We start from the raw sequence: 70,607 nt of genomic DNA, 5'->3' as shown, positions 1-70,607 counted from the left end.
ATAAGGCTGACCAAGCATAAGCATTTAGTTCCAGAGTCACAGGCTGCCCCATTCAACTCAGAGATTAAGCACCGCTGTCTACACGCAACCATGAATAATGAAGCTATCACTTCAGACAGGCAGGCAACAACACTGTGAGTTATATACACCAATAAGCTGCTGCACACGTGCCAAACATATACAGTAGCAGCACCCCTGTATAGCTCATACATTATTTCACAATGCCAAAGGCTTACTCACAGTCAATTAAAGATCTTCAGTGGTCCTGACCTTACTATAAGATCTTAAATTTAGCCTAACTAATAATTTAGAACAGGATAATTCATGGATGTGAAATGCCTCAAGGCCCAAGTGCAAAAAGAAGTTTTATGTGGCCTCCACTACACACTAATTTTGCACAATTGCCTTTGTAAATACAACTAGCAATGTGCCATGAATAATTGTTAGAACCCGTTCAAACAGGAATCAGCGCTGATGTTCTGTCGGTGAACTGTAACATAATTGTAGTGTAAAATACCAGCATGATATCTATGGAAACATGTATTTACACCTATGTTGATGTATCAGTGTCGTCTGACGCTACAGGCATTTGCATTAATTTGATTGGTATTAATTACAGGCATAGATGAAGTTACGTCTGCATATCTTAAATAATTATTACTTGTAAACCAAACTATGACCTCTCTGCGTCACGTCAGGCTAATTGCTGACAGTCAGGACAGCAGGTGGTGAGGTGATGCAAGCAGCCTTCATGTTCATCATCTTCAAATAAAAAAATAATAATAATAAGTCCATCTGTCCATCTTTCTTTAATAGGAAGCTTTTCTGTGATGACAGAACTGCACAGAATTAATGTTAGAAGAAATACTAACACTGTTAGTTGTTTAATGTGGTTAAGTGCATGTTTAGTATTGTGTGGGTCTACTCGTATATACAAACGCACACATAAGTGTGTGTACTATAAATAGACATTTGTTTGCTGTTTATGTGGCTCTGAGTGGAGATTTCAGTGAGCAAATACAGTTTTCTTTCTCAAAGATTAAAACAATGCTAATATTTCTGCTGCCTTACATTTTTTATTTCCTATTTTTATTTGTTTGTGGTTTTTGAACATAAACACATTGAAACTGAATTTTTGTGGAGTAGTACTACATATTTCCCATGTTTAATGGAGGAGCCAGAGCCTGCCTCATAGGCTGTACCTGACGTGAGGGAGGATTATAAGCAGACACCACGTGACTGCAGCACTTTCAGTCTGGACGCACGGCAGGGTTTGTCAGAGCATCCCTGGTGAGGACGATGTACGCACGCACTGGACTGATGAAAACAGACGCCATTCATGTGTTGAGAAGACACTAACAAAGCTACGGCACTCATGCAACTTAGTCAACTTCGTCCCCACCGCCTGTTTCTTTTTCTTTTTTTTTTATCATGACAAAAGAGCTTTAACAATATCCCTAGTTTATTGTGAGATTTCGCAGGAGCGCACCGACCAGCCCGCCCGGATCTCACTCCTCCTTCCCGCACTTGCCATTCATGCCCAAACAGAAAGGTGTTTTCTGGTCCATGGTACCGCACTCTCCGGAAAAAAAAAGCGACACCGACATAACTAGTTGAGTCAAAATAGCTCACAACAAGTCTTATCGCCTCAGCTGTACGCTGCGTCACCAGCTACGCAGAGGGGCAAAGTATGGCACCATGTCTGAACTTGCATGAATGAAAGTGACGGCTTTAAAGCACTCAGTCAGCAGGCGACTCACTCAGCCTCCAGTGCGTCTGTGTGTCTGCTGCATCCTTCAGTGAGCATCGGAGGGAGCCGGTGCGAGGCATCCTCCTTTGCAAACACTGCCCTGGACATCCTGGGCTGCCCGTCCTGCGACATTTTTTTTTTTTTTTTTTAGTTTGGACCCGTTGATGTCACTTCCTGCCTAAACGACAGAGATCCGGGATGTGCAGGGGTGTTCGGGGAGCCAGGCGAGTTCACAAGGTCACGGAGAAAGCGTTAGTCTTAAAAAGACAACCGTCATCCCAAATGGCTCATTTCAACTGTGCCATACACTTTTATATAACCAGTCAGATCCGCTTCATTCTACCCCCCTGTGATGCGCCGGAGAGTTTCACTTCCTGCTACGCTTTGCGTACAGACACAATTATGCAACGATGAAGACTGCTTTGGCGTCTTTGACAAATACGACTATGCATCACAACCAATGGGCATATGATAAAGTACATGAGGCACCTATAGTTAATCCCAAAGCCCTGGGACACCTGTTGATACCAGATAAAAATAATAAAACTATATATAATATATCACATAAAACAGAAAACATGATTCAGCCAATATATTACATTTATTTGGCTGAATCGGGTTTCCTGTTTTAAATGGACTCTGGGCCTACTGAGCTACATCACCCTCTGTTGTGCTTCAGCCTGAAGCCCCTCAGTGCTTTGACACGATCAAGATAACTCAAAGGAGTTCTGATGAGGGCACACACACTGGGTGTCTGGAAGAGACTCATTGCTCTTGCCTGATGAGAAGTTGAGGTCGGCACACTGAGACAATGGGTGATGGAAGTCAGTCAGAGTTGACTCCTGCTAAGAGTGCTATCTTCTTTCGTTGCCCAGGTCTGTCCTCTTTACCTTTGAACCCAGGCCCAGCAGCTCATCTCTAATCTACAGAGGATCTCCTCTTACCCTCGTCCCCTCGCAGGCCCCCGTGATAGATGACCATCAGCATGCCAATACCGCACAATATTTCAATTTCCTGCTCAGGAAAAGGAATTTAAGAGGTTGAGTGAAGTTCAGAGGCACAGTGTGGTGCCTCCAGCTCACAACCAGCCCCTAGCCTTGTGCCAAAGACCCAAGATCCAAATATTCTGCCTCGAACATTCGAGAAACCAGGCCCTCTCTCGGTCAACAACAACAACAAAAAAAAAAAAAAGCCTATACCACCATCATCCTGTCTGATAGACGGCAATGTACAGGACACCAACAGGAGACCCAACAGACTCAGTCAGTGCAACATTATAAAGATAAATGTCTGTAATAAAAAGGGTTAGGCATGTTGTGCTACTCATACTGCTGATATGACAGGTCTCAAAGGCTTCTTAACAGATTTATTTATTTATTGGTGAATTGTGAAATTCAAGCTACAAAATATTTTGTAAGCCATAAACACTTTTATTTGGGTATTAAAATTCTCATACTATTATTTAACATTGAATGTGTTTTTGCTTGATGTAACAGTTTCATTTATATATTATATATAAATACTGCCAGGTGTATTAATGTCCAGTTTTTAAAACAAGTCTTATCACCAGGTCCTTTGTACATTTTTCTCAAGCTTTCCAACCATTAGAACTTTTTTTACAACTGCAATTTCTGTTAAACTCATGGCAAACATTATCTTGATTAAAAAAATCTTCACAAATACCTGGAAGAGATAACAATGTTCAGGTTTTTTGCTGAGCAGGTATTAAAATGCCAAATTATTGTTATTTTTTTGTTTAGGCTTACTACAATATTACAAAAGAAAAGTGTATACTGGCTGTATTACAAACAACTGTATGAATGAAGTTGTGTTTGACTCTTTTATGTGGCTCAGTTATATTTATATGTCACGGTGAATTTAAACAAACAGGATTATGCACATTGTATCAATGTGAGTAAGGCAGAATGATATTCAGCATGTGTGGGTGCATACAGTCGGTGCTCAAGTATGCATGCTTGTGTAGTGTAGTATTTTTTGATAGGATAGGGCTCTCATGTGCCTCTGTTGTAAAGGCCTGCCATTGGTTGGACCAGTCGGAGGGCTGTGGCAGACAGGAGGCGAGGCTGAGAGGCAGGCAGTGCGACCTAGTGGTGGAGGGGTGTGTGGTGCAGAGGGGAAAGCACTACAGATAACAGATACGCTCACAAATACACACTTTCTCTTTTATAGACATACACAGATGTGTATGAGTAATCACAATCAAATCCACGTGCTTTGTTAATTCGCTGTATAGTTCTTTATCTCTTTGAAACACATGCTCTTAACCTCTAACTCATGTATTTGATCCAGTGTCCTCAATACTCAACATCGTGTTCCACGTTTAAACATAGCACATAATTCCCTAAATACCACCCACATACCCAAACCTCTCTACCCCAGTTTGTATTTGTAATGTCAGTCCACCCTCGTAGGCCCTCCGTCTTACACCCCCAACTTCCATTCTCCCACAACTATGCCCTGCTCTTAAACCAAATGGTAGTGATGGTAACTTCAAAGTGAAGAGCTCTGTGACTACCCAACCTTCAAAAGCAAATGCCCCTTTGCCTCTGCTATGGAATATTAGAACAGTCTAACTAGAATAGCTGACAGACCGAGGGTTTTCACCTTTTTCTAAATCAACCAACTGGCACTGAGCCTGGCTGTTTCTGGTTGTTTTTAGCCTAGGATCACTATTCACCCCCGACCCCACCCCCCAAAAAAGACAGATTATACCACCCCTCCAGATGTGTTTAGCAGTGATTGAAGGGGGCAGAAGGAGGAGCTTTGATAAAGAGGGGGTTGGATACTGTTGGGAGGATGGAACTGGTCACCAATTTTGGGAGAAAGGGCTAGAGTACAGTATTGACAAGTGAAGTCCCAAAAGCAGGCTTTAGCAGGGGACCAGCTCTACTAGAGCCACAGCCCATTTTGCCTTGAAGGGGATTAATAATGAATTAAGGCGAACCCACCCCCCCTTCTAAAAAGATATTCATGCATGCTAATGCATCCATTATTTATAGTGTGCATAGAGGCTGGCTAGTGGTGGCTACATGCAAGCGGGAAGGATGTAAGGATGAAGTGAAGAGGTGGGGGTCTCTTCCCCCCGAGTGAAGCGCTGAGGATCTGGAAACAACATCCGCCCATTGTGACTGGACTGGAGCTGGGTGGGGATGTGATGGGGACTTGATATGGACAAGTAGGAGGAGGTGGGGGGATGAGGGGCCCTCATTGCCAGACAGGCAGCTCGTGCATGGGGAGAGAGCCGCCAAGTGTTGTGGGGGGAGGGGTGGATTAAACAAATAAATACATGATAAGAAATAATCATGCCAGGGAGGGAGGACGTGATGGAGACAAAGAGGCTAAGAGGGACAAGGCGGGGGGGGGGGGGCTAAGTCAGACAGGATTTACTGTCTGGAAGGACCCATTTGTGACAAAAAAAAAAATATATATATATATATATAAAATGTGACAGGCCTGACAACTTTTTGAATGTTCTTTTGACTTGATTGTTTGGTCTGATTCATAGAAAGGCTAACTAAAGCTTTTCTATCTTGTCAGGATAGCATATGTGAAATAAACTAGACTCGTCTGATTGAGCTCATCCTGTTACTTCAATGACATATCTAGCATTTATTATTAGGTAGCAGTGGGTGATAATTCAATAAAGCTCTGCAGAAGTTTCTATGGTGAAAGCAAAAGATGAAATGTAGAAATGTGAAATTGAGCAAAAGTGTGAGGGTGAGAGATGGAGTGAGAAGAGGCTGCGCTCTTTTCATGTGCACAGCATGCCAGGTATGTGGTGAGGCAGTGCAGAAAGGAGAAGGGTGAGCAGAGTGATAAGATAAAGCAAAAGAACGAGCCAGATGAGCTTTCTACCCTACTGATCCCCATATTAGCATAGATACAGAGTCATCAGCATTGCAGGGAACTGGTGTTATTGAGGTGACACCAGGGCCATGACACCCCAACTCATCTCCATAGATATCACTGGGGCCACGTAGATAAATCATACATCAGACTTATCTGAGACATGTCTGTAGTGCATGACATTCTGCCAACAAGCAGCACCTTAAATTCCAGTAATCCATGTTATTAAGAGCTTTAGCTATCCAAAAATGAATAATTTAAACATTCGTTAAAGATTCTATGCTCTCAAAGTGATACTTTTAAAATGACAACACAATCTTCATCATGCCTGCTTCCACAATCCATACAGCATTGATAATAATCCTGGAAAGTTCGCCATTTGTGTCCTTGCTTCCTGCATGCATGAATAGACATTTGTTCAAGATGAAGTGATATCTGGGTTAATCAGTGTGGTCAGTATGATGGAGTTATGAATAGTTGTACCACGAATGGATCAAATACTGCAACATGAAGTTGGTGATTCAGGAATAATTCCGGTAACACCTAAACATTCATTAATGGCAAACGTGCAACTTGTTACTCAACAAGAAGCACCACAGGCAAGACCTCCCAGAAGGGACAATCTGCATTGTGCAAACAATGCAACCTTTGTTCCTCCAACTAACACAAGGTGAGGCACTTTAGTGTTTTAATACCAAAACCTCAACCACACACAGGAAAATCCATAAACTTTGGAATGATGTCAAAACAACATTGTGAGGTTTGACGGTTTTAATTTTCCACTGCTCAAAGTAAAAATGACTCCTGCAACATTTCCTGCACCCCAGTGATTTTTATGACAAATACAACAGCAGCTTAATTATATATGCGACCACCATCATAAAAGCAGAACCATTAACTACCATCTTGTTAACACAGAGGGCCTGCCTTGAAAGTGCTAGAGTCGCATTTTAAAATCCTTTCACTCAGCGCCCCTCTGCTATGGCAGATTGGCATCATTCAGGGGAAATAAAAAAATAAATTACGTGGCATTGCCTGGATGCCTCGAGCACAAGTGTTGAGACCAAGGGTCATTTTGATGACCTTTTACTTTATATATTGGCTGAAAAATAATGAAAGGAATGCAGGCTAGTCACATATCCCAAAAAATTGGGAGACACTTTTTCTTTGAGTTCATCCTACAGCTGCATGAATGCAGGAAGTAAGGTTGATTCTGGTGTCCCTGACCTGCCACAGTGTGTCCAGAGAGGAAGCTTTGGAGTCTCAAAATAAGAATGAACTTCCAACCTCTTCCTGAAGAGGCTTTGGTTAAGTTTCAAAGGCTTCCTGGTTTTACATTACTGGCCAAACACACCCCAGCTGAACACAAAGTGGCCACTCTCAATGAGACCCTATGGAGGCAGAGGGAGATCAGATACCGCTTGACGTAACAAAACATCCCAGTTAAAAGCAAAGTGAGCAGATGGGGATGCCATTGATGTTATTCCTTACTTTAAAAGGTCAGTGCTCATTCATGGCAAGTGTAATATTACAAAAGTAATATCATGCTAGTAAGTAGTGATTCAAGCCCAGGGTCCACAAAGAAAATGAAAAGTTTGTCACCAAAATGGAAACTGAATATTTTGTATTGTCTTTTAATCCACCTTATCCTAAAAACTTCTATATGGGTATCATAGAAAGTGTCAGTCTCCTCAATAACATAATGTAAAAACCCACCGAACACCCCTTAAAGGCAATCCCATCAAGCGGTATTCACTCAAGAGATCCATGGTCCCTGTTAAGCAAATGGGCAGAGAAACATGACTGGCTGAATCCATTATTTCTTCTCCTATATGCATTGTCTTAAGGCTACCTTATGTGCCCAAAGTGCCTTTAAAGACATGTTTAAAGAAAAGAGCTCTCTGCCTTGGAATGAGCTAACTTAATTATCATAGCAACTGGCAGTGCTCTTTAACATGTCAATGGTACTTGGCCTGCATGCATAATTTTACTGTGTTATTGTTGTGGCCTCTGTGTTTCTCACTGACAAAAACCCAAACCACAGGCACGGGGTCTATTGTCATGGGCGCATCCATCTGCATCAAGGGCATTAGAGGATATTTGCACTTCCTCTGTGGTTCCTGGCTTTTTTGACATGCGGCAGAAGGAGCAGGCATCACCCACCAATATAGGGCCAATTGAGGTGCAGATTGACCAGAGGGACAGTGAAGGACAGCCAGCAGCGTTCTTGTCAATTCCAGTGATGGACACCCACGTGGGGGCTGGTAACTGGCCTGCAGTTTCTTAGGTCCTACAGCAATTGATAGGACATGACTAGGCAGGGGCCCTGGTTTCATTCTTTTGTCCCTGGGGATGTTGGCGGGTGTATCAGAATGTCAGAGGCTCTTGGCTACAGCACACTTCTGGTGTCAACTGCCTACGATATACAACTGCCCCTTGCCTGCCCACACACACACACACACCAACAGGGCATTCAATAACAATGTGCCTTAGTATGGAAAGAACCAGGTAATTTCCTCTTTGTGTTTACTGTCAGCACATGAATAAAAACATGAATGTATGGAATCTATATGCTGCTTACATGAAGCCAAGCGTGCAAACAATCTGAACAAAAGTGCATAAATGCGTCCCTTTGAAGCTGTGGAAACATGCTGATAAGGGGACAGATAGGTCTAATATGGTTAACACCACAGTATTTACAGGTGCCTTGTACGTTCCTTTATGTGTGTACGTATGTGTGTCCGCAGGTGAGGGAGATTGATTTAAAGGAAAAGCATAGATTTCCATATACATGAAAAACTGCTCTCAGAGACATATCAAATAAAACCAATTCAGCTCCAACACATAAGCAAGTTAGCTGTCAATCCAGATCTCCCCACATGTAACTTATATGCTTGTCACTGCATACACAGCCTCTGTGAGCTGTGCTGGAATGCTGACAGCGGAGATATGAATCTTGATTTGATTAAGAGTCAGAGTTGAGGGTCTAAGCACTGGAGCCAATATCAGTTGGGCGGGCGGGCGGGCGGGCGGGCAAGGAGACTGTTGACAAGAAGGTGAGGTGGAGGGGAAGGGGCAGAGTGTGATGGCAAGGGGGGTTACCTGTGGCCCTGGCTCCAACTGGGAGTAATTTGGAACAGACTGCTCCCAATGTGTTCATTAGGTTGTGATTGGGCTGAGCGCAGGTGGGGAGGGCCTGCCTCTGAATAGTCCTGATTGTGCCCAGCATAAAACGCCATCTGTTTCAATGAGGGAATGAGGGAGAGAGGGAGAGAGAGAGAGAGAAGCAGGAGGAAGGAGGAGGGAGCTACCGGTGAAAAGTCATGTTTTATGATGTCTGGACAATTTTGTGTAATGACAAGGGGACAAAAATTTAGAGAGAGAAGAATACTGCATGGCGAAACTTGAAACTTTTGGTTAAATGCAATTTAAAATGTATTTATGACATCCTATGTAAAATTGTATACATGCATACACACATATATAAAAATTGAAGATCATATTGTAAATTCATGATTGTGGGAAAAGTAATGTCATTACAACAAACTATGTTTAAAAACACAGTGTTTAAAAAAAATAGACAAGAGGTAAAATGGCGTCCATTTCCCTTCTAAATGGCAGCTTTCAGTCTAGCCGTGGCTTGCCACTGTGAGCAGACAGCTGAGGAGACAAGGGGATTGGAGATTGGGCAGCGGAGTTTATTTATGGGCCGCCTGCTTTAAAGCTGGGATGTTTTTGGTTAATCCTGTACTCATACCAGAAGCAGACATCCAAATGTTAATCTAGGTGTTTACAACCACATTTACACTGTCTGCTTTTCTGCAGACACAACATTACACAAATCACATTCATAGGTCTCATGCCGGTAAAAACACTGGAGACAAAAATTTCCTTTTACGTAGTCAGCTCCTTTTGCTGTCTCTTTTTTTTTCTCTCAGCAAGGCCCTGGGAAGAAAAAGAGGGGAGCACAAGAGAAGAAGGCCACTGTTTGCTGCTCGACTTTTGAAGCGTCTTTATCGGGCTTGGCAGCATGGTCCTGCGTGTCCAAGCCTCGTCGTGCTTTTCATCCTTTGTGCTGTCCAAGGTGTGTCCAATGCACTGGGGCTTTGTGTAGGGAGGGAGACGACACATCACATTCTGTCTTCTGTCCCGAGCTGGGGGATGGGGGATTTGGGGGGGCTGTACAACAGAGGGGGGACAAAAAGCAAACTTATAGAAGGCCGTGGGTCTTCAAAGCCATGATGCACAAAGGCTTATAAAGCGTTACTTCATGCAGAGTTGTGCCAGATGTAATTCCGGGGTTCCTGGAGATAGAGAATCGCATGCAATGCCCGGCTCCACCCCTGACACTCTTAGCTGTGGCTAAGAAGCTTCAACTGCAATGGGGGGTGAGCAGAAAAGTTTGCTTCACTTTGATGAACAACAAACAAGTGAGTAAATAAGTTATCTTAAAGGTCCTGGTGCAAATCCATCCCTTGCTGCCTCAGAAACGGTAATTTCATGTGCAGCGATTGATTGGTGCAGGCAGACTGGATGCCCCCATTAGAAATCAGAAAGGGCAGATGACTCCCCTCCCCTTTATCATTCTGCTGCCAGTTTCATGGTGTAGACGCTTTCAAGTCTGATCATTGCTTTGTACAGAAGATTACGTTGATTCATTGTTAATAAACCAAGCATGCAGTATTCACAAATATAGGTAGGCTATAGCTTTGCTGATTAACCTGACTAGTCCTCATCTGTTTCCTGTGACCTCCTGCTGAGGTGGGATGGCTGTCTGAAGGCTGAGTGTGCATTGTTAAATATGTTCCAGGGCACAATCACTGCCACTGTCAGGTATATTTGCACAGCCTGCTCCCTATTCAGTGTGTGCATGTGTGTGCAGGTGGGCTTGTGGGCTTGTGCATATGTGCGCGCACGCATGTGTGTGTGTTGGGCTCACTGACTGATGGCAGTGGGTGTGGAGGGGAGGGTGGTGCCATCACTTTAGGCCTGCAGATGGGGTTCCCTCAGGAGGGACACGCCCCGGTGTTTTTCAAGACAGAGACGAAGGCAAACATGGTGGCAGATTCATGTTTGCATCTTAAAGGTTCAGAAGATACTTCTATAACAGGGAACAGTAAGTTCTTTTTGTCTCTTCATGTGCCATGTCCAAAGGCCTCCTACTAGGGACGTGGAAACTAAGGCGTCTGTATCCACAAGGTCAAAGCTTAGATGTCTTGCACAAAAGATTTTCTTTGGCAGGCTTCATTTTCAATGTAACAGAAAAAACGAAACCATGTAGAGTCTCATCAAGGTGAAATAGTTTCAGCTCAATGATAGCATGTAAATGTACTTCAATGACTCATCTTTGCAGGGTGGGTTTACTCAGAGACTGGTGTTTATTTTACAGACTACTTTCTTGCCTCTATGGATCAGAATTCAAGTTTGCTTTCCATCTTGACTGCTATAAAAGGTCTGCCATTTTATCTACACAAGCAGAATTACAGTGGCTGTTCATAGTAGAATGAAATCTTGCCCATGATTAGAGTGGAAATTAAGGATCTTGTGTATATCCAAGTGATATTAAATGGCACCTGGCAGAGCAGGGTGCTGAAGCCTCACCCGGTGCTCCTTTGCATATCAATAAGTAGGTACTTGCGTGAAATGGAATAATTCAACCATGGAATATTGGACTACAAGAATCACTCCTGATGTAGAAGCCACAATTAGCATGCAAATGCAGCATAGGTGAAATTATTAAAATTAGCATCAAAAAAGAAAATTAATTACAAATAAATGAGAACACAAACATTTTCCCTCTCCTTACATCATAATGGCTGCCATAAATGCAGATTTCTGTGAATTAAGGTAAACATTACATACAAACACACAGAGGTATTTTGAATAAGTGTGCAACACAGACGCATCAGTAATGCAGCTATTCAGAGGACATGAATAGGTGTTGAAGTGGGTAGCAGTCATCTGGTGACTCATCACTGTAACCTGTGTCCAAAATGAAACTTTTGGATTAGCTGCAACCTGGCATGTATCTCTCCAAAAGCACACATCTTTCTCAGGTCATAGAACAAAGCACAGGGGCCAGCAAGCAGGTGTCAGAGGTCACAGTATCCCAAGGGTACCTTGAGTCTCATCCCAAAACCTCTAACATTTTTCAAAGACCTCCTGCAGCCCAGGCCCTCATCAGTGAGTGCCCCCAATGGCCCCATGCACATACGCACTACCCCACACTCTTCTGTGGGAGCCTGAGTGGATCACCTGGAGCCCCGAGTACATGACGAACAGGCCCGATCTGTCCAAAATCAGCCTGAGTACCAGTGGGGGTGGCAATAATGATGTGAAGGGGGCAGAAGCAAATACAGGGGCCAGATTTCATTTTCTTCATATTTCACAAAGGATTTTCACACATTCCTGTTGAACTCAAAGCAAGCCAGAGAAGGTTTCACCCCACGAGAGATAATTACCCATAACCCACATGGTCTTGTTAGCTGGGTTCATATACACTTCCATTCAAATAAAAAATCTATCACCTTAAAACCAGAGCTACAATAAAATATTTCAGCCTGCCTGTTGTAAGAGAGTGATCCTCCCTTATATCTCCAAATTTGGACCATCTACAGTGACAAAAAAATAAGAGAACTTCAACTTGAACTGTCATCAACTTAAAGAAAGTTTCCCATGGGCCTTGATAGAATGTGGGTGTTTAAATTACTGATAAAACAAATCAAAATCCCCATCCCCTTATCCACCCAATCAATCATCATAAAACCATCATATAATTTCTCCCCTTCACTAGTGCAGGCAGTTACAACATTGCAAACTCCTTACTGACACAGGGAAAGCGACTCCAAGCCTCTTACATGCAAGACGCTGAGAAAAATTTAGGTGTTCAATCTCTCAGCAGATTATACTTTATCCGCGATGAATGGCTGAAATAGAGCAAGTGTAGTTCAGTCAAGCTAGCAGAACAGGCGAGAATTAAGATGTTGTAGCGTGGGATGAGGCAGTTATGCATACATAACATGTTGAGGCTGGGACCCCCTACTGGGGAGAGGCACGACAAAGCCTCTCTAACAGCAATACCTCTGGGACAGCTAATGATTAATTAGCTTGTGTCATTAAGTGAGGCAAATGTCACCCGAGCTTCCTGGGGAAGCTGTCACACCATGTGTAGGTTACTCACAAGTTTTCCCCTCAGGTGCCGGTGAAGTCTTGTTGGGGGTTTGGGGGAGTTAGTACACTGTCACTAGTCAAATCCTGACATCTAGTGGTTACATAGGAAACTGGGGGGGGGCATTTGTGCATAGTTAATAGTCAAATCCTGACATCTACTGGTCACATAGGAAACTACACTGGTTTGCAACAGCCACAATACAATAAGACATTAGCCGAGAAAACCTTTTTTTCCCCCCCAGCAACATATCTTAGAAATACTGTGTTAAGATATAAATGAACACACTATAACAGCAATTTCTCACAAAAAGCCTACAACAAATGGGTTATCAATATTTAGCTTTGGGATCATTCCCTAATTTCTGATCCCTGATCACTAAATTTGGTGGGGTGACCTCTGACCTTTAAATGTTGTTCAGCTCATTGACCATGGAACTGATTAAAATTAAGGAGCTCATTCATTCCCAGACCGAAGTTTCTGAGAAGGCATGAGCTGGCAAACAGGCATGCTTACCAATCCTGGACTTCTTTTTAAATGATTTAGTATGATCCTTACATTTTACACATGGCTTTCTCCATGTTGTAACTTGAATGTTTGTTTGTTTTTTTTTTTTTTAAAGTTGCTCCAATGTCAAGCAATTGCTAACATATGTCAGACAATTTAAATGTTCTTACCAAAGATGTATGGTGTAAGCTCGGATTGGCAGCAGTTGGGAGTTAATCCAGATGAGACAGCATGCCAAAACGCCAAAGAATCAAGTTCCTTGCTTTAATTACGCTAGTTTCTTCATCAGCTGCAACTGGCTCTCACTGCACAGAGGCTAACACTTGTCTTTCTTCTCCCTCCATCTCAGGCTAAATTAGACTGAGTCTCAGTGCTGTGAAGATCAGCCCTGAGCCCTGGCCGGCTATAAGACCAGACCAAAAAGAAGTGAGAAGGCCTCTATCTCTACCAGGGAGTGGCAGCACAACGTGGATGGGCTTAACACACACACACACACACACACACACACACACACACACACACACACACACACACACACACACACACACACACACACACACACACACACACACACACACACACACACACACACACACACACACACACACACACACACACACACACACACACACGCACGCACGCACGCACGCACCTCATGTCTGTGTTTACTCCTATCTGCAAGTGCACACATACATACAATCTGTCTCACCCTTGCATAGGCATACGCATACAAAAGCACACCTGTCAGGGCCTTTCCACTGCGTGAGCAAAAGCAAAGAAGTCTGGCCCCCCCTCCGTGTCTCTGTATGTGGTATCCCATGTCTGTTATATTAAAGCAAATCCATTCAGTTCCCCACTTTCTCATCTGAAATAATGGCATGAGCAATTTTCACATTTAAGCAAGCAAGGACACATGCAGTCTCTCTCTGCTTCATGAATGGAATCGGATCTGGGCCCCTATGGCTTTGGTCTAATCTGCTTTTGAAGAATTCCACAATTTCTAGATAAAGACGTAAGGCTGTGTTTCCTTACACAGCTGTCTTGTTTTGCAGAACACACCACTATATAAGACATCTACTAATATCTCATAGTGCATTTACTCATATTTACAACAGCATGTGACTTCTGCGTTATTTACCTCAGCAAAAAGGGCCAAAGGCTAGTAGCCTCCGGATTGTGCCCGTCTGCTGGTGTGTGACGATCATTTGAATCTGTCAAACAGAATGATTGAATTAAAGTGCACTTCAGTCCAGAGTGCTCTCTCTTTGCCACTTTGCACCATAACATGTCTTGTCCTAAAATAATTAGAGTGAGGCCTTGGGTGGTGGAGTGGCCACATTCTCAATGGTCAAAAGAAGGAATGGTCTGGATTTGAATGGAAGCCTCCCATCTTAAAAAACACTTTATTTCTTTACACTTGAGGTTTGTTGTCTTTTGTGACTATTATCCCCATTCAATGTTTGCTTTCATGCAGCTGTGCCCCTCTTAAAAAAAGTCTTTGTGCCAGCACCATGAATACAGGGAATGTGTCCATGGCAGGTAGCCCTTATTGCAAGTTAATCTCTTGAAAGAGCCTCATACAAGTACTTTTAAATTCTCCCCAAGCCACAGAGGGCTCATCATCAATCGAGCACTTCTCCCCTTTGTGGGGTTGATGAGTGTGGTGCATGGCTGGTGACAATGGCTGCCAAGTGTGGCAAAGTAATCACCTTCTGGGGAAAACACTAGTAATTACTTCTAAACTGTTTGGGCTTCGGAGACAACTGCTATTGTGGAATAAAATGAAAGGTTTGCTTTCGAGAGCAGTGCTGTGATGGTTCCTCTCAATGTGTTTGTCATCTGTTTGTTTACAGGGATTTCTCTTTACAGCTGCCCACCACAACCGTGGTTCATCATGTGTGTGTATGTAGACGTATGTGTTTTAGTTTGTGAACATCCTCCTGTCTCGGAAGCTGCATCCCTATCAACAAGAGAAAGGATGCCTCAACAATCCTCATGTATACAAAATGACTCTTTACATTTGATAAGCCTCAACGTTAAGAAGAGCCTGTTCATTTTAATTAAACAATTACACGTCTGATGCTGCCTCCATTCCAAGAGAGCATGTTAATTAAGCACATTGCTGCATTAAACCAGGCCTGTATTAGTCCTCAATTGGCCCCCTAACAAGAGTATCAGAGGAATAATTATCCTGAGATACACTGATGAGATAATACAACTTCTGCTGACCCAGAATAGTTTTTTATTTTAACTCATCATGTGTAGCCAATAGAGAAAATAAAGACAAAAATGCATCCTGGATAGGCTTCAGAATGACACATTTGAAAACATATTTTGCTGCCAAATAGATTTTTAGAATTTTTTACAATAATGAAATAGAATTCTCAGTCACACTGTTGCAAAACTCCAATGCCAGTGCAATTGCTCTGACCCCTTCAAAGCTTAGCCTTTCACAGTTAAGGACATTATTTTATCACATCATATCCAGGAATGTTTCAGAAGAGCAAGAGCAAAATGTTTATCTTACTAGGTCTGAATGATCAGAAAAGCAGCTCAGATAAACTCCTAATCCAACAAGATTATTGAATTACTTCACCTTTTGTTTATTACAATTTATGTAGTACAGAGACTCTGGTTTACTTGGCCCACCATATTATATGAACTCAAATATATGCTTTACATTAACCACAACATATTGCAGATTGCCAAATCTATTCAAACATATGCATATATAATATTATATATTTATACCAACACACATATATTCCTTTGGTTTTTCTCAAAGTTTCTTGGAGTGAACAGGAGTTCACAGTTGGAGTGATCTTTTATAGTAATATCAGTTAAACCTGTCAGTGTTGACGTTTATATTGCTTGTTGACCTTTTCTGTATGAACCATTGAAGACAGCACTACTGAGAAAATTGATTCATTTACTGCTAATCCCACATCTGCTTCTTGCATTGGTGAGGAAAATTATTGAAATTACTTAAACTAAAACACAAAGATATGTAGTTAATCTTAAAAAGAAAGTAGTTCAATGTCACAAGATCTTAATCTTCCTAGTAATCAAACATCACAAGGTGGTTCACTCCTAACATTACATCATATCCACATCTTCTGTGTGTGAGATGTAAAGCTCTTTGCTCAGCCATGTAAGTAAATAATTAACCATAAAAAGGGACTTCTGAGACTTCATGAGCGTGAAAGTCCACTTCACCTGACCAGTATATGGAGTACATTTGCTTTGAACAGTATAGATAAACTAATCCAAGGACTATCAATAGATAAAAGTGAAAACATGCATTTGGAAGTCTGGTGGAAGCAGCTTTCATTTAAGTGTGGACTCACAAAGCATGAGCTGCACTTACCTTTGCCTCATCATCAGCTCATCTTGTCAGCTTAGCATGGCTCTGTGGGACTCCACTTGAAAGGCTTGCAAGGCTTTACATACTATCAGAGAAAAAAAGAATTAAAATCACAGTTAATTATGTTGACGCTTTATTTTTCTGAAATTCATAGCTCATAAGGCAGTTGAATATAGGATCAGCTTTATAAGTTACTACAAAACATGGTTTGGTAAAATAAATGTGAGAAACAGGAAAAATAGGTAAACATTAAAAACACAATACTAAACTAAAATATACTTTGTTAGAGAAACATATTTGGAAAATCAAAAGTGGACTACACTAAGAGGACCACAATAACAAAGGCTATAACTAATGTGTGCTAATACATAGTCAAATAGCGTCTAGGCCCTTTTACACCTGCAACAATGAGGGATTTCTAGCTGGATGTAGTAGTTTTCCTGGATATGTCATGATGGAGGTCTCTCTCTCGCTCTCGCTCTCCCTCTCTCATAAGCAAGCTGACAAATAAATAGAGTTAGTGATTGTGGTGGAGATTGAATCCACTCCTGTCTGTTTATTTTCTCAAACTCAAATTGTCCTGAAGAAAACCCTTTAACCTGCTTGGATATAATTTGGGCCAGCAGAGGGCAGAAACCATGAAAACAAGCTGTCATAACATCTCCCAGACAGCAGCCCAAGTGCTAGTGGAGAAAGGCAGCATGTCTGGCAGACTCAGCTCATGTTTGCTTACACATCCACCATCTTTGTAATCCTTTTAAGGGCTGTGTGCCTTTCGATATATTTTGTAGCTGTTGTACTCCCGGATGTACAGAAATAATAATAAAAAAAATTAGCAGGATTTATAATACTACTCATCATGAAATTTCAATACCTACATGCAGCAGACTGGTTTCACACTACTTCGCATATGTAAATTGAATATGTATACCTGTTGTGGTTTGAATGTGTTTACCATGGCTGCTATTTAAAACGAGCTGACAATTATTTAACACGGGCTAAATTGATAGAGACCAGTTTCCAGCAGCCTTGGAGAGCCTTTTTCTGTAAAAAAAAAAAAAAAAAAAAAAAAAGGCCTATAATAAACACAAAGAGCAACCTGACTGTGTTAATAGAAAAAATATTATATAAAGCAGATATTTTTCTCAGGAGCTTTAGATGGTTATACTGTGTATGTCTCATCTGTTTTGGTGATTCTTCTGCAACCAATGATACGAAATATGTCCAGTTCTGTGATTCAAATGGCTAAAATGTTAGCATAAAACAATTGACTTTGTCAAGTTATATCGTATCACGGTCATTCCTAATGTAAATTCAGCAGGTACTCACTTTTCTGGCGGGTGGGATGTGGGGGGCTCTGTTTGGGTCTCCATGACTTCCAGCCCATAAAATGTCTGCTTCATTGGCTTTTTAGATCCAAACTGATGATATTCGCAGGCATTAGATAGCTGTAAGTCATATCAGGCCACGTCCACGTGAATTTGATTCATTTTAAACCGTATTTTCGTGTGTAAATTCACGTTGAGTGAGTTGAAGTGGAAGAAGTAGGAGCCGCCATCTTTCTTTTTGAGGAGCCATTACTCTTGAAGCGGGGCGGAGGGATTTGACCTTTGACCGGAGAACACCTGACCTGACCCTGCGCTCCGCGGCTGCACATCGCCGCCGCCGCCGCCGCTGATTGGGGGTTTAGTTATCTTCCATAATTTAAGGTAACGATCATACATATACCTGCCAACTTTACAGTTAATATCCCCGTAACTAATATAATAAACACATGAGAAATCGGGGTGAGTAATGGCTCCTGCCTATTTTGCACCTTGTCTTCTCTCCAGCAGTTGCTTTTGCAGTTATTAAACTGTTGCTATTATAACTTCAAGTGGATATTTTCTTGTTTTAATCAGCAACATGAATTATACAACTATATGAAGAAAAAAGTTCACCAAAGTGTTAGTTTTATTATGAGACATGGAAACATTTTAATTACCAGACAGCCTGCTATGAAAAAGCATTACGTTTAATCATCATAGGTTATCATCATTAGTATGAATCAAACTAATGTACATCAGCTGTACAACAAAGAAAAAGTATTGTGGAAGTCTGTCAAACGTGCCAGAGTTGGTCCATCAGTTATTTCCTCGATTTAATATTCTGTCTTTAAAAATGTCCCTACATCACTCATCAACAGCAGCAGAGACAAAGTGAAGCGAAAGGCTTTGTATCAATCTGTTTCTTTTCTCACCCTTATGCTTGGTAGTGTCCCAAGATAAACAAATTCTAAACAAACAAAACATCACTGTTGTGAAATGTTGATGTAAAATTGGCAGCCTGTCTTTTCTGATCATCATGAGAAAATACATTGTATCACCAAAGTATCCAGTCTATAGATACACATACAGACTTTAAAATTAGAAAAGGAAACTGAGTCAGTGGTGTTCTTGTTTTTTCTTATTTATTTAACTCTGATTAACTCAACCCTTTACCTTTCAGTTTGTTTTTTGCAATCTACTTTTATATTATATTGTACAGTGTTGTATTTATTGTACAGTATGTCCTCATTCTGTAAATACTCTGCTCTCCTTTTTGTATTCACACCTTGCTTTAATGCTGGTAACTTGCTGCTGTAATGTACGTTTTATTGATTGAAGGCGATATTAATATGAAACCATAGGCCAACAGATAGATGGAGGAGGGTGAGAAAATAGCTTGTTGGATATGTCACAGAACTTCCTGCCCGCTGTGTTTGTTGTTCTTGGCCCATAGGTGTCAGTGAGTGACAGTTAAAGAAGGATCAACAGAATGGCAGAGGCAGAGATGAAGGCACATGGGGCCACAGTAAACATTTACAGCATGAGACCACTCTTTGCATGAGTAACAGGCCTGTAGGTCTCCCTTTGAACCACTAACCCCATTCAGCAGAGGAACAGGGAAACATCTCCCCACCCTTTTGTGGTCACCAGCATTTCATTTGCAATCTAAATCTAAGACACAGGGTGCTGGAGAATCACATCAAAGGGCCCTCTGATAGCTTGGATAGAGCAAAGACTTAATATAAAATTGCTAATTACGAGTGTTGATTAGTAGACCATGTAAGCTACAGACTAATTGGACTGTGCAATGTGGTACTGCTTTTGTTTTCAGCGCAAAGGCTGAAATTTTGAAGCATTTTTTTGTGTGTTTCAAGAATAAAAAAGCAGGCTTATGTACCTTGGCTGTGGTTATTTGTCACATATTCATAAATACTAGATGTGAAAGCTATTTCGTGTTAATAAAGCCGGTAAAAGTTAAATGTACATTAATCTGATCTGGGTATAATGGGGTTCTATATATCTATTAATAATAATCAGAATAATAAATCATTTGTATCTTTCACTTTATTAATGCTGTAAAAACTAGAGAAGTAGAAAAGGTACTGTCTCGTCCTTTGTCTCCCGTCTGTATTAATCCAAGGAAGAATGGGCGGATCACCCTTGAAGTGGACTACAGAGGAAGCTTACATCAATGTGACCACCAGGTAGTGTAGCTACTGATGAAGATGAATTTGTATGACTGAGAGCACCGCATCCACAACTAAATGGACCGACACACGATTTTGTTGAATGTTTCAAGTCAAGAGCAAATTCTAAGGCACTGCATTTCCATCCCACTTCAATGAAAGGTCATGAAAGTGTTCTCTTGGAGAAAAGAGACATGAAATGGTTATCCATCTGGATCATGGCTTGAGGCGAGATTGGAAGTGTAATTGATTGCTGTGATATTCCTAAAAACTGTAAAAGGAGAACCCTGACACATTTGAAATGTTATGCTTGCTGCTCTGTAGATTTAGAGCAGTGGAGGTTGCTTCTGGACCAATTTGCTCTCTGCCCACAGCCACATTATGTGAAGAACACACAAACAGCCACTTGTTGTTACTAAGGAGATCTGAGGTCCTGAGATCCTGCAGGCTGCGGCTGAATAGAAAATTATCTCTTTAGAGAAAGGAAAATGATTCAAGGCGTTTTTGGATAAATGGTTATAAATTGCTGATAGGGAGGGAATAATTAAAGGCATGGTTTCTGCTGTTTCGTTTTTGGGGTTTTTTTTCCCCTCAACTTCAGCATCTGTACCTGACTACTCCGGGGAGGGGGGGCTCGGTGACAAGCTCCGGTGAGGTGGAGATTTCTGTGCAGGTGTCCTTTGTTTTTATTTTTTTCATATTCCCTGACAGTTTGGAGACAGGTACCAACCGTAAGTAGCCTAAGTCTGATAAAATAATAAATGTTGGATCATCTTCAGTGAAATCCTGGAGCAGCAGCAGAGGCGGAGATAGGGTAGTCTGGATGATGGACCCCCGCTGGGTGAAGACACGCAGTGTGTGTGTGTGTGTGTGTGTGTGTGTGTGTGTGTGTGTGTGTGTGTGTGTGTGAGAGAGAGAGAGCTGAGCCGTGAAGGCTTGCTGCCATTGACTGGAGCTGAGGCTGAAATGGGAGCAAAGCGCTAAAAAAAAAACGAGCATCATCTGGCAAAATGATCACATCAGTGATCATTTCAGCGCATTAGACGTCGTTTTCAGATTAGTGAGCCCTCCTTGGACATCCACGGCTGATGCCGACGGCTTGTGACGGCGGCGCCTTTTGTCGCCAGACAGCTCGCTTTCTCTCCGGTGTGCAGATGTTGGGCTGCAGGAGGAAAAAGGCCTGAAACCTTCTGGGATGAAACAGACAGCACAATGAACGGTGGATCGGGGTCGGTAATCTGCACCTGGATACACGTCCTGTTCTGTCTCTTCGTGTCGGGGATGACATGCCATGTCAGGTGAGGGATGGAGACGAAAACAATGTGAGCTGCAAGCTGAATTCTGCCCCTGAAATCATCCTCTCAGCGAGGTACAAAGGTTTTGCTCTGAGATCCTGAAAGGGTTATTTGTCTGCTGGAGCTGGTCAGGATGGGACTAACCTGTCTCTGCTGGGGGTGAAGGACACATGTCCCCCCTGTCCCGACTGCTGGACAAGCCATGCAAAGCTATCAGGCATCTGGTATGGACGGAAATTTCACTGATGTTTCCTGGGAGTCAGGTTTTTCTGATTCAGGTCAGGACCCCGTCTGGTCGTCTACTGCCAACTGTGTGGTGAAGGTGGTGTTCATCTCTGTCATTGTGTGTGTGTCCTTGTTTGGGAATGTTGTGGTTCTGTTGGTGTTCCAGAGAAAACCTCAGCTGCTTCATGTGGCCAATCGGTTTGTCCTCAATCTCCTCCTGGCTGACCTTCTCCAGACCATACTAGTCATGCCCTTTGCCATCGCAGCCACCGTGCCAGGCGTGTGGCCGCTGGATGCCCGGCTGTGCCAGGCCCTGGTGGTACTAATGCACCTTTTTGCTTTTGCGGGGGTCAACACCATTATTGTTGTATCTGTGGATCGCTACCTTGCCATCATCCACCCTCTGTCCTATCCCACCCGCATGACCCCTCACCTGGGCACCAATCTGATCATCTGTACCTGGGTGCTCAGCTTCCTGCAGAGTACACCTCCTCTGTACGGCTGGGGGGCCATTGACTTTGACCGCCATCACAACGTGTGCTCAGTGGTCTGGTCCTCCAGCCTGTCCTACTCCGTCGTGGTGTCCACCTTTTCTTTCTGGCTGCCTGTGCTCATCATGCTTGGATGTTACTGGATGGTGTTCAGAGCAGCCCGGAGGCAGAACGCTCTTGTGCATCCCATACAGACACAATCCTACTCCCAGCCATGCCAGCAGGACTTCCAGGGACCCAGCAGTCCACAGCGACAGCCCCAGGCCCAGCCAGTAAGTTCACCAGACGGCCCCAACCCAGCCAGAGAATATCCTGTTAGAGTGAGGCACAGACGCTTCCACTACCACTGCAAGGCAGCTCGTGTAGTTTTTGTGATCATGGCCTCATATATCTTCAGCATGGGGCCTTACAGCATACTGAATACTGTATCTATGAGCACCAGAGCAGCCGTCCCCCCCTGGTTGTCCTCCCTCGCCCTTGTTCTCTTTTTTTTACAGTGCTGCCTGCATCCCTACATTTATGGCTACATGCATCGCAGTGTGAGGAAGGAATTCCTCGCTTTGCTGTGTGGGCTGTTCTGCAAACAGGGCCGTCCAAGCCAGAGCTCTGCTGTGGAGAGCTGCTTCACCACTACAGAGGGGCGCTCAGGTGCCCACCCTCACCTGCCCAGCCTGGCTGCTCGAGTCCTACCTCTGCGGACTTGGGAGGAATGCACAACATCCTCCACACCCACTTTTGAGAGGAAGTCAAGGGACAGCCGTAAAGAGACCACCTCCACCAGCATCAGCTCTGAGAGGGAGCTCACAGTCCACAGCAAACAAAGCACATAAACTGCCTTGAGGATTCATCACAAGGACCCATTTGCTTTTCATACAGTGTGACACACGTGCTAATATGCCTTCTATAAAACAGGGTCACTCAATCTGAAGTGGCAATGTAGTGCCACTTAATCATTAACATAGCAATCTTTTACCATTTTTTCATCAGTCCAAGTAATTTGAGGTCAGATAAACTTTGCTTATTCATTGTTGTATGATGAATTTCTGATGTCTGAAAAAAAGTAAGTACCTGTTGTCACCCAGGTAGAGTCTTGAGAAACAGTGGGTTTTATACGCAAATGCAGGTTTAGGAAATAGTCCTATCACATGCATAACATAAATCAGAATTTGTGAACTTGATAAGTCTTTACAATTTTAAATGTAAGCAATTACATAAAACAGGCAAACGGACTAAACCGAGTCTGTTATGGAGGCCAGCGTTTTTGGGTGTTTTTTTTTTTGTTTTTTGTTTTTTTTATCAAGACACGCTGTGCAGAGATAGAAAGTGTTATGAGTGATCAAAGTAGTTGGTGTTCTGAACGCTCCTTTAACTATGGGCCATAGAGGTCTCTGAGAAGGTATTGATCTGCAGAGTCTGTGCACGTACTCCAATTCCTTTAACTCTGTGCTATATGTTCTGTGATCCTGCCAGAGGGCAGAGAATGTCTGTCTTTGTGTTAGTGCAAGTTTCGCCTGCAACTAATGAACTCAGGTTACACTTGTGGAAAAATGAGTAGATCCCATTTTTCTGTAATTAAATCTTGTTAAACCAATGAACATAAATGTGTTTTCGTGTCGCAGTCACTCTTTTTAATCTCAAAGCGCCTTTTGAGTGAATGGGTAGGAATGTAATTAATTGTGCCTGTTAGTTAAAAAATGCACAAAGGTTTGTGATTCCCTTTTTACTGAGGGGATGGACACAGAAGTTCTTCTTAGCCACTTTGTTTTACTGTTGTTTCATTGTTGTTAAACCAAGGTGAATTCAGGCATTGTGATTCAGATTGCTGGTGTATATTTTGACTTTGTATTTGCTACCTTTATTAAGTGAGCTATCTTTTAAGGGAGTGAGTATTTCAATTGAAAAAGTAGATTGAACAGCAGTACGAGTCATATAAATCACTGTATACATGTAGATTTGTAAAGATACTTCCTGTTGCAGCATTTTTAATTAAAAAAGCTAAGAAAAATTAAAAACTGATAAAAGATAATTCCTGGAGTTGTTTAGGTCAATGATGTATTGCCAAAGGATGTCATAGTTGCATCGTGACATTATTTTCATAATTTGAAAGGTTATACAACCTCTTTTGGAGCAGTGTGGATTTGAACTTTTGTTTATTCAACAGTCCACTGAAGAAATCCATAGTATAGTATTATAAGAGACAATCAACCTTGTATACTAAGTTTGCTGGTGAGTCTTTTTTAGTGCTTTAAAACTACATATTTTTGTGATTTTTATTGTGCTTTTGTATCATTTCTCGTTGTATTACTCAATGTTGAAACTGTCTGTTGTTTAATAAAAGTGAATTATATGTTAACATTTCTAAGAGTATATTCAATTACTATTGAGGTTTTTCATATAAAAAAAAACGTCAGACGACATAAATTTTAAAGTTTCCATGAGTGTATTAATATAGCAGACTGTCCACATCAACCAATGGCTGGCCTTAGATAGTAGCAGTCTTTAAAGCATACTTACATGGAGTTTTGGAGTCTGACACAGATGATACAACGTTGTATGGAGTATGGACAATTTGGAAAGTCTGCAAAATAAACAAGTCTGTAATATTTTAAGAAATTTGTGGACATTTACATGGAAATGCTAAAAACGTGTGAATGCGCCCTCCCTTAAACAACCAATGCTCATCCCCAAACAAATGCAAAGACTATTAGATATGGCACACTGTGAAGAAAACTGGAGAGAAGATGAAACTACACCGCGAATTGTCTGTGTTAAAGCAGTAAGTTCCAGGATTCCTGCAATCACTGTATCCTCAATAATCAGTTTTTCCAAGTACACTTGTGTGGACTGTTTTGAGTTTAACCAAATATAGCTGCCCAAACTGCAGGAGCTGAGCGCTTCATAGGCAGATTTATGTCCAGACATGAGAAGTTGTGTATAAAATGTTCATACTCATTCTAGGGGCTTGAAGAAAATAACATGGCCTTCACTTTGGATTACTGCATTTATTTCAAAAAAATGTTATCACCTTGGGTGATGACTCTACACTGCTTAAAGCAAAAGGCAGCAGTGTTTTATGTAGTTACATATCAGCAAACAGTTCAGCAAACTGCTTGTTAAAATTAAAAGGGTGGATCTCATTGGTGCATATGTACTCCATCAGTAAATCATGGGCTGCGCTGATAGGTGAAGATGTCCCCTGTGCCTGATCACTGAGATCATCCTTTACATGCAACATACTGTAGCTGCAGCATTCTTCTATGACACAGATGATCTTAACCAAGCTTAACCTGTTATTAAAACTTAAGTGTAGCCATCAAATACAAGAAAATGGACGTGTACCATAGCGATGTCAGTGTTTTATATCATTTCTGGACTACAATACAAGCTGATAGTTTAAGGATTTACAGCCCCATCTTAACAAGAAGGAAAGAAAAAAAAAACAAACAAACAAAAAAAAACAACCCAAAAAACAGACTTTCATAACAGTGACAATCTTTAAGTAGAATTATCTCACTCACTCTGTACAATATATGTACATAAATGTTTCATCATTACAGTACAAGTAATGGATGAAAAACAAAATGTAGACATAATGTAAAAGAAAAAAAAAAATGCAGACCATTTTATGTTTAGAAACTTAAAATAAGAACATTTATCCTTTTCACGTTAAACCCACCAAAACAAACTTCTCATTAGGACACTGGAATTCCAACTGATTTTCAAGGCGCCACTCAAAACATAACTGGTCAACAGTGAACATTAAAATTATATATATTTATAAAGAAAACAATAGAAACATAGGTTTAAAGCACAAAAGAGGACGGGCTCTGCTCTCCAGGTTTTTTCTATTATAATGATGATTTCAATTCAGTTCATTTAGACCAATTCTTCACACAGCAGCAGTGAGGAGGCCAGTGCTGCAATCTTTCAGTCATTCCCATAGTCCTCTAGTCCACCTTGACCACACTGTAGATCTTATTTACAAACCAGAAGCAGGCGAAGAAACCAATTGTGCCTAAAGATAGAAAAGAGTGATTAGTGGGAATATTTTTATAAATATAAAGAGATAAAAGTAAGAATAACACAGGAGTAAAGAAAGCATATGCAGAATACCTTGAATCTTTTTGGAACTAATAGTGAAGCACAAACTGAAATCCATCTTGAAAAATTACTTTTGGCAGCATTGAAACTGTAATCTCCACAAAACTATAAAAACTTAATTTTGTCATGGAGACATTATATATGCATGAGCTCAGCCATTGCAGAGAAGACAGATTGTTCGAAATCCCAGATCAATTCATCTGGATTAAGTCCTATTCTACCACTCAATGGGAGCAATGATGCCCAGTCCCAAATTAACTTTTGATCAAAGTTGGAATGAGGCAAAAAGGAAACCCAACAAGAAAACCCCAAAACTTTAAAATGGCAAATGAGAGATTAGGATTATTTAGATCAAAAATGCAAGCAAGTAGGCAAACTGATAATCTTTGCCTTGAATCCTTGGATTATTTCTTGGTGATAATCTTTTGACATCTTGTCCCCCTGCTACTTACAGCTCTGTCTTAAGATAGTTTCAAACAGTGCAGCACTGACAAGGCTGGCTAGGAGGCTAACTTTTTTTTTTTTTTTTAATTTGGTGTCATGAAAGTATAACACCAGAAAATATCTGACAGTATGTTGAGCCTCATTTCTGGAAGACGTAAAGACTAGGCGTGTATTTGTGTGTTATCTAGCTCTGTATATTATCCTCTTTCCACACACCCTTCACATCGTCTGAGTGGATGTGTAAAAAAGCTTGACATGGTCAGAGGCTGCTGTTACCATGTCAACAACTGTTTTAACATGGAGACAAAGACAATGTTCTGTCTCATCCTGGCTTTGTGATAATGTGTGCGGTACACAGATCTGGACAACCTGAGGCACATAGCTGGATTTTAAGTGGAAGAACAGAAAATGTTGACTTAACGGCGGCAGTCTGGAATCCTTCGTGTATATAGACTTATTGTCTGCGCCTGTAGCTTTTGATCCACAGAACTAAAAGTAAATGAATAAATACAACTCAACTCTCTCTTGTCCAACTGTGAGGAACTGACCCAAATATGTCTGCAAAACTGGATCTGACCAACAGGGCTATAGACGATTTTCATCTCATTTCACAAAGTCTTTTATTTTCACTTCAATGACAATTGAACTGAGACGTTTGTGTCTAACCTTCATTTGACACAGAGCCTTTGTGCTGCCAGTCAAGCAATAAAAATACTTGGCTTTGAACAATTGTTACCCAACTCGCACTGACTTTTTGTTTGTGATTTACGTTACAGGAACAAGATTAAGATCCTGAGCCTTCACACCCCTCCTGAGGTGGCGTTAGCTGGTTTTGCAGCCAACAACAAGAGCAAACAAAACCATTCATACCTAGAAAACTACACACCCCTTTCTGAGCTACTGCAGCCTATATTCCACCTCCCCTAATCTATATATCAGATATAGACACAAAGGAGGGGGGTCAATTTTGTTTCTCTTCTGGTAAACGGGAGAGCCAGCATGAAAGGCAGGACAGGCTGTTGTGTTACAGTTCCGACACAGATTACAGCCAGGCTATTTAATGGCACACAGGGCAGTGGTGATTTACCAGCTTTGTTACTTCCGTGTAAACGAGCAAATGTAACATAAAAATAAGTGTTCTTAATGGCAGCATTAAGGGTTTAAAGTCTTACCCGTGAAGAGGAAGAAGATTAGGACCATAATCATGGTGTATCCAAAGTAGAGGAAGGTGCTCGCTGCTCCAATTATTTGCAGCTTGGAGAAGAAGTAATGCACAGCATAGATGAATAGATAAACTGCTGTGAAGCCGCTGGTCAGGAAGGAACGCCACCACCAGTGATAGTCCTGGAGCGAGAGAGAGAAAAAGAGAAAAAAAAAAAAAAGGGACGTTAGGCTTCAGCATATGAGGATGGATCAGATTAAATCTGCACTCTGCCGCAGAGGGAAATATAAAGATAACCCTGAGTGATATTGGTACAGTTTTGACTTATTAAAATATATAAATGATTGTTGATTATGTCAAATTAGCCTTCCTGTTTGTTCGCATCATTAATTACAGAATGTGATGTTCACAGTGAATGATGTTTTTACATGCATGTAACTAGATTATATCGGAATACTTGGGCACCTCGGCACATAGATGAAAGTAGCAGAGCAGAATTGTGGCCTCAGAGCAGGTGATGAGTAGAATAATGAAAACCAGGAACAGGAATCCAAACATGTAGTACATCTGATGAGACCTAAAAGATAAAATATATATATGTAAATTGGCGAGGAGCACCATGTAACAAATAGCTGCACCCTGCTGTGGAAAGCGTCAATCATGCAAGACAGGAGTCCCTGACAATCAGGAAAAGCAGCATTCCTGTAGTCTTACCAAATGCTGTTGAGGATGAAGAAAAGCTGGATGAAAATACATCCAAATGGCAAGATTCCACCCATGACTATCCCAGGAACAGGCTTTGTAAAGAAAGACTGCTCTGGAATTTGACGAGGGATTTGGTTTGTTCGCACTGGTTGCTCAATTGCCTGTACAGGTGCACAAAAATATTTAAATCATTATAATTCAAGTGCAGATGCATTTCCCCCACAATCAATAATTTCTACTAATAAATTATAATAATATAGGCAGGTCAACTCACAGGTTTCTTGAAACCAAAGTAGGCACCAACAAAAGTGAGGGGCACAGATATTCCAAACCACAGTGCCAAAATGGCCACCAGAGTGCCAAAAGGGATTGCTGCTGAGGAACCTTCCACCCAAAGGATCAAGTTCATCAGGAAGAAGTCAGAAAACACAATACTGGGGAAGAGAGATGCAAGACAGACAATAACAAAAGAGAAAGCTGATACATGAGTGGGAATAGTTGGTTCCATGGCACATGAGAAGATTTAAAGTGATGTCATCCATCCATCCATCAATCCATCTTCATCTGCTTATCCGAGGTCAGGTCACAGGGGAAGCAACTTCAGAAGGGAGCCCCACACTTTCCTTTCCCCGGCCACATCCACCAGCTCTGACTGGGGGATCCCGAGGCGTTCCCAGGCCAGAGTGGAGATATAATCTCTCCACCTGGTCCTCGGTCTGCCCCAGGTCCTCCTCCCAGCTGGACATGCCTGGGACACCTCCTTGCCAGATGCCAGAATCACCTCAACTGGTTCCTCTCAATGCAAAGCAGCTCTACTCTGAGCTCCTCACCCTATCTCTGAGAATGCTCATTTCGGTCCCTTGTACCCATGATCTCATTCTTTCGGTCATAATCCAGTTCTCATGACCATAGGTGAAGGTAGAAACGAAGATTGACCTGAAGATTGAGAGCTTCGCTTTCCGGCTCAGCTCTCTTTTTGTCACAGCAGTGTGACACGCCAACTGCAGTATCACTCCTGCTGCTTCAAGTAATGTCGCTCAAGGGTATGAATAAAGCAAAAATAAATAAATAAATAAAAATTAAAAAAGACAAAAGTGAGCTTACCCTGGGCACAGAAGTGCTGTCAGCAAAACATTTGTCTTCCACTTTTCACCTCCAAAAGCTGAAAATAGTAATGACTTTGATGAAAAGATTATAATAAGGAAGACACCACTGAATAAGACTGTATCAACTGCTGAGGCCTTAGTCAACTTTGTTGTCAGGTTCTCATTGGGCTCTTACTTTTGTAAAGACGTGCTGACACATAACCAGCAGGTGTTCCCAGCAGTACCCAGAGGACCACAGCACATGTCATGAGGGCCCCTCTGTTGGCTGGTGACAGAAAGCCCAGGCAGGCGAGGACTGTGATGGACAGACATCATCAGTTGATTTATTCATTTACCAGCACAATCACAAATGATATAATAAGTATCAATGCAAAAAGAACTTTTGAGGCTTCTACTTTTAGTGCAATAATACCACAATCAGCTTAAACCTAATATGGAAAAATATACAATTTTGAGTTGACAATGTGCATGCCTTATATGCATTTCATTTATGATTCACTTTGAGTATCTAAAAATTGTATTGCATGTTACAGTAAAAAGTGTAAAATAGTCCTTACAGAGAGTGATGAAGGTCATGATGAAAATCTGGGTGCCTTGTCCAAGGAACACAGACAACAACATGCCTTTCCTGGGTGGACGGAAAACATCTCCATGCACTTGCTTCCACCCTGACTCCTCCTGTGCATCTTCCTGAGAGGGAAGGCAGACACCCAAACAGCCACAATCACAATCAAGATATTGCTTAAAATTTGCAAATATTAAGTTAAAATGTTAACCAACCACCAATGAACAATACTCATAATTTCACACCTTCTAGCAAAGCAAAATAAGGTGAAGATTGGGAAGACCTGATTTACCAAAAGCTATAAATTTTCATGGGGAAAAAAAAAAAAAAATCAAACCACGAATTCTTTGGGTACAGGCCCCTTTGCATGTTTAAAAAGATATCCACACCACATTTTGCCTTTTCTTCTAATGTGCCACACCCAAACACCAGATTCAATAACCACAAACAGCTTTCTTCAAAGCAGCTCTCGAAAAGCTTACATAGGGTAGAGTGAATTTTTCCAAGGACGATGGAAGTTTTATCAAGTCTGCCTGTGAAATGTAATACAATATATATATAATTTGGGGTATTGTATATCTAGTCTGTCAGGTGGTATGTCAAACTGCAGAGTTACAGCAATAACCATATAAATATGATTTTAAAAAATTACTTGTTAACATTATGATAGTGTCAGCTGAATTCCAATAATTTATTTCACTATCCAATAAAGGAAAATTGAGCACAAGCAGACATTAAATGCTTTGAATCTTAATGGCACTAAATCAAAATCTGGTCATTTAGGAAAATACAAGCCTGCATACCAAAGTTCCTAGAAAGATGTTTCTTGAGAATATCAAGTTTTATCCAAAATGATACCATCTCCCTTGAATAGCCAGTTCTTACAATGACAACATAGTGCACTACCATGCATAAATGAATTGTTTATAAATAAGATATGAAACTTAAAGAGCATGGTATCAAGAAGTCACCAAATGTATGAAAATCTCTAAATCAGCTATAGCTGAGAGAACTCAAAAATGACTTTACCTGGTCCACTTGGTTGTATCGGGCAATGTCCTTGTGCAGGGTTCTCAGCATGATCATGGCAACCATGCCAGACAGGAAGAGAACAATGACCAAGGAGTTCATGATACTGGAAAAAACACAGAAATACTGCAGTTAAGTTAACAAGAAACTAGGGGCCATTAAGTTTCAGGGCTTGGGTGTTTCTTTGGTGCACAATGTGAAAAATGTCCTCATACCTAAACCACTGGATGTTGGTGTGAGGCATGGACACTAGGATGTAGTCCCACCTACTGGCCCATTTAATTAAATTGTTTTTCTGTTAAAGCAAATAAATATACTGGTTAAAACACTGCACACAAAATGATCTTTTTCCCAGTTTCATAGTTCCGCAGAAATTGTTGTGTTAGTTACGTATAATTTGTTACATTTAAAATTGGTCATACACTTCAGAGGCCTACCTCGAATTTAACAGAGTAGGAGTAAACGATCGAGACATCACTATCAAATTCTCCAGGGACCTCCATTGGGTTACCTCCATCACAGTTTGGGTTTTTCTCATCAGAATGCTTGATACTGTTGTGCAAAAACAAGAAAAAAAAATAATTTAGGCAAAATTGTTGTGTCAGTCACTCAATTGCACCATAATGGGAGTGTACAGATTCAACATAACCTTAAAATGAAAATATGAAATCATATCTACTGCAGCTCCTATGAAACAACTTTCACCTCTTTGGCTCTAAAGTGGCAGCGACCAGCCGAGCCCCACTCCATCCTTCTTCTTCACTGTGGTAAGTGATCTTGATGTCCACATGATTGAAGACGTAAAAGGTGTTCTTCTTGTTGAACTCAGACTGACAAAGAAAGTCTTACTCAAAATCAAGTACTCAGATTTATCACTGTAACATTTAATTACAAGTATCTAATTTGTTCTTGATAATCTTCTGTGTTGAAATCAAACAGAATAATCCTGTCAAATTGGTAAATAACCTTTCTGAAACATGTTTGACAAAAAAATAAATAAAAATCTCGAGTACAAATTAAAAGAAAGAAATCACAACTCACATTAATGACACAAGCATCTTTAGGTTTGCCACCTGGCGTAACAAGGCAGCCAATTGGAAAGCCAGGGTTGCAGTACTTCTGACCATCTTCCACATCATAGCACCATGTCACTGGCATGTTGTCAATTATCCTAAAGAAATATTTTGTGAACCTTAACCTTTTTAACCAGATTTGTTCATTTCTGCTAATTCTGTTTTTCTGCAGTCCTCCATCTCCCATATAAACTGCATATATTACAAATAATGGCAGTCACAAATAAGGCATTGTATGCCAAAGCTGATTCTTCTTTACGCACCAGTGATGCTGGTAGTTCAGCTGCATTCCCATCTTAAGAAAATCCAGTTTGGTTGTATCTTCCTGGGTGCCCTTTTTATACGTCTTTGTGCACACCGCTCTGCATTTGACTTCTTCATTAAAGTTGAACTGGAAAGGGCAGATGAATCATGTTTAAGCAAGACAGTTAAACAAATACATCTGACACGGAACTGGAAATTAACAACACTGTAACACACCTTGTATGGTGAGGACTCAATTCGTTCACCAAACAGCACCTGGCCGAGGTTCTCAGAAGGCCTCATTTCCTTGGCATCTTTGCAAAAGTCGAACCTTTAACAACACCAGCAGTGATACACACAATGAGCCGGCGGTAATAAACTGGAAGATATAGATCAGAAATACTACACAACCTGCAACAGACAGACACTAAATAATACTTACACGTCATATTCATAAGGCAGGACTGACTCCACTGAGTCCAAGCGATTGACAAACAGTTGAATCTTTGTCTGCAAATGTCCCAAAACACTTTCTTTAGTATATTGTATAGTAGTATAGTATATTCGTCTCACAAACTCAGTCGGCGGGTCAAAGCAGCTAAAACTTGCGCGACAAGTACTGAGAAGTTAACAGGCCAAGACGTGAAATCAGAAATAAGGCGGTAGCAGCGTACAAAATACCCGACTCACCATGAAGGTCAGGCCATAAAAACTGGGATATTTTGCATTGCTGATGCTGGCCAGCGCCGTCAAAAGTCGGTTACGCCAGCGCTGCATCAGACATTAAAACTGTGTTCCGGCATCAAGAAATAGCCGGGGCCTACTGAGCCCACCGGGCTACGAGCAAGGTTTAAAAAAAAACAAACTAACTAATTCACACAGCCACATACCCCCAACTTCAACACAGCCTTCACTACTTTGCACACGGAAAATGACTTTTGTAAATGCACCATACCTGACAATCGTCGCCACCTTTACTGTCTTGACAAAAACTCACTGGGGCTAAACCCGGAAGATAAAACGCCGAGCACGAACAGAAACATGAGACCAGCGAATAAACCAGCACAAAACCGAAGTGTGTCCGCCTCTTCATTGTGTCGCGGACACGGATCTTCGAGGATGTGATATACTTGTATCAAGGGAGAGTATTTTGCCTTTAAAGAAAGGTAATGCTTTCCAGCTTTTCGCGATAGGTTGGGTCTGCCCGCTCGGCTAGCAGCAGCTAAGCTGACCTGCCAACATTGGTGACGTTCAGCTACACTTCGTCCAAGAGGCTAACACCGGAAGTTAAAGATGTTTCCTTCTGAATAAATATTAATACTAAGTAATCCGTGAAGTATGTTCGGTTTATGACTGTGTAGTCATTTTTTTGAACGTATAGATCATTTGAAGGTGTTTTGTGTAAAACACGGTAAAGGCAGGATCATTTAAATTGAACAATAGAGCAATACCCACGGCAATAATAGTTTTACTTTGAAAGTCAAAAATCGGATGTAATGTATATCCGGATAGGATCGATATCTTGTAACTAATACTGACGTTGCTTATCAATACTGAGATAAACAAACTTGCTTTGTTCATTTGTGAAATTGTATTTGCTTGACACCACATAGATTTGAGAAAAACGCCTTATAATATAAAGTGAAATGAAAGGATTGCACCGCATCTCAAACAGAAGATATTAGTATTTTATATATAAAAAAAAAACATAAACATTTAACATAGTTATGTGGCGACCAAGATGGATACTGACACATATTATAAACTCAAGTTCTCTTATTTCAACTTCTTCTGAATTGCATTTTTGAGTTACTTTGTTTTTAATGTAAACATATTCACTATTTAAGTAATATCCTCAAGGAGACTTTTAAAGCATGCAATTGTATTTGAGTAGTGAGTATAGTATAGTATTAATATAGTGTATATCCTACTTCATCGGAAGTAATCGTTAACTACTATTAAAGTATCAAAGATAATAAGGTAAAATAACTATCAAACAGAAGTTCCTATTTACATTAAAATGCTGCAAGTTACTACTTCAGTAGTCATATTCCAAGCTATTCATTTCAAGAAAACGTTACTTCTGTAAAGCTGATGACACAAGTTAGACACACACACAAAGTGGGTTGATACTACGCTCTGGCCACCGTAAATAAGTTGTTTCCAACTAATAGAAAAAGCGGATATGATGAAATCTGAACCTTTCCGAAACACATATCATGATTATTAAGGAATGTAATTGAATTGAAAAAACAAGAGGTGTCCAGCACTTTAACTTGCAATCAATTAATTATTCATAGACTCTAGAAGCTTCTATAAAGAAGGACATATAACTTTTAAATGCCAAGTTTACCAGATAATCGATCTTATTGCGAAAAACCAAAACCAACCGATGATGAATACTAATATAAAGCTCAGTGTTTGCACATGTAAATTTATCTTGCGTTTATATCCGCAAACAAAAGGAATAAAATGTTGATAGCCGCGTTGGCCTGTAGAGGGCGATGTTGCCAAGTGGAGCAGTACAGCAGATCCGCTGTACCGGAAGCGGAGCGGAAGAAGAAGGCGGGGATGGGCGGGAGGGAAGCTGTTGTTCACCATAACTCACCCAAAGCGAAGCTGCGGCGCACTTCGGTCATCTACCCGCCAGCCGCTAGCGTTCACACTTTATCCGGCCTCCACCGTAGTTTTGTCGTCCGCGTCTTAAAGTGAGCGTGTCGCAACACAAGTGAAGCTCACCTGGAAGTTGCTGGAAGAGTTGGTAGCCAGCGTTGGCTGAGTAAGTAACTCCAACCGCTGGCACGTTTTTCGCCATTTTGCGCATTCAACAGCCCCAGACGTTCGCCAGCAGCAAGGTATTGATCATAGGACTGTCTGGTTGTTGGGGGCAAATTCAAAGCCGTATGCTCATCCGCAAGGCCTGTAAATCTAAATTTTATTTGCATGTTGTAGGATTTTGCAGCATGGCTGAGGCAGACCGACCGGGGAAGCTCTTCATCGGTGGGCTGAACACAGAGACCACCGAGAAGGCCTTGGAACAGTACTTCAGCAAATATGGCAGGATTGTGGAAGGTGTGAATGGAGCCACTGTTTGGCCATTTTATTCTTAGTAATTAACTTTGGATAAAACATTGAGCTTTAGAAACGCAATACGGTTCAGCGTGTTTCTCCAGTAGCTCAGTTTTTAGTGACCAACGCTTGTGTATATATGTTACATATATATATTTATATATATATATATATATATATATATATGTGTGTGTGTGTGTGCATACCATACATACATATACACATATATATATATTTGTACTTGATTGTATAAAGAAAGCGTGTGTCCTCACCTGGCTGTAGTTATTAAGATGTTCTTTTATTGGGACACAACTTCGTCTTGAGACTTTTATATTAATCTGTGAATTTATCATCGTTATCATTTGTGTGCAAAGTGGATTTGATGTAATTTCTGGAACAGGTTGAGCAGCCTTTTTTCCGTATTATTTTATTACGATGTATCTTTGTACATGAACACCTGAATCGTACTTTTATTTTACTTTTACTGCCTGTTATCACCTAATATGACCCTTATTCTCGGCTTACCAAATTGCAGAGGACTCAGAGTCCCATGAAAAGTTTGACAGAAAGTCGGGTTGAAGGAAACCTTTGAACTGTGCAGGCAGAATGTTTGTTAAAATGTGGAACCAAAGGCCTTTGTTGCTATGTGTAGCTAACACTGTGAAATGGGCTGTCTCTATTTTATTAGCGAACAACGTAATCAGCTTGAGATATTGGTCACAGAGTACAAATGCTTTTCTAAATTCTAATTCTGTCATTTCAGTGCTTTTGATGAAGGACCGGGAAACAAACAAATCAAGAGGATTTGCATTTGTTACTTTCGAAAGTCCCGCTGATGCAAAGGATGCAGCACGAGAGATGAATGGAAAGGTAGTGCTCACTTTAACCAGTAAGAGAGTTAAAGAGATTTACTTGAAACTGTGACTGAAACTGTAATTTTCCATTTACAGTCTCTTGATGGCAAGCCCATCAAGGTTGAGCAAGCTACAAAGCCTCAGTTTGAGAGTGGTGGCAGACGAGGGCCTCCACCCATGCACTCTCGCAGTCGTGGTCCACCCAGAGGCCCCCGTGGTTCTAGGGGAGGCCCTGGTGGTATGAGGGGCCCGCCATCAAGAGGTATATATTTTTTTGTCTATTTTATTAATTAGTTATGTAGTATCATAGCAGCTTTACAATCTATTTAAGTGGGTTCAATATTAATATTTCAATGTTCTGTATGTGAAGACTATTACGATAATGGAGGGAATTCAGAACCCTTCTTCAAAGGAATGTCCTCCAGAGGCCCCCCACCTCTGAAAAGAGGACCCCCCGTACGTAATGGAGGCCCCCCGCCCAAGAGGTCTGCCCCATCTGGTCCAATGAGCAGGCGTAAGTATGAGGCATTCATGTTGGTGCTTCAATTTAAATGCACCCAGAGTTTACAGTTCCTGGATACGCACTGGTTCCCCCACTCCACATGGACTAGAACAGATTTGATAGTGTCAAAGGGTAATTAGTGATTAATAAACCACATTGCTATTGCTACCTTTTATCTAGCACCTATGTCACGGGATCGGGACCCTTATGGGCCACCCCCTCCTCGAAGAGACTCTATGATGTCAAGAAGGGATGATTATCCATCACCGCGAGATGACCACTATAACTCAAAAGACAGGTAGGAAATGTTGTATTTAACAGTGTCAGTCGTTTCTACAAGTCCTGTAAGTTTCTGAAATTTTGGGGATAAAACAGGAAATCCCCCCCCCCCCCCCCAAAAAAAAAAAAAAAAAAAAAAAAGTTTTTGCTATCTATAGAGGGCACTCCACTTACCATTTAAAATTTCTTTAGTGAAATTGGAATAAATAAACTGCAATTGCTCTATTGCTCTTAGGTACACATCAAATATAAATTGTCTTGAATTTGGTATTCTATGATTTCAATAACTATCTCAATTGTGTTGTCAGCTACCAAATGAGACGTTATAAATAACATCATAGTCATAGTAAAGTCATAGTTCTCGAGTTAATTGTGTTATGTTTCACAGCTACTCCAGTCGGGATTATAATTCCAGAGATTCGAGGGACTATGGACCTCCTCCCAGAGACTACTCATACAGAGAGTACTCCAATTCCAGTTCCAGAGATGACTATGGCTCAATGTCAAGAGGATACAGGTAACTATATGAATTGATATAAAAAAAATAATATAAATGTGATCATGTCACATTTGAGCATCGAATAACAATTGTCTCTACTGTGCAGTGATCGCGATGGATATGGTGGAGGTCGGGAACCCAGAAGCTACATGGACCGTCCGAGTGGTGGTTCCTACCGAGATTCATATGATGGTTATGGTAAGATACGAGTCCATGCATACAACAACAAATTACCGCTGTGGCACAAAGATCTGCAAAGAAAACCGACCAGATCATAGCACTGACTACCGCAATCTCGAGTTGAGTCACGAGAAGCTGCAGTTTTTTTCCCACCCCAGTGGAAATTGCAGACAGCTTCTTTAAACATTATTCCCCACCACTTTGCTGCATTTCTGTCCTGCACTCTTAGTTAAAGATCTTCATGCTATGAGAAATACATGACCATTGGCACCTCAACTTCGAAACTAAATTATACTCAAGAACTGGGTCTTCATATCTCTGTCCCAATTTCTGCTGCATTCAAAAGAATCAGTGTTTGTCAATATCATGCAGAAATAATGCAAAATCCCAAAGTTTCCCAGAGAGTTTGCAACCATAAGGAACCCCATAAAGTCCTTGGAAACATCTGTGTACCACTCAATGTGTGTTGCCTAGCAAAACACTCCCTCAAGGAGTAACCTTCACAAATCCAACAAGACAACTCTGAGTACCTCGTCCTTACCCTGCAGTTCTAACTCTTGGATCTCTAAAAGGAAAATGGCTTCTCAAATCAATGGCATGCTGAAATGGGCAACACTGCCCATTTACTCCCTGTGCTTGGATGTATTACTACCCGTATCAACTAAATTAAGCAAAATTTAAGGCCGATATCATGATGGGACATTTACACGTCATCCATTAAATTTATGTCACAGAATAGATTCTATTGGCAAAAAATGAGCACTTGACAGTGCAAGAAAATGTATAAATTAAACCTTGCCAATTACCTGACCCATTGACCCTGCAGGTAACTCTCGCAGCGCCCCACCTTCACGGGGCCCCCCACCATCCTATGGTGGAAGCAGTGGAAGCAGTCGTTACGATGACTATGGCAGCAGTTCCCGGGATGGCTATGGCAGTCGTGACAGTTACCCCAGCAGTCGGAGTGACCCATATCCACCTAGCCGTGGTGAGCGAATGGGCAGACAAGAGAGGGGCCCGGCTCCCCCTGTCGAGAGAGGCTACCCTCCTCGTGATTCATACAGCAGCTCAAGTCGTGGAGGGCCACGTGGTGGCCGCGGTGGCAATCGAGCTGATAGGGGAATGGCTCGCAGCAGATACTGAACTGAACTCGGAAATCATATTAAAGCAAACGTTAGAATCCGTGAACACAGCACGTGTTTTGGAAGAACTCTGACAACAAGACAACTTAGCCATGTCTGAATCTGTGGAATATGAAGCTTAGCTTTGAATTGTACCTTGACTTTCCCAGTTTTTTTTTTTTTTTTTTTTTATGTGTAAAAGTTTTTTGGGTTTTTTGTTGTTGTTTTTAGTAATTTTCTTGCTCATGTAACAGTACAGTTACCAAGTGAGTGTTAGTTTTTGTACATTCAGTGCTGTTGGAATCTGCAATGCCCTATAAGTCTGGCTTTCCTACTCTAATAAAAGCTTTTAGTTGTATCCTGACCATTGCTCATCGATTTTGAAAACAAGACCAGCGTCAGTAACATAAATTTTAAGTGACCTCATGATCTCCTTTTAAAAAAAAAAAAAAAAAAAAAACAACAACAACAAAACAAAGTTGTCATTAAAGCCTAGGTGAGTCTCTGCTCGTGTTATACAAATAGCCAAGTGGCTTCAGTTCATTCTTAACACACATGTGCTTCCAAATGGACTCTACTGTTTTCAAGGGTCAGGCAAATGTCACTGTCAAAATGTTCCAATGTAGTTTCCTTGGAAATGGATCCATCACCCTAGAGCCATTTGATGGCATGCAACGACAAAACCAAAGGCAACAACCAAATGCAACTCGACCGATAGTCAACAGCTGGTAAGCAAAGCAAACCTCTTTGTTTCTCATCTGTAAATGAGTTTCTCATTGTCCTGTTTTGCAATCTCCGGTGATATTCAAGACAACTTGTGCCACAGGGATCAAAAGAAAAGGTCAACCAAGAGAGCCTTGTTCATTGTAGTCCGTTTTCATCAGCTAAAATTTTGCAACAACTTCCAAAGACATTTCGTCCCTTTTCAACAATGAAAGTTTTACAGCCCTTTTGCCAACTGAGCCCGCAAAGAAAGTCCTTTTTTGCCTAATCAATCGTCCAACCTCAGTAACGATTGGCAAAAGAGCATTTCAAATCATGGGTAAAGATGTCTAGTTATTTGTAGGAAATTTTTCTTGGTAACTTTTCAAAGCCTTTTTTTTTTTTTTTTTTTTTCCCCTGAAATAAGAGCCATTTTCTCAGTATCAACCCTTTTCAACAAGCATGCCAATTCAAACAATGGAGACCTCTGGAAGAACTTCATCGCTCTAACTGCCAAACTGGAAACAATCACTGAAGCGATTTTGCAGTCGGATCAAGGATCACAATATCATGTACAGATATTTTATTATTCCATGACTAAGACAAGGGCGACATGTTAATATTTTGTTCTAATTGCAGGATGAACATCGCTCTAAGGCAACTGGAATTTAAACATATCTGAATTGTGTCGTGACGTTCTTGGACCAATGAAGGCAGAGTCCACCACCAACGGGTACGGAAACCAAAGTAATCTTCGTCTTCTTTCATTACTTTTTTTGAAGAACTGAAGAAGTGAATGAGTGAAAAATACTATAGTAGGAATTTATGTTCCATAAATTTTTGGTGAAATAGAAAGTGTTTAGATACGTCACACTATTAAACTGTAGATGTGTAATCAGTTTTTTTTTTTTTTTTTTTTTCCCTCTCCCTCTTCTTTTCATGGTCCCCTATTCCAGATGCTGATTCAGACTTCTGTTCAGAGTACTGGTTGAGTCTCTTCAAGTGGAACAATGAGATAAAAGTGAGAACAAAAAACTGTCTTTTTTTTTTTTTTTTTCCAATAAAAAAAAAAACCTTTAAAAGGAACTTTGTTCACTTTCTTTAGTCTTGCCATGAAAGAAGGATGCAAAAAGCATTACGCTTTAAAATATATATGTATATATGTAAACTATATGTATATTACTGCAGTTATCTTTTTTAATTCTGGTAGATATTCACCACAAGGTACTTGTGGTACAGATATTTTCAGATAATCCCAAGATTTAATTAACCCTCCTGTTGTGTTCCAGTCAAATCTGACCGATTTAAAAGTTTCCTCTCTAACAATGCAGTAAATTTCATCTGTTTGTCATGAGGTTCCATGACTTTGTTCACACAGGGCATTTGAACACATAAAATAAATCTGAAATATTTTCATAAAAATCTGTGTTTTATGGAACTTGTATACACCCATGGTTGTCCTGGTCAAAAATGAACGGGTAAGACTACAATTAGTATATAAAACAGTTCAAGCACATATATATACTCTCCTTTCTCACACCTCAACACGCAGGTGTCTTTGAGCAGACACACACACCTTATGCCCCTTTATGGCCCATAAAGACATGGGCAGTATGTGATGTGAAGACAAGTCATGCTTGGAACATGTAAGTGTACACAGGCAAACCGGCTGATGGTGTTCCTGACAAGAATCAGGGGAAGAGGGTGGTCCTACACATGACAGCAAGGCTACAAGGTCACAACAATACCTGTGATAATTTTTTCACCAGCTATGGCCTGGGTCAGGAACTGCTCCAAAGAAATCTGACCATGGTTGGAGCACTAAGGAAAAACAAGCATGAGTTGCCTCCTGCTTTACTAACAACCAAGGATAGGGAGAGCTTTTCCTGTGTGTTCAAGCTATTTGTAGTATAGTTGTAGTAAGTTTTCCCTGTGGTGTTTGTTTTCAATAAATAAATCACACGGGTCAGTTTTGACCGGGAACACAAAAGCTGTTATTTTGTGCCACAGTTTAGATAATTTAACTGGTTTGAAAAAAGTGACTTTGGTAAACATTCCAGTGAAGTACTTGGTGAAAGAACAACAGGTTTCAGGTTTAATTTGTGTATATATATATATATATATATATATAATTTTTTTTTTAATGAGTGGTATGAACTCAGATAAATGAGGCCTGAAGGACATACACAGCAAATACAAGTTCAAAACTTGTAATGTTTGCAAGAGCTGAAGTTGATAAACAGATAAACTACATTAGGTGATAATATATGTATTATTATGGATTTAAAATGAAATAAAATGATCCCGGTCAAAAGGGAACACAACAGCAGGGTTAAACATATACTTTTTTCTATCAGTGGATATAGCAAGAGCCATATTAATGGGACTGTGACAGCAAATTTGAGCATGACCCATTTTAGATTATGATTTTAAACCAGACTGGAGATGAACCCTGAATGAAATATGACAAAGTACGTGTTGTTAGTCACATTGAAAGCCTCCCTGAGTCCTTTCGACGCTCTGACCTCTGCTGCATTTCATTTTATCTTGTGAACCAGTCTGGTGGAAATGAAGCGGCCTCTGTCAGCATGTGTCTTTCTCAGAGGAAGACGACTCCTGTCTATTGTTGCGGTGCTCGTTTACCAGTAGGGGTGATCATCAGTGTTGCTTGTATAGAAACGGCTTCGTCCTTCCCCCACCGCCTTTTTTTTTTTTTTTTTTTTTTTTTACTTGTAACAGAAGTGCGGATGTGAGTTGCATATTGATACGGAACAGGCCGCCAGTTTTGTTTTGTTTTTTTTCTTCTTCTTCTTTAGGCAATGATCGTTTTGTGGAGCTATGAATCCAGAAGAGCAGACGGTAACGTGGTTGATCTCGCTCGGAGTGCTCAGTTCGCCTAAAAAGAATATAGCGGATCCGGAGGAGTTTCTGAAAACGTCGCTGAAGGATGGGGTCGTCCTGTGCAAGCTCACGGAGCGGCTCATACCTGGCTTCAGCCCGAAGGTGAGCTGTTGATTTAACTTCGCCAAAGTCAACAAATGCCAAATGATCGACGGCTGTGGTGGAGAGGAAGGGAGGGGTTTGTTGAGTGGACACCACCAGAAAACTTCTCCCTTTGCTGCAGGCCTTTCATTTTTCTTTTTCTTTTTTTTTTTATTTTCTGTTTCCTGCAGCTCTCAGTAGCCGAGTCAAGTTTTTTTTAATGTGTTTGATTCACACGGAGCTTCGTGCATCGAGTTTGAGACGAGTTGGGCCAACATTTGTGATTTCAAAACCCGGTTTCCTGTTAAGCCAAGAAAAATGTTCCGCATTCTTGACAGGAGACGGTCGGTGTGAACACCCGACAAAAAACAGGACAAAGTGAGACAAACACCGATCTCAGGCCGGAGCGGAGGATTTCTCTGCACCGTTAGTTTCACACAACTTTTTTATTAGCTGGCCGGAGATTACTACGAGCAGCGTGAGTAATGTTTCCCTGGCGAGATGAGAAAAGTTGATAACGAGAACAGTTGCAGAGACAGTTCGTCACTTCCACCTGAAGGCTCAGCTCTTCAGAGAGACCTCCTCTTTCTCTAAGCGCCGTTGGAAACTGCTAAAATAAAACCGGAAGTAGTAACTTCTCTATTCAGAGAGTTTACTTTTCTGCCTAGTTTGTCTCGCTTTCTCTTTGGCATTGACATGTTATTTTTTCACAAATAAAAAAATATCTGGGATTGAATTGGACGTACCAAAAAGCAAAACTGTAAAATAACAGTAATAATAATAATAATAATAAAAAATCCACCGTTGGGACGTGACCGTTCCTCAGGATTTTATTTTGAAATTTGGAAAAGAAAGCGGAAGTGTCGCTCGCAGTGGCGGCTTGGACTTTTCCGTGCTGTTAATGGCTGTGTGTGTATGAAGGAGAAGCAGAGGGATCCACAGTTATTTTGTTAACTGTAGGTGACCGCGGTTGGACCGACACAGCTGTTTTTTTTTGCGCTTTTGTATGTAACTGACACGGTCGTAGCTTTAGCATGCTAAGCCTTAGCTAGCTTGTGTCAGATGTCTGTCTCTTGTGCACTAAACCGAGGTATTTGTTTATATATTTATTTAATGTGTGTGTCTGTCTCTCTCACTGTGTTGTGTGTCTAGTATTGCCAGGATCCGAGGTCTGAAGCCGACTGTATTTCCAACATCAGGGAGTTTTTAAGAGGATGCTCGTCCTTGAAAGTGGAGGTAAGTTGCCTCAGGGTTTTGTGTGTCAAGTTTCATGCTTAAACTCACGATTTTTGGACTCGGGGTGCTCGTCCGCTGCGATGATCTCCTCGTCTTAGCCATCCTAATGCAGAGCAGAGCACCGGGGAGACTTGAGCACACTCTTAGTTGTGTTGTGATCTGCTTGCTCACACGTCCATGAGGAGTGAGCCACATTAACACACGTTGTCGTTCACTCACACTGACCAGATCAGAAGTGAACTGTTGCCCTCTATAACAAGCGGATTTGCTCTCAAGTGGACACAACTTAGGTTTCAACAGTGCTAACTTCCTTTTAAATTCCCTTTCTCTTTCATGTTTCAGTGACTCTATCTTTGCTTATCCCAGAGGTATATATGTATATAGCAGGCTCACTTCACTGAAAAGATGTCCCAATATTGGAAATGACCAAATCATTTGCAGATGTTGGGAGTTTTCTCTTCCGTCTGTACCAGCCTGTTTGTGACTGCCACACTGAACAGTAATTTCTCCTGCAGCTTTATAAATAGTCTTTTCTGGTTTTGAATCACATCAGTTGGGTTCTTTAAACAACTAATGGAGTCAGCACGCCTGGCTCACTGCAAAGTCAAGTGGTTCAGTAGGTCTGCCCAGCTGGCTTGTTTTGTCTGGGAGGTCCCCTTTGCTTTTATCCATCAGCCTTGCTGACCCATAATTAACCCATAATTAGACCTTCTGTGGCCAGCCAGTGGCTCATGGGCAGAGGTTTTGCAGAGCCACTGTCAAATGTACCAACCAGGAGATGCGTGGTGCTACAGCGGGCCCTGCCCATCCTTTGGTCACTGATGTGATCATGGTTGGAGAATTTTTTTTTTTTTTTTTTTTTTAAGCCATAGGAAAATAGTACCCGCTTGTCCTCTTGCTGCACAAAGTCATACAACTTTCACTTCTGCCCTGAGGTTCAGAAAGAGGAAGCATCAATTACTGCTCAATGCCTCAGATTTTTTTCTCTGTTGATTTGCATGACATAATATATTTCGTCATATTATTATAGTAATTCAGAGGAGCGCCATAATGTGACACGTTGAAACAACTGACCCAAACCACAGTCAAGGTCTCAGCACTAGTACCAGTTACCAATGATCCAAGTCAATATGGTGATATAAGACCCATTTGTTCCCTCATTTGGTATTATCAGTGCACATGGATTTTTCCAGTCTTTAAATGCCAGTGGTGCAAAAATCATTATGCATAAAGCCAACATTGACTGCTATTCTTTTCTCTCTTTTTTTATAATACTGACAGGCAAGCTGAATTAATGTAAAAAAAAAACAAAAACAAAAAATCCTAAGGCCCATCCCATACCTAAAGGTTTAATGGTCACACTTGCTTTAATTCTGACTGAGGACACACACAACTCATGACCAAGGCTGCACTACATATCCTCTATATTTAAGATGTTTTATTTAAAATGTGAAACTTCATCTGCCGGAGGAAAGAAGATAGCTGTCTGAGACAAGCGAACAAGCACTGTGCCTGTGAGTGTGTGAGCATCTATGATTCACAAATGCGCCTGGCCCTGTCTCTTTTATTTCAAATAAGTCACAAAATATGGGTCGATCTCAGCATGTCAGTTTTTACCTCTGTCTTGTTATAGGCTTTCTTAAATCCCTGTGTGTCTTCCTATTGTTTGTACAGTAGCCTGGAATGAACATCTGTCCCTCACCAACTCTCTGTCTGTCTGTTTGCACTTAACAAGCATCACTGCTCAGATCGGTGAAATCTGCTGAAAAGTTCTAAATTTGACTTACTTTTTCTCCACATCTGATGGATAACAGGTTTTTTGAACACATGGTTTGGGGTTTTTTGGTTTAAAAGCATCTTCTCTGTTCCTTTTCCATCCAGGGGTTTGAACCAGAGTGGTTATACACTGGTGAGAATTTTGGCAAAGTGCTAACCACTTTGCTGGCAGTCAACTTTGCCACACAAGGTAAGCGTTTTGAAGTTTTTCTTTGCATATCTAATCCCCTTTACTGGAGAGATTGTATATATATGAGTTTACACCATGAATAAAATGATCATGTGACTATACATTAGGTACATATTAGCTATATGTTGGCCAGTTGATTAGCTTTTACCTCATGAATGTTATGTTGGTGGTCTTTTTCATTTTTAATTTGTTCATGCAACCACTGAAAATCATTTTTGAGTGTGTTATCCATGGGCATCTGGTATGGCAGTGTGTGTTTGTTTCATGCTGGGTACCATACTTATCCTTCTCTGTTGGTCATTTTGTGTGCTCTTACACTAAGTAGGAGGCAAAATGTCTAATGGTACTGTAGATGCTATATGTGTGAGTGCGTGCATTGCGGATTCACATCCCTATCTCGCGTGTATTTCTCCAGTGAGAGCACAGCATAAGGTGGTTTTCATTGCAGCAGTCCTGCAGCATTTGTAGAGCTAATTGCTTTGCTTGAATCTCTTCTTTGGAGGTACTGAAGAGATTCTTCCTCCACTTTCTAAGTAAGAACCGCCTTGAAATCATTTAGCCAGCGTTTTGAGACCACTCTGCCTCTGCATGTGTTGTAAGAGATGCATAATGTTCTTGACTCTTTCAGATCTGTATGTAAAAAGACTGATTGGTTATGTACTTCATTTTCTCCCTGACTGAGCTTGAGAGTGGAGCACAATATGAAGATTGGTTGCTTATTCTGCTGATTGTGTTTCAGATAAAATGGTTTGTCCATCAGAGTCGGAATATTCAGAAAATAGATAACTGCTGTTTGTAGAGATGGAGGTGACATCTTCAAATAGCTGGTTCTGTAAAACCAAGATATTTAATGCACAGTTATTTAAATCAAGCAAAGCAGAAATACAACGTTTTCTGAAGTAATCAGCACCACATTATTGGTATCGTCTGTATTTTGGCCCATTAGTTAGTTGGCTAATTGTTTCAGTTCTACATGGCATTATCTGCAGCGCCTTCCTGTTGGGATATGTTACACATGCCGTCACTTTGGTAATGCATGATCAATCATTTTAGTGCATGTAAATGTTGTGAATGGTGTATGCCAGACTCAGATGTGGACCAGAACCCTGAGCTAGAGCTGAGATCTACTTAATATGTGAATCTTTTTCAGCCTGGCAATGCCCAGCAGCTGTTCCCCCCTCTTCAGAAGTGAACTTGATTTGAAGTGGATTAGTCACAAGTTAGTTGATATCTAGAAACAAACAAGGCTTGTGTTTTTTACTCCTTTTCCAAGCCTCGGTTTTCTCTACATTTGTGTTTGTGTAGGATAAATGCTGTGAGCATTGTCCCTGTACAGAAAATAACAGTGGATACCACAGAGCCTAGCTGACAGAAGGGCTTGTCAGGATTCTCTGTGTGTGTGTCGGGAGTGGCATGTGGGATCCATGAGTGCATGTGGACTATCCCGCTGCCTTCACTGCCATTTTCATCATATCATTTATGCCTCAGTGTAATGCACCCTGACATATCTGCATATGGAAAACAGCAGGAAATGTCCAGAGTTTCTCCAATCAAACTTACATTAAATGGATTCTAAATGATCTGCTGATGGAACAAGACAAAAAGTCTTACCACCAGCACATTTTACTGCCCGTAAAAACAAATGCACTCAAGCGTTTGTCAGTTTTATAGCCTCGAAGTTGATCTCCTTATTAAATTTCAATTAGAGGTTACTGAGGCTCATGGTTCACGCTCATTAAAGCTATTCATCTTTTTTTCTGTAATTTGTAACAGGATTAAAAAGTAGATCTGGCCAGCATCCACTTGGCTTTAAGGGGGAGTTTTCAGTGAGTGTGTATCTGCATGTTAGTCTGCAGGAGGGCACAGGGACGCCACATGTCACTTTTGAAGCGAATGCTGGCAAAAAATTTATGCCTCCATCAGTGCATCTCGAAGATTGCAGTCATACTGCAGGACAGCTGACAGCTCCTGACCCAAAATCACTTCTCCTTCGCTGCAGAGGCTTAGTGATGACACAGTTGAGGGTTTGGGTGTCCGTAAAATAGATTTGCTTATTTTTTTAAGACAGGTCTCCCACTATACTGCAGGTAAGAGATATGGACTGAGGACATTGTGTTCAGGTCAGTTAGGCAGAATGACAATATATGACGGACCAAAACATGGACTGTGTGAGTGATCGGTGAGACATATATATTTATGTCAAGATGTATACACTGCATGCTGTCTTCTTTTTTTCTTTTTTTTTTTACTTTCTTTGAGCACAGTGCTAGTTCTGCTTATATCAGAGGATTTGGTGTAACATTGTAAATATGTTGCCCCTGTGTGAGCAAGTTCAGTGTCCTGCAGCTGTGCAGAGCAATGAACCGTACTCATATGAATTATCATCACTGGTCATACCCCAAAGAATGTGCACCTGCGCCATCTATGATGATTGTGTGTGTGTGTGTGTATGTGTAACAAGTGCTTCCAAAATAACTGTTATTTCCTCCATGCGTGTCCATAGACTGTGCTGCTGAGAGGTCATGTCCGCAGTCCAGTGCCTCCCCTCCTAGTCAGTCAGCGTCGTCACACACGTCTGCCAAATCCAAAGGCTCTCTGCGAAGACAATCCAAATCAGTGGTGTGATCTCTTCTCCTTGTTTTCTGCCTTCCTGCTTTTAGCTAGAAATGGGTAGTCCATATTTTACATTGAATGTGTCAGATAATTTTCGTAGACTCTATTGCACACCACATATGTAATTTCGTTGGATGCTAAAGAAATAATTTTAAGAAGAAAAGCGCAAACAATTTTACTTTAAGCCCCAACCAAGGTAAAAATAAAAATGTTATTAGTCCAAGATATGGAGAATTGTTTTCACTGTACTACATATAAATCCATCAATGTTTTTGAGGATACACCCCATCCCATTATCTTTGTTTGCATAACAGGAGATGTCTGAGAATGGTGGAGGCGGACAGCTGATGGTGAAGGCTCGCTTCAACTTCAAACAAAACAACGAAGATGAGCTGTCTTTCAGTAAAGGCGAAGTGATCCTAGTAACACGGCAGGAGGAGGGAGGATGGTGGGAAGGCACACTCAATGGCAAGACAGGCTGGTTCCCCAGTAACTACGTCCGGGAGGTCAAATCCTGCGGTAAGTTTGGCCCCATAATCAAGACCATCAATTCCTGACTTCTTGAAAGAATTTGATTGAAAATATTGTGTATATATAATATATGAAATACACATTTAGCTAAAGTTGCATGTAAATTCAGATTTGACAATACATTTTGGAAGTCTAATGCTGTGCTGTGTGAGTATTGTGTCTCTTAAGCTGCTGTTGAACGAGAAGCAATGTTGTTAACCTTCATCAGGTCTTTTGTTTGTTCTTCAGCACAACTATCTTCTGAAACTCCCTTACTTATTTCAAAAATATGTTTATCATTCATTCATTCATTTAATAATTGTGCCAATGATTATGAATTAGTTCAGAGGAACTCACCGTCCATATTGTTTCGTACCTCTTCCATAGAGAAGCCAGTGTCTCCTAAAGGAACTCAACTGACCAAGAACTACTACAGTGTGGTGAGTAAAGACGTTATATTTTTTGGGCTACTGTCCATTAGCTTGCTTAAAGAGATGTGAGATTTTTTTTAATAGAACTTTTACAAGTACTAAAGGTCACATTCCTCAACTAAATTTGTCATAATATAGAGTATGTATGGTGGCCAAATGTGTATTTACATTAACATTATCTAATTTGGTCAATCATTAATAGATAATGTGTAAGATATTAGAGCAAAATATGATCTTAGTTCAAATATCTATTACATATGAAAGATTTGTAAACTTCAGATCAGTGTGTTTTTGATGCTCTTATTTATTAATTATTATTTGAATTTAATTTTGCCATTTTTAATGCAGCTAAAACCTCAGTCATATTCCTTTAATTAGGATGGTACATAGAGAAGAGATACCGTTTGGCAGCAGAAACCAGCAAATATTTCAGTGCACTATTATGTATCATCAATTAAATAGATATATAATTCTCAAATGAAAACTACTGAAAATGTATTTAAAGGCCTTATAAGTAAACAAGTAATTTCTCCACTTTAAACCTCATCTTAACCCTTAACCTATCTAGACAGTGTGCTTTTGTTAACATTCAGTGTCTGACTGATTGTGCTGCTTATGCAGGTGGTACAGGACATCGTGGAGCACGAGCGAGAGTTTATCAAGGAATTACAAACCTTGCTGAATTGTTACCTGCGACCCTTGCAAGCAAGCGACAAGTAAGAGCAATGAAAAGGACACATCCATTTCTGGTCACTTAAGTCAGTGGAAAGTGTAGAGTATAGGAAAATATCTTTGGTTCATTAAATGATTCACATTTCTTTTACATCAAACTTTCTTCCGTCATCCATATTTGTAAATTAGCCCTTTTTGTCTCTCACTGTGCTATATTCAGGCTCAACAGTGCAGACAGTGCCACCTTGTGTGGAAACCTGGAGGAGATCCTCAACTTTCAGCAGGGACTGTGTGTGGCTTTAGAGGACTGTACAAAGTAAGTCGTGCTGGCCATTCCATAGACTTGCATGAAAACTTTTGGATCTGAGTTTGATCAGTTATAATTATCTGTCACTGTTTGGACCACAGTGTACCACACAACTCTGCATTTGTTCTGATACATTTCATCAAATGCCCTTAGAGGGCCATCTTAGTGATTATATTTTTGATGCTCATTTGCTACATTATGCATATATATACACACATTACTGTTAGGAGCTCTACATAGTATACCATACTTGACTCTGTTTTTAGAACAACTTCCTTCCTCTTAAACAGCTCTTCTCTTTTGGTAAAAATGTCACCTCATAAAACCTGAAACATTCTCTCAAATAGAGAGCATGAAACCTATTATGTTAAATCCAAGTTAATATCCTTGCACACATTGATTTGAAAAATCTATAAAATCTATAACATTTGGTACATGAAGGCACTGTTCAAGAAACTGATATATTCACAACAGCTGGCAGCTAATTCCTTAGGAGATGAAATTGATGGATAGATTTCTTAAATTTCTCTTAAATTCAATATAAGAAATGTGAGCATGTAGTGGTGTTACTGGATACTGTTGAGTATGAAAAAATAATAGTAAATAAAAATTTGTACTTGTATGTAAGAATTGGGGTAAAAAATCTCCATAACTAATCTTCAATCTTCTCTTTTTTTCATGTTCTTGTCTTACTTTTTCAGTTCTCGCCACCACTTTTCATCTAACCTTTTCTCTGTATCTCTGACTTTGCAGAGTCCCAGAGGGCCAACAGCGAGTGGCAGGCTGCTATTTAAACCTTATGTGTCAGATCAAGACTCTGTACTTGGCTTACTGTTCCAGCCACCCTTCAGCTGTTTGCATCCTAACAGACCACAGGTAAACCCCTGCACACAAAACAGAGCAGAAAGCCATACGATACCATATCAGGGAGAGCTGTTATATATGTTGTTAGATGGTATTCACACTAGTCAGCCAGGAAGCTTGTCACATGAGAACTGTATTAAGCCAGAATTTAGAATTTCCAAAACACATCAGAGTCCCCACAAAGGAGTAGAAAGATTAACTGAAAGGGCCGTGATTTCCTTTGTAAGAAATGAGAAATGTCAAGTATTTTTACTTTTTCTTATTCTTTATTTTTCTTTACCAAATACTGTATAATTTTACCTGATTTCTATCTGTAAAAAAACAACCCAGGCTCTGAAAAGGCCACAGTTTAAGCAAAACAACTCAGGTGCTGTGAGACTTGGCTTACATATATCTGTCTTTTCGCAGTAATAAGTTTTATGCATCTGAAAAAAATAGCTTAGACCACTGTATGCTTTCTCATTGATTGGCTGCAATTTAACTTTATGCCACAAGATGTCAGGATTTCTTCCTGCAAATGAACAGGAGATTAATGTTATGTCAGTCACTATGCCAAGTCCCAGTGCTGAAGGCTTTCCTCAATCAATTTTCTGTTACATATGCAATACATCATTCTGTTCTGAAAACTCTTCTGTACTGTATGGATCACAGCCACTGTGGAAAGAGTACAGGGGTCTAGCTGCAGTTTTAATTATAGAGTGTTGAGTAATTTGGATGCCTCCGTTTCAACATTGTAAGCTGCAGATTTAGATGAATTACACACAGGAAGGATCTGACTGTTGACAGGATGTATCGAGCTGTGGTTACCGTGACAGGCAAGCAAGGCTCTTTTTCACAGTAAACACATTTGCATTTCAGTTGAAGGAACCTTTCTTTATCACATTCACTTTTATCCACAGTTACCACACAGTGCTGCTATTATGACACTGTCAGAATAAAATTTGCAGTCAGATTTGTGTGTTGACATTTAGGAAAAAATTTCAAAAACAAAATAGACATAATTCATGCTGCGTCTCGCACTTTAACATGGTGGTTAGTGGGCTGTCTAACCAGAGACCTTGGAAAATATTTGAAACAGGGGCTGAGTATGGATATAAATGAATACAGCATATATCTACATTTTTCTACACCAGAAAGCAGTAATACATATGAATAATTTTTTTTTGTTGGAATCAGATAAAACTTTTCTTTGATGTGGTCACTTTTTCAGCTGTTAAAGGGAATTGTGTTTATTTAAAACAGTGTACTATTCCTAACTCAGTGCATCACCTGTAGGAGATGCACAAAATTCGCGGAATGTATTTTTTTATTTTAGCATATTAACTTCCCCTGCACGTATTTTGAAAGAGGCTCTCTTCCACAAAATATTTTGTACTTTGATTGTGTTATGGTTCCACTGTCTAGTGGAAAGAAAAACTTTGTATTGAAATTAATGATTCACATTTACTTTTGCAATAGCAAAAATAAACAAGCATCATCCTGTCTCATACAGTCAAATTGTTATGTACACTGTATCCCCAGAAGAAAATGTATAGAAAAGCCCTCAACTGTGTGTCTGTGTGTCTGTTTGTTGGAATCAGTGATGAACTGGACAAGTTCATGGAGGGCCAGGGAGCAAGTGCTCCAGGGATCCTCACCCTGACCTCCAGCCTCAGCAAGCCCTTCATGAGACTTGACAAGTACCCAACCTTACTTCAGGAGCTGGAGAGACATGTAGAGGTGTGTGTATGTACATACATACATACATACATACATACATATATTTTTTTCATATCAGTGCATTTATTATGCTATTTGATTACATTAGATTTTTCATTTCCACCACAGGAAGCTCACCCAGACTACATCGACATTGTAAAGGCAACATCGGCATTTAGGTGCCTTGTGGTAAGTTTGAAAATCAAGCAGACTCTACACAAAATAAACTATATAAACTTTCTTCATTTCCACCAGGGATTAGGCTTTCCCCTTTTATCAGTGTGGAACAAACCTGTAAGGTTCCCATGTCCTTTCTCAATTACTGACTTGTGCATTTGTAGGTTTTCTGGTATATTTAGTTCCTTGGCAAAATACACTGTCAAGGACACAGTTTTTTGTCAAAGGTTAAGTCAGTCATTTTTCAAAGTTAAGGTGTTCTCTCAGGTCTTTTGCCTTATTAACATCTTCAATGAGAACTAACTGATTTCAGCATTCGGATAAATCTTAAGTGTAAGTCACTTTCATGTTTCATGTTAGTGGTGCAAAAATAATGACTGTAATTTAACAGTTTACAATCAAGCACAGCTCTCGAGAGAGTTCAATAAAAGTGACTGAGCTTGTTTGCATTATACTGGGCAATAATGTTGTTCCTACAGTGGGTGTGAACTGAAATGCCATCTTTGAAGAAATATATCATAAGCCAGCAACCGTATTGTGTTTGGGTGAACATTTCCCCAGCACAGCTCCCAGGCTCAGTGTTAGAATAAATGAGGTGACTCACATATGTTTCTTCAGCACGGCTTCTCCAGAAAGCGTGGAGAAAAAAAATCACTCAATACTTATGAGTCGTCTCAATGTGTGTGTGTGTGTGTGTGTGTGTGTGTGTGTGTGTGTGTGTGTGTGTGTGTGTGTGCGTGCGTGCATGCGCGCGGTTGGTAGCATAGATGCTAAGAAATACCAGTTACTTACCTGTACTGCTCTGTCTGTAGAACCTCTGTGTAATGTGGTAATGTGTAAATGGAAAATGGCAAAAGCTGCATTGTCATTTTTCCTGCTGAAAGGGAGAACCCCAGTTTAGCACCTGAAAATTTGCATTTTTATATCACAGGTTACTCCTTTTACCTCATAGTAAGAAGTCTAAATAAATAAATAAATAAAATCCAGAAATCAGATAGACACTAGGGCTGCTGAGGTGGAACTGGAGCTCCACTAATTGAAAGGTTAGTGGTTCTCCCATTTTTCCTATCCTTATGTCCTCTGGGCAAACCACTGAACCCCAAATTTCCCATCATATAAGATCAGTGTGTGAGTGTCTTTGTATAGTAGAAAAAAGCACTGCATAAATGTGTATGCAAAGGGGTGAATATGGCCATTTACAAAACATAATTAATTGTGTAAAAAAAAAAAAAAGAAAACATTCTCCCATGTTGCTATTCTTCAATAAATTGTTGTAATTCCTATAAGTAAAAAAAAAAAACTAAGGTAAAACAAAAAAACTGAATTTTTTGCAATGTTTGACCTTATGAAATTCTGAAAACCTGAAAGCCTGCAAATAGATATGACAAGTGATTAGAGAGATTTTTCCTGAGCAGTCCCGTGTCTCTAACTATTTAAGTTAATCAAAAATATTTTGTCGCCCGCATAGATTGCATATATTTATATATTTTTTTCTTTTCAGACGCAGTGCCAGGAACTGCGAAAGCGGAAGAACCTGGAGCTCCAGATCTTGTCAGAGCCAGTGCGTGGCTGGGAGGGAGATGGCATAAAGAGCCTGGGTCATGTGGCCTACATGTCCCAGGTCCACATGAAAAACGGGTCCAGTGAGGTGAGAGCCATTAGGTTTGTCCTAAACTTTTTTTTTTTTTTTTTTTTTTTTTTTTCTTTCTTTTTGGTCTTGTCATTTTCTTCCATTGAATTTGTCTGTTCCCATGGATTCCTTTTCCTTTACTCATCTTTAAAGGGGAACAGGATTTATTGGCTTACCAAGCACATGGAAGACAGTATTGACTTGTGACTGCTTCTTTTCTCATCTTTAAAACTCTTTGTTAAATTTGAACTGAAACCACTGTCAAATGATCATTTCAATTTCTGCTAGAATGAGATTGCATAAGGGGTTTCATGCAGATAAGCACATAGGAAGTGTGAACAGACCCTTGAGGTCATGTGCCCTAGTTAGTTTCACTGCTAAAATTATCCCAGCAAGGTAACATTATTTAAAGAAAACTATATACAATATATAAATATATAAACTATATACTCTAAGTGCTAAAACTCCCCACATGCATGTTTAATTTATCCCGCAAATGTCAAAACAGAAACATTTTGTAGGCAAGACGAAAACTGAAAAGCCAACTCCTTTTTTTGTGGTTTCTGTGTAGGGGTCGACATTGAAACGGCAGAGGGAAGAATACCCATCTTATACAATACATTTGGACTAACCCTTTTTTGATCACAACCGACCACTTTCCAACCACCAAACCAGACAGATCTTCCTTTTTTCCGTTCATATGACGACAAGCCGTATATTAATAGGCTCTAAAATAGGCTCGTGCCAGCTGTGATATTGGATGGTTGGTTTCATATTGGTCCTGCAGTTTGAAATATAAAACTTGCCCAAATGTTTTATATTTGGGCAAGTTTTATATTCTTGCATGTGGTAAGGAAACTAAAACTGGTTTTAGCAGTTGAGATGCCTAAAAGGCATCTCAACATGCCTTTTAGTGACAGTAAGACAGTAAGAAAAATAACAGCTACCGAAATTGTGGCTATCCAGCTAAACTTTACAGCAGTTACATTCATGTACGAGTCCGCCACATTCCAACCAATTGATAAGTGCTATTCTGTTGCAGGAAAAAGAGGAGCGCTATTTAATGCTTTTCACCAATGTGTTGGTAATGCTTTCCGCCAGTCCCCGCATGAGTGGGTTTATCTATCAGGTGAGCTACAGTGTATTTCCTCAACTTTAGTACTGAACATTATTATCGTCCTTCATCTGCATGGGCACTCATTTTCATTATTTCAGTGATTTCAGGCTATAGCAGTGTATCTTCTGCCTTTGACACAGTGCGTGCTGTATTTCCTCTTTCTTTCTGTGTTCTATCCAGGGAAGACTGTCACTGACAGGCACCACAGTAACAAGACATGCAGAGGATACAGACGGTGCCCACTATGCCTTTGACATCACAGGTTTGCACCTGAAGCTCTGGTTGTATGACTGGTTTTCTTTGGTTTAGCTGTGGACGCAGCAGCGATACAGTATAATGAGCTGAATCTTGAGCAGCTGGTGGTCTCCAAAGCCCCTTATAGGCCCCTTGAGCTAAATAATTCATATGGCAGAGCTATGAAAATTAAAATTTCAGCTCATAAGGTGGCCTTCCTCTGTTAAATCTTCATGCTGGTATCTGTACACAGTCAAACTGTGTTTTCTGCTGAAAGTTGTCTGCTATAATTCAGAAAATGTGAGGCCCTAAATAATCAATCCTGTGACTTCCACTGTGAGAAGAGGAGGTCTGCACCACAGCACAAACTGCAAAAGGTGTGAAGTTGACACACAAGGTTTCCATGGCATGAAATTGGGGAAGTTAATTTAGAGATATGACACGAATGCAAGATGTCGACATTACCTTTACTAATTGTGGTTTTGACATATGTTCGTTCTTGTCAGCAGTATGTAACCATCCCTTAAATGTGTGTGTGTGTGTGCAGGAAGCATGATCGATCGTGTGACAGTGTTCTGCAGTACTCCCCAGGAGCTGCAGGAGTGGCTGGAGCACCTCCAGCCTTTTACCAAAGGAGGCAGCCCTGCAAGCACCATTTCAAAGGTTAGCAAATGCATCTGCATGTGTCCTCGCTCACATTACACATTTAATACAGTGTCAAAACAATACAAAAAGTGAACCTCACACCATGCTGATGTGTGAACAACTTTGAACAAAATCTCCCCTTAAGGTGACAAATATAACACATATTTTGCTGCTCAGTGTAATTGTCACAAACTTGCTCCTCTTTGCCCTTTTAACTGTCCCATGTAGACAGTAGAGGGAAAGTCACTGAGCATGGTCGGTACTCCTACTCACCTGTCTCACCTGGGTAGCCTCAGTGCCATCAATCGTGGCCCCCTGGAACCACCAAAAATCAGCAAGCCCTGGTCCCTCAGCTGCCTTCGCCCGGCACCCCCGCTTAAACCTTCTGCTGCACTTGGCTACAAAGAGGTAGGAGGACGTCTGTGCTGCAAAACAAACCCACACAATCTTGATATGCATCTCTGGTAAGCAGCCATTGTTTCTTAGAAACCACAGAACACCCCACTGCTCTACTGTCCTCCTCTGTCCGCATTTCTCTCTCTGTTTCATTCAGACTTCCAGTATTTGTGATTTACAAAGTTTTCCACCAAATACACAAACAACACAATGAAACTGGCGCACACACACAGACACACACAGACCAGCTGGATGAAGTACACAGTGACTGAAAGGAGCAACACACATTTAGATCGATATTATACAATATATACAGTGGGGCAAAAAAGTATTTAGTCAGCCACTGATTGTGCAAGTTCTCCTACTTAGAAAGATGAGGTCTGTAATTTTCATCATAGCTTCACACAACTGAGAGACAAAGTGAGGGGAAAAAATCCAGGAAATCACACTGTAGGAGAAGAAGTAGGAGAACTTGCACAATCAGTGGGTGACTAAATACCTTTTTGTCCCACTGTTTGATTCTAATTTGATTCTAGGGGTGCAGATGTATCTGACACATGGCCACCTGTATAGTTGTTCTGAGAATGTTTATTCTAGTAAACGGGAAATTCTCATCTTGACTGGAGGACACTGAAAGAACTGAGCATGATCATGTTCACACTGTGGTTCTTTATGGGGTTAGATGCTTTCACATAGTCAGCATCTTTAAAACTTTGGCTTTTTATGGACGCCCACAGGCAATGATGCAGTAGTTCTGCATACTCTCTGTTTTCTACATGTAGATATATATTTCTACAGGATTTTTTTCTGCCCTGCAGAGATTGCATTCATGGTCCTTGAAATGCATAACCTTCTTCCAACCAAATTTCCTATTTCTCCATATTCATTTATTCATTGGTTCTTTGAATAAAAAAAAATCATCCCATGCTGCACAGCCAAAGATTTGGCAAATGGCAGGTCGTAAAAATGTTCACCATTAACTCTCTGTCACATCCTTCTCTCATCATATTTTTCATGCACATTTCCCCTTTTTCTCTCTTTCTCCATCTTGCCTTCTGTAGAGGATGTCTTATATCATGAAGGTAAGGTTTCTATCTGTATGTGTGTTTGAATGAGGATGTGGGTTGAAGGGGTGGGATGATATGGGGTTGCCTGTGTGTTTGTGTGTGTGTTTGCCCCATCGTTGAGCAGGCATGCTCTGTTTGCTTTACTCCTCCCTCGCTGTCATCTGTTGGTTTCCTGTTTTGTGTGGCAATGCGTGTCTGCATTTTTTTCCCACCTCTCTTTCTCTCCCTCTCTCTCCTTACCTGTAGTGAGTCAAAGTGTTACTCGCACTAAAAATGTTTCTGACGCAAAATCAAAAGTAATTTCTACTCAAGATACTATTTTTGGAAATCCCAGCGCTTAAAACAAAGTCCGCTATTCTACAACCGTTCAGCTCTGACTCTATTAGTTAGTAGGCCAAATACACTGTCATAGGTTCGATGATGTCTCTTTTTGAGTTGGTCTCATGTTTCTGGCAAAATTTGCACGGACTAGGTTTTTCATGCACAATGGTGTAGAGGTTTCTTACACATCATCATAACATCCATCATTTACCAGATGGCTTTAAACCAGAGCTTAACAACATATTGAAATATTACCAAAATCACAAAATGACCAAGTATGTTATGCAAAACACAGGAACAGCTTTTTATTATTATTATTATTTATTTATTCTTCCAAAAAGAAAATAATTTATTCTTTATTACATTATAAGCTTGTAAATATGGAATAGTATTGAGGTTAAAACAGGCAATACAGACTTGTGAGAGAGATATACATGGCTTTATTGGGACAGCTTAAAGAGTGACAGGAAATGGAGGTGAGAGAGTGGGGAATGACATGTGGCAAATGGCACCAGCAGTAACTGAACCAGAATTCGGGGCATGTGCTTTACCCACCACACCGTCGACAGCCCAGAAACACGAGTTTGAGTGTTATCACTCGGAACGTGCCTTCATTTAGGCAAATCTTACAAACAGGTTTAATGAATAAAACTTAAAATCAGATATCTGCTCGTCTCTTACAACCAAATTTTGGTTTCAATGGCCACAAAGGCATTTGTACAGAGAATATCTGCTGTTGACTCCTCAGAGGCAAAGGGATTCGTTCTCAAAGAGATTTGCTGTAATTGGCTGACGAAAATGAAAAAACACTCTGGTTGGCTTTCTTTCCAACTCTTCATTTGGTTTTTATTCGTCAGTCGCGTCAGTTCCATTTTATTTAGTCATCATTCGATGACGAACATTTTCGTGACAAAAGTTATACTGTCTGAATGACATGCATTGAAATTCTGGCTCATCTGGCAACCAAAATATTTTCCCAACAGTTTTGGTTTTTATCGTATTATTCAGACCAATTTAAGATTAACCTCCACAGTCTGTGTCTCAGTGGAGATGTAAAATAAAGTGACGTAAATGTCACAGAATGCCCATGTAAGGCATGATCCACTATTGATGTATTCAAAGAATTTGGAACACGAGAAATCAAAAATTCACCTCTCGTCACCCTGTGGCACACAATGAGTTTTCCTAACTCTAATCAACCAAGAAAAAAAAACCCGCTGCTCTGTGTGTGGGGTTCACACATGACGTGAATCCCTGAGCCTCTTCAAAGTCTCTCAGTAAATGATTCTGTCAGTCATACTAGGTGATAGAGGTTCAGGATTCCCCATGAATGGGTTTTACTACCTGTTCTCCCATTGCGTGTTTGAGTTTCTCTGTTCCAGCCAGGGCTGTGGTACAAATTATATGTAAAGCCATAACAATATGTTGTGGCCATGTCTGTCACAGTCACACTGGTACTGCTAAATCAGCATTTCTCACCTTCAGCAAGTTAATTATTCATCACACCTAAGCCTTTAATGTGCTCTCAAGAGGAAACACACATCTCACCTTTTATAAGACAATAAAATTGGAAGAAAATCTCTCACTCAAAAAACCACATCATTGTGGTTTGATAGTAGAAAAAAATATAGTATAACGTGCTCAATCCCCCAGGTGAAGCCTGAAACCTAATTTGAAGTATGTTCTCTCTTGGGGTAACTGAAGCCCGTGGCCAGAAAATCTTTTTCTTTTTTTTTTTTTATGTGGGAATAATTTTTAATACACAGTTTTCTTTTTGCATTGGTGTTTTCTGTGACTGTTAGGTACGGCAGAGAGTTTATATAGGCACAGATGGATTACGCGATTGGTTCGGTCACAGTCATTACCACATGCTTGCTGCCTTGTTTGCTGATGGTATTTTGTTCTTTGATGTTTGTTTATAAGGGATATGCATCCCTTTGAGCTTGCCTTCTGTTTGGTTTGGAGTCTTGGCTTTACAGGTGTATGTAGCAGTATCTGTGTGCAAAGAGACATTGACTAAATTCAGTGTTGCACTCCTCCAGGACTCCAGCAAGAGCCCGCGGCCTATGAAGAAGTTCCTGCCAGGGAACAGGAAGAAGGAGCGGAAGCCCTCTGATGATGAGGTTCAAATGAGGAAAAGTAATATATTTATCTCCTTTGCCTGATACAAGCTTATATTGGCTTTCTATTTTTCATCTTTTTGTGTGGCTTTAGTGCTGTTGTTGCTCGTAATGGCAGTTTAGATGGTTGAAATAATTTATTGTTACTTCTGTTTATTGAAAGTGAAACTGAAATATGTTATTTCAGGAGATGCATGAGGCAGAATACAGCAAAGATCATTGTTTAATCATTGAACTAAAAACACGTGTTCAAGAAGTCCAGGACTGAGGCCTCTCTTCACATGAATAATTTAGAGTTTAGAGAGGAATGTGTTCATTAAATCACAGATAGGGTGCATTGTTATGAAGGCACGCTTATGTGACATATTAAGCATGTTCAATTAACCAAAGAGAGAGCTTTTTATAAAACATTTATGAAATATGGCTGAGGAAACAAAATGACAAATTTTTAATTTAATCAATATAAATTTTTAGAAAAACAAAAAACTAAAACTTGACCTGTTTGTCTGCCTGCTCTTTGGTAAACTGCACTGACGTTTCCACTGTGTTTTAGCTTATTTTTCTGATGTTCTTATGTAACTGCTAGCCTGTTTGCTTTTCTTTCTATGTTACTTTGGATACAAGTCTTTGAAAAGTAATTCGAGGTCATAGTTGTTGTATGTGTTCAATATACGACACCTATGAACCAATCAGATCACTTGATTTGAGGTACCCATTTTATCAATATTATTATATAGTCCTATACTCTTATAATCTGACCGTATGATTACTGAAACATTTATTTGCATATGTTCTTTTGTTAATGGTTGTGCTCAGCACCAGCCTTTAAAAAGCAGGTCTTGTTGTTGATTTGTGGAACTGATGATATCTGGCTCTGTCAGGCACGGTGGCTCTGGAAGAGGATGCTCAGATACTGCGGGTGATTGAGGCGTACTGCACCGGAGCCAGTCTGCACCAGACCACCACAGGTAGTGTGTGTTTACTTTAAAACTGTCTTAGAATGAAATCCTTCAACAAGTGGTTTGCTCATAAAATGTGTGTGTGCCTGTGCATGTGTGTAGCAGTGCGGAAAGAGTGCATCCCTCAGGTGCTTCTACCGGAGGAAGAGAAGATCATCGTGGAGGAGATGAAGAGCAACGGCCAGACAGTTATTGAGGAAAAGTGAGCATAATACTGTGAACAGTTGGTTTTCATTTACTTGGTGTACTGATAGTGACAGAAAAACATCTGTCACTGAGGCTGGTTTGGAAGCCAGTGTTAACTTGTAGCAGTACCTTGGATTGAAACAATGGAGTCTCAACTGATGCATAAGGTTTCCTTTTATTCAGCAACTTTATTTTTTTACTACCTCCTCACAGCACCTTAAAAACTGTATTAAAAACATACAACACACAACAAACATTACACGAATCTGTTTCCAGTACACATAAATATTAAGAAAACAAAAGATCTTAATTAAACTATGCGACGCTAAAAATCCTACGCATATGGTTCTGCAGGTTATCAATCACGAACAATCAAACAAGCATCTTACCTCACCGCACTCTCAAAGGAATGCAAACATGAGATATGAGTCCTTTCTTCATTCATTGAATGTGTGAACAACAGGTGAAAGGAGAAAAAAAAAGAAGAAGCTCCAGATTGTGCAGATTCAGTGCATGTGATGATAAGAGTCCAAGAGGCTGAAGTGCAGCTGCCTTGAAGGCTCCGCAAACTACGGAGTTACTGTTTTAACAGCACGGCTGCATAGCATGTGTGGGCCAACTGACACATACATGTCATGTTAAACTTTCCCCGTAACTAAACCTTTGTTATTATTCATTATTCGTTTTATATGAATATCAACACCAGCAAAAATATGAACTCTCAGTGCGGTCCTTTACAAACTTCTTATTTCATGAACAGGTTAAAAAAACTAATGATATTTTCTGTTGTTCTTTTCTCTCAGGAGCCTGGTTGATGCTGTGTATGCTTTAAAGGACGAGGTTCATGAACTAAAAAAGGTGTGTGCTTCATTTGACTAATGTGTGAAATGTGGTCAAATGTTTGATTAACATAATGTGTGTCAGCAACACACTGCTGAGCTTGTCTAATTTTTAGTTAGTTACAGATGCAGTGAAATGTGGTTTTGAGGGACAGGTTCAGGTATCATGACATGGAACTTGACAAAGTTCCTAACAATGACTATAATGAAAGAAACCATTATTAAAAAACTATACAGCTGACTCCAATGATATTATCAGGGACAGTAAATGAATTCACTTGACTATGCATTGAAAAAAAGTCTTACTGTGGTATTAACATTACCCTATTTAGAATTTTACTGGACTGCATTAACATTTTTTTAAATCCATTTAATCAACACTCAGTGTAGTTTAAACTCACTATAACTGCTTATTTATTTTTTATTAGCATTGTTACTTCTCTGGTAAGGACTTTTTTTTTTTTTTTTTTTTAACAGCTGTTAATATTTTACAACTTACAACTATATTTTCCTCTGTCTGTTTTTAGTCATTGTAGCATCTTTAATGAATATACTGCCCAGGTGCAGTATATTCAGTATAAATTTGAGTTTCTCCGAAGAATCAACAGTCACACAGTCAAACGCTCCGATTGTCCAAATAATGTCTCACAGGAAAGTAAGTGGATGAAGCAGATTCTGGAGGAGGAGCAGAAGTCTCGTAAGGAGCTGGAGAGAGTGGTCCGAAAACTGGCAAAGCAGAAGAATGATTGCACTTGGGATGACGGCAACCACTGAACACATCCTGACAGTCATCCTCATCCTAATGTGTGTGTGTGTGTGTGTGTGCGTGTGTGTGTGTGTGTGTGTGTACATTTATGTCAGCATGCTTGCTAAGGGACAAAATGGGTAGTCTGTGTGTGTGTGTGTATGTATTCAAGTCTGTATCTGTATGTTGTGTCTCCACATTTCAGTCACACACATGATGAAATCTTATCTCTCTTCCTGATCCAGCCGCACTAGATGAGGCAAACAAACACGCTTCTTCCTGAAGCAGCTCAGCTAAACCAAGACTGAAAAAATACATCCTCCTGGCTACTGGCACTGTGAACACTCCCCCGCAGACAGAACTCTGTTGGACAAGTTCTTCACTGCTTTTTGTGCTCCGTTTTGAAAAGGAGAAGGAGCACAAAGCCATCAAGTCCAATAGTTGTTCTCCTGCATGCACTTCTGTTATCAAGGGGACTTATTCATATTGTTGCGTCATGACGTTTTTGTCATATTTTATTTGTCACAAGGACAAAAAAGATTTATTGAGCTTTCATGAGCATGTCTGACTGGCATTTCTGTAACATTCTGGACTTTTACGTACACGAGTTTCAGGCTGTTTTGAGGACATTCATTCAAAACCAACAGGTTAGCTCATTGTCTGACATTCATTTGTTTCAAATGCAGCCGTTGACTGATTGTTTAAACTGCATGAATGTACAGTGTCACTACAGTACAAATTCTGCATCAGAAGTGTGATAATCATGATATTTAGATATATACTCCAAAGCTATCAGGGATACAGCAGCATTATTAAATAGAAAAGGCATAACTGTATATCATTTATTACATAAGAGTGTGCAAATAATGACAGAGATGTCACCCCTACTCTTAGTAAAATATGTTGCTATTTCACCATATTAAAACAGCCTGGCTCTATTTTGGATTTATAAGAAATACTATTTATTGTTAACCCAAGCATTTAATTGTGATGTTAGCCTTATAGATATAGTTCTGCCGCCTTTACATCTGTGACTTTATTAAACCACACTGACATGTAAAGGCAGAAAAGATATCAATCTTTTGGCCAAGTTTTTTTTTTTTTTTTTTTTTTCAATACATAAGAGGAAAAAATACTTTAACCATTAGTCTGATTTGACAATTTAGAGTTTTTCTTTTTTTGCCACTCTGACCTCCTTACAGTTTCCTGCAGAGGGACAGAGAGAGTGAACAGACAGATTTATTTGTTGGTTTAGAGTAGAGCTTAACTGTTTAAGTGCCTCCCAAAGGGGTCAAAAAACGTAAGTTTCAAGACCAGACTGGGACTAAATGCATGATTTATACTGAAAGTGTCAGATGGATTGTTTGGTAATATTTTAATGAGAATGGTTCCACCTGAGTGGGTGTATGTAAGTTGTGAAAAACAAGCGGGGCCCTTCAGGCTATTAAAGATTTGTGTTACAGCGGTACATTTCCTCCCGAGGCCAAGTGTGTACACTGTCAACACTGTTGCCTACACTTTCTGTACTGCAGAGCAGCAATGAATACTATTGAAATGCAATAAGTGACTGCTTTACTGACTGCCCTCTGGGTCAGTCCCAGCATGGTAGGCCAGATTTGGAGAAATTGCAATAATGAATGAATTGATCCAATTTATTAACCAAAAATGTTCATGCCACGTGGTTTTAGCTGCCACACAATTAGGCTGTTCATTATGTTCCCTTTGCCTTTATTTAATCAAGTCTCTTGGTATTGATGATTGATGACCAGGTCCTAGGTTTGGTTACAGATAATTCAGAGTGTAATAGTGTAATACTGTACATTCCCTGTTGGGAAGTGCTGTTTATGTTGCGTACCTCTTTCCCGGGAGGTCAGAGCACTGTGTTAGGTACAAGGCAGCACTGGTACATCAGCAGCAGAGTCTCAGTCTTGATCAAGTGCTGGGACTGATCAATAACTGCTGTTCCCATCGGGATGCGAAGCTGATCATGCTCCCTGTACAGATGAGCGACTGTCTCATCAACTTTGCTGTTGAGAATAATGTTGCTGTTTGTGTATGTTTTCATCAAGTATACCATACTGTAGTTTTCAATTCCCGTTTGCTTCAGTGAGCACTTACGCTGGTCTCCTATTGTTTCTTTAAAATGACGTCTCCAGACCACTGTGTGTATTGTTTTTTGAAAGGTTGTTCTATGCAATTATTGTTGTTGCAAGTATTGTAATGCTTTTTTTTTCTAGATATTCTGTACTTTATGTTTGGTATGGTCATTCTTTTATTAAAAGTTTAATATAACAAGAGTTAACTTTCAGACATGAATTTCACAAAGCAACGCGCATGTTGACCTCGTGGCATAAACTCTTATCGTTCATTCATGCTGGAAAATCCACCAAGTTAGGCTTTTCCATGCAGCATTCAGCACATGTATGTTTAGGGAATTTATAGGTTGTTCAGAAACCCTTTACAGGATGGAAGGAGTGACTAGAATAGACATCCTGTGTGTGCGTGCGCGCCTCTGCATCTGAACACACCTTCATAGATATTCAACTTTTCCATGCTGTTGTACTCATGAAACACTGCTAGCTTTTGCTATGTCTCTGTTGCTAACCCCAAATCTGCAATCCACTGCACTTTTTAACTCTTACTGGGGTTGTGGGAGTATTGATATTTTCATATTGCTCATTCTGTATTTTTAAATCACATTAGTCACCAAGCAAGTTACTTCAGTCATACCTGCAAGACAAACTGTAGCCAGAGTACAATGAAAGCCAGGTAGTTACTGTAGCATTCCTGTTTAACCCCTTCATTTATATAAATTCAGGATAATTCACATGAATAAGTACATTTTGACCCATTGTGGAGTTTTGCAGACTTTTAGACAGCCATTGGTCTAAATTTAATTACAATAACAGTATCAAATTCAAATGGTGAACAAGAGTCTTGCTTTAGTTGTGTAACATACCACTATAAATCTTGTGGTGAGGTACTCCACTGATACATGTCAGTGAAAAAGCATAACTGAAAACTTGAAGTTCATTGTAATGGATTCTAGGGTTAGCTTCAGTATTTTGGTAAATAATTATGACTCATATAGCACATTAATAGAAACCATCTGCTCCCTGGAGAGAAAGTAACGAGCTGTTAAGTGTGCAGTAAGTCTCCAGATGAACCAGAAAGTTGAGGCTGGAGGTGATCGGTCTTCTGCTTGTTCTCTGAACACACCAAGCTGTTTGTGTATATTCTCTTTATAAAGGATTGAAATAGCTGTATGTATTTACAATTCATAATCGGTAACCTACATCTTTTGTGCTCCTGCTTGTTTTGGCTGAACATTGTGAGAAAACGCATATGTGCTCTGTGGTTTCTGGGTCCTAGAAACACCATAATGAAACAGGTTGAGTCTGAGTTTTGGTTTTTACGGTGAATGCAATTAGACTAAGTCTAATTTCTGAGAAACAAGTGGACACTTTGATGTTCAGTCAATATTACTCTGTTGTTAATAACGATCTGAATTTTTTTTTACTTCCATAAATTCACATGGTTCCTATTTCTGGCCCTGGATCATCAAGAATAAGTGATCCTTATTTAGGAGTGACACAACTGTTTCTAATGTGTAAATGATACAAGAGGCACATGCAAGACAAACTGATGTGACAAGAAGAAATATTTTAGATTAAATATATAATAAATACAATCATTGGCATCATTACATGGGAATACAAAATAACACAAAATTCATTGGAAATTTAATAAATTATAGTTTTAGAATGTGGTCTTTGTCTCTCAACTCCACAAAAAAATTTCAGTCCAGCATATTTAACAGTGTTCTCAGCAGATTTATATCCGGGTCCATCCAATTACTCATTTTCCACTCAACAGCTCAGGTCCATGTGAACTTCTGTATGGATGCCCAAGTCCTACAGTTTGTACATCCCAAAGCTGGTGGCTCTGTCACCGTAGTCCACCAGTGAAAGCTTTTGTACCCAGACACTGAGCTGGTCACCTTTCTCCAGTTTGACCACCTTCCCATTTGTGGCAGTGCACAGTTGAGGCGAAGCTATTTTCTCATTGGAGCGCAGCAGGCTGCAGAAGGCCTGCATCACAATTTCGTTTTCTCCTTTTCCATGTTTTTTCAGCAAGACCCTGCTGGCCAGTGGGGGCCCTGAGTCACTCTTGGAGAAGGTCACTGTGGAGTAGATGTAGTATTCACCACTCTGCAGGACAGTCAGCCAGCTTTTTTCATAGTAGTTGATGTTGTGACGAATTGAATGGTCCATGTCCCAAATCAGAAAACCATCTGCAGACACAGGAAGTTGAAACTGTTTTACTGACACTACTTCACTGCTATTAATAGACCTTAACTTCTAAACTGATTTTTGGCTGCTTTCAAGTGAATTTTTCAAAATGACAAAATGCGTCATTTTCTTTCTTACCTGCAGATTTCTCTGCTGTTTGCCTGTCAACAAACATGTCTGCTAAGGCTTTGTTGGCAGCTTTTTGTTCAACTGGTGAGGAGAATCCCACTGCAGAAATGAACAAAGCTCAGGTCAGACACATTTTAAAGACAAGATCCTTGTAACCAAAGTAGCCCTATAATGCCTGACCAGGGAAATAATGGACAGAAAACTCTATTTTTTTTTTTTTTTTTTAATCTGAAGTCTTATTATTTGGCCCTTAAACAGAATGCATAAAAATAAGCATAATTGCCTTTTTGTTTATATCGTATTTGTCTGTATCTTTATATCTGCATCTTTTTTTCCATATCTCTTTGTCTTTTATTTTGCCCAGGGGATGGTCTCATAAATGTATGTATCAAATACGATTTGCATGGCATTATAAGGTTAATTCATGAAATTCTTTTCAGGAAAAAGAAATGAAAGAAATGAATATACCTTGTCGTTCAGTTGAGGGTGTTCTTTCCTGTGAGGATGAATAAAAGTGTATCAGTACAAAATGCTTAATATTTTATACCACATAATATTGTCATCAGTATTCATAATAAGCTTGCTTTCTTTCTTCACAATGTGCTAGCATTTTTGTTTGTTGTTTGCGGTTTTTTTTTTTTCACAAAATCCTGTGCTGTCACCTAACCTGCTTACTCAAGAGAATTTCCTGTTCTACAAATATGTGAATTTAGACCAATCTGAGAAACCATGTGCACTGAAGACAGTTGCTTCATGCTTTAAATTAAAACCATGAACAACTGAAAGATCTCTTTAGCAAAAATTTTTTTCTTTTTTTGTCTTTAATTATAAAGTATAATTTTTTTTGTGAAATAGCAGATACTTTTTTTTTTTTTAAGCTTTCACCTTTATAAAGCCTTAAATTATTTACATTTTCATTATTTACAATATCCTGGTAAATTAATTCATAATTACAAATAATTAAAGTTTAACAGCTTACTGTAAAATCCTCATCAATAATATTTATTTTAATAAATTTTTTTTTTTACCCCTTTCTCATTGTAGTACAGATAGACGAATCCTCCAACAGACAGCACTAACTGTAGCACCACCACCCCAACCAAGAACCTGATGAGAGGCTTGCTGTGGCCTGATGATGGAAGCGGAGTTGGGATGAGGACCGGAGTGGACCTGTTGAGGCGCGGCGGCACCGGCGGCGGGGCCAGGCTGGTGTGGTAGGTGTTAATCATGGCAGAGAGAAGAGGTGAGGTCTAGAGCGCCCTGGTTTCTGTGACATCCCATGCACTTCTGAATTGCTGCTCTCTCAAGCAACTGGTTTTACTCTTGCTACTTCCTGAAACTGAAGGCTTCAAAGCAAATTTTCAAGATGTGTGACCTTTGGTGAGTACATGTATGCAGGCAAAACACATTGCAGCATTTTTCCCCTTCATTTCGTCAACATTTGTGTCCCTTAATTCCTCACATGTTGTGTGGTGTTGAATTAATCAGTGTTTCTGTGGCAACACTCCTGTTTTTGGCAAATAAAAACCAAATGTCTATGAAGCAGTGGCCACAAAACGACATCACAGTGCACGACCAAGAAAGTAGCCAAAGAGGCTTTTATCAAATTTAAACTGGATATTAGTGATTATGAGATGCTGAAAGTTAAGTGATGACACTGAGCTCGTCACATGTGGCTCTCAGTGTCCTCCACTTCACAGCTGAGCAGACAGATATTACGACACAGCTTTCCACACACTTTAATCTCATCATAAATATAGCCAAGGAGGCTTTTCATCCAATTTTCTGACTATCAGTTGGAATGTTTGGCGATTTACATTGATTATTATCTTGACAAGGACAGGGCGTTTGTTCTTCTTCTGCATTAGTTCAGTTCAGTTTAACTTGGAAAAAAACGTGTTTAGACACATCACAGGATCATCAGTCTGTATAAACCACAGAATATGTGAGCTCTGCTTGGCGGCACATTCACCTGGAACGTGATTCACTGGTTCTTTTCGTTGCTCCCACCAAACTCAGTATCTCCAGATCCTTTTTTAAGTGCCATATCCACGACTTTAGCAGTATACGGTAGAGCGTGAAGGGCAAAGCAACTGAGCATCTGGTGAAGGTGTAGCTTCAATTAAGTTGGATGAGCACGTGAGACAGAGGGTTATTTCATACAGTGTCAGTATGTTTGGTTTTTTATAGTTCTACCGGGTCATTCGCCCAAAATAAATGCAAATGAACTGTTCTAATGTATTGTAGCTCTTGTCAAATGACCTGCAGCTACTTGTTACTGTTATTACAGCTAAAAACACGTTTGTCCTTTGGAGTTGTGATGTTGAACATTTTTTACGCTAATAATGAATTTGTTGTGAAACATGAGCTGTGTCATCCACTGATAGCTGAGTAAGTACAGTTACGTTTTTGACCCACGTTGTTTGCGCTTTAAATGTGTGTATAGTCGTTAACATACAAGAAGTGGATATGCAACACAATAAAATAAATGAATGAATTTACATTCAATTATGTTCAATTTATTGAGTTTATTCATCATTTTTCCTATAAAATACAACACAAATATATGTCCATGCAGTGCATGTTCATCGTTAGGTAACACAACAACCGACAACGATTTCATGCATTCATAGAAACAGCACGTGTTTCACACATTTTTTCTACAGCTTGTAGCTTC

The 70,607-nt window shown here is 40.2% G+C and overlaps 5 protein-coding genes across 8 annotated transcripts; 3 read left to right on the top strand and 2 right to left on the bottom strand.

The window, feature by feature from the left end:
* Positions 1–21,646: 21,646 nt before the first annotated feature.
* gpr101 (G protein-coupled receptor 101) lies at positions 21,647–22,990 on the top strand. The gene has a single exon (XM_029513139.1). The coding sequence runs from the start codon at positions 21,647–21,649 to the stop codon at positions 22,988–22,990; it is 1,344 nt and encodes a 447-aa protein (XP_029368999.1).
* A 2,511-nt stretch (positions 22,991–25,501) lies between these two features.
* Positions 25,502–33,838, bottom strand: tm9sf5 (transmembrane 9 superfamily protein member 5). Of its 2 annotated transcripts, XM_029512918.1 has the most exons (18): positions 33,544–33,838; positions 33,031–33,098; positions 32,826–32,919; positions 32,609–32,736; positions 32,314–32,443; positions 31,978–32,102; positions 31,710–31,824; positions 31,488–31,567; positions 31,273–31,378; positions 30,726–30,776; positions 30,236–30,368; positions 29,854–29,973; positions 29,677–29,734; positions 28,847–29,006; positions 28,582–28,733; positions 28,333–28,444; positions 27,878–28,049; positions 25,502–26,175 (listed from the first exon to the last, which is right to left on the bottom strand). In XM_029512918.1, the coding sequence occupies exons 1-18, from the start codon at positions 33,679–33,681 to the stop codon at positions 26,108–26,110; spliced, it is 2,010 nt and encodes a 669-aa protein (XP_029368778.1). In that variant the 5' UTR covers positions 33,682–33,838; the 3' UTR covers positions 25,502–26,107. The 2 variants fall into 2 exon arrangements, with proteins under 2 accessions (XP_029368778.1, XP_029368779.1); XM_029512919.1 differs by lacking the exon at positions 30,726–30,776.
* A 1,334-nt stretch (positions 33,839–35,172) lies between these two features.
* Positions 35,173–39,530, top strand: rbmx (RNA binding motif protein X-linked). 2 transcript variants are annotated; one of them, XM_029512799.1, is made up of 9 exons: positions 35,173–35,367; positions 35,541–35,660; positions 36,421–36,527; positions 36,608–36,773; positions 36,882–37,025; positions 37,194–37,311; positions 37,681–37,809; positions 37,898–37,989; positions 38,798–39,530. In XM_029512799.1, exons 2-9 carry the CDS (start codon positions 35,552–35,554, stop codon positions 39,112–39,114), a joined length of 1,182 nt encoding a protein of 393 aa, XP_029368659.1. In that variant the 5' UTR covers positions 35,173–35,367; positions 35,541–35,551; the 3' UTR covers positions 39,115–39,530. The 2 variants fall into 2 exon arrangements, with proteins under 2 accessions (XP_029368659.1, XP_029368658.1); XM_029512798.1 differs by having other exon boundaries at positions 35,173–35,443.
* Positions 39,531–39,720: 190 nt separating this feature from the next.
* Positions 39,721–65,666, top strand: arhgef6 (Rac/Cdc42 guanine nucleotide exchange factor (GEF) 6). Of its 2 annotated transcripts, none has more exons than XM_029512797.1 (24): positions 39,721–40,527; positions 40,751–40,815; positions 42,611–42,797; positions 43,929–44,012; positions 45,894–45,978; positions 48,482–48,597; positions 48,906–49,110; positions 49,489–49,541; positions 50,154–50,248; positions 50,425–50,520; positions 51,265–51,387; positions 52,956–53,094; positions 53,203–53,262; positions 54,752–54,898; positions 55,923–56,009; positions 56,178–56,259; positions 56,779–56,894; positions 57,105–57,284; positions 58,334–58,354; positions 60,703–60,799; positions 61,662–61,748; positions 61,845–61,941; positions 62,729–62,783; positions 63,416–65,666. In XM_029512797.1, exons 3-24 carry the CDS (start codon positions 42,633–42,635, stop codon positions 63,536–63,538), a joined length of 2,313 nt encoding a protein of 770 aa, XP_029368657.1. In that variant the 5' UTR covers positions 39,721–40,527; positions 40,751–40,815; positions 42,611–42,632; the 3' UTR covers positions 63,539–65,666. The 2 variants fall into 2 exon arrangements, with proteins under 2 accessions (XP_029368657.1, XP_029368656.1); XM_029512796.1 differs by having other exon boundaries at positions 61,842–61,941.
* Positions 65,667–67,155: 1,489 nt separating this feature from the next.
* cd40lg (CD40 ligand) lies at positions 67,156–69,204 on the bottom strand. The gene is made up of 4 exons (XM_029512800.1): positions 68,959–69,204; positions 68,399–68,426; positions 67,940–68,029; positions 67,156–67,803 (listed from the first exon to the last, which is right to left on the bottom strand). The coding sequence occupies exons 1-4, from the start codon at positions 69,157–69,159 to the stop codon at positions 67,424–67,426; spliced, it is 699 nt and encodes a 232-aa protein (XP_029368660.1). The 5' UTR covers positions 69,160–69,204; the 3' UTR covers positions 67,156–67,423.
* Positions 69,205–70,607: the final 1,403 nt, after the last annotated feature.

The sequence above is a fragment of the Echeneis naucrates genome, chromosome 10, assembly GCF_900963305.1.
Source record: "Echeneis naucrates chromosome 10, fEcheNa1.1, whole genome shotgun sequence".
Lineage (NCBI taxonomy): Eukaryota > Metazoa > Chordata > Actinopteri > Carangiformes > Echeneidae > Echeneis > Echeneis naucrates.
This window is presented reverse-complemented; position numbering and strand designations above follow the sequence as displayed.

Excerpts from the sequence above, each read along its gene's own strand:
- gpr101 (XM_029513139.1), top strand. The coding sequence starts at position 21,647 with ATGCAAAGCTATCAGGCATCTGGTATGGACGGAAATTTCACTGATGTT.
- tm9sf5 (XM_029512918.1), bottom strand. The coding sequence starts at position 33,681 with ATGAAGAGGCGGACACACTTCGGTTTTGTGCTGGTTTATTCGCTGGTC. Across the intron at positions 33,099-33,543 it reads AAGGTGGCGACGATTGTCAG|ACAAAGATTCAACTGTTTGT; the intron begins GTATGGTGCATT and ends GGACATTTGCAG. Across the intron at positions 32,737-32,825 it reads TTGAGTCCTCACCATACAAG|TTCAACTTTAATGAAGAAGT; the intron begins GTGTGTTACAGT and ends TGCCCTTTCCAG.
- rbmx (XM_029512799.1), top strand. The coding sequence starts at position 35,552 with ATGGCTGAGGCAGACCGACCGGGGAAGCTCTTCATCGGTGGGCTGAAC. Across the intron at positions 36,528-36,607 it reads CACGAGAGATGAATGGAAAG|TCTCTTGATGGCAAGCCCAT; the intron begins GTAGTGCTCACT and ends TTCCATTTACAG. Across the intron at positions 37,810-37,897 it reads TCAATGTCAAGAGGATACAG|TGATCGCGATGGATATGGTG; the intron begins GTAACTATATGA and ends TCTACTGTGCAG.
- arhgef6 (XM_029512796.1), top strand. The coding sequence starts at position 42,633 with ATGAATCCAGAAGAGCAGACGGTAACGTGGTTGATCTCGCTCGGAGTG. Across the intron at positions 54,899-55,922 it reads TGAAAAACGGGTCCAGTGAG|GAAAAAGAGGAGCGCTATTT; the intron begins GTGAGAGCCATT and ends ATTCTGTTGCAG. Across the intron at positions 62,784-63,415 it reads AGGTTCATGAACTAAAAAAG|GAAAGTAAGTGGATGAAGCA; the intron begins GTGTGTGCTTCA and ends AATGTCTCACAG.
- cd40lg (XM_029512800.1), bottom strand. The coding sequence starts at position 69,159 with ATGATTAACACCTACCACACCAGCCTGGCCCCGCCGCCGGTGCCGCCG. Across the intron at positions 68,427-68,958 it reads TGTACTACAATGAGAAAGGG|GAAAGAACACCCTCAACTGA; the intron begins GTAAAAAAAAAA and ends TCATCCTCACAG. Across the intron at positions 68,030-68,398 it reads ACCCTCAACTGAACGACAAG|TGGGATTCTCCTCACCAGTT; the intron begins GTATATTCATTT and ends TCATTTCTGCAG.